Source organism: Humulus lupulus, chromosome 5 (genome assembly GCF_963169125.1).
Source record: "Humulus lupulus chromosome 5, drHumLupu1.1, whole genome shotgun sequence".
NCBI lineage: Eukaryota > Viridiplantae > Streptophyta > Magnoliopsida > Rosales > Cannabaceae > Humulus > Humulus lupulus.
Genome location: NC_084797.1, coordinates 233483217 through 233543905, shown reverse-complemented (window position 1 = coordinate 233543905; position 60689 = coordinate 233483217). Strand labels below are relative to the sequence as shown.

General features: G+C 36.3%; 5 protein-coding genes across 5 annotated transcripts; 2 read left to right on the top strand and 3 right to left on the bottom strand.

The window, feature by feature from the left end:
- Positions 1–3060: 3060 nt before the first annotated feature.
- On the top strand, positions 3061–3901 carry LOC133834063 (uncharacterized). The gene is made up of 2 exons (XM_062263578.1): positions 3061–3697; positions 3794–3901. The coding sequence occupies exons 1-2, from the start codon at positions 3461–3463 to the stop codon at positions 3893–3895; spliced, it is 339 nt and encodes a 112-aa protein (XP_062119562.1). The 5' UTR covers positions 3061–3460; the 3' UTR covers positions 3896–3901.
- A 4252-nt stretch (positions 3902–8153) lies between these two features.
- LOC133780081 (protein MAINTENANCE OF MERISTEMS-like) lies at positions 8154–9893 on the bottom strand. Its single transcript, XM_062219959.1, has 3 exons — positions 9462–9893; positions 8556–8627; positions 8154–8225 (listed from the first exon to the last, which is right to left on the bottom strand). The coding sequence occupies exons 1-3, from the start codon at positions 9891–9893 to the stop codon at positions 8154–8156; spliced, it is 576 nt and encodes a 191-aa protein (XP_062075943.1).
- Positions 9894–14154: 4261 nt separating this feature from the next.
- Positions 14155–18281, bottom strand: LOC133780079 (protein FAR1-RELATED SEQUENCE 5-like). Its single transcript, XM_062219958.1, has 2 exons — positions 18154–18281; positions 14155–16606 (listed from the first exon to the last, which is right to left on the bottom strand). Exons 1-2 carry the CDS (start codon positions 18279–18281, stop codon positions 14155–14157), a joined length of 2580 nt encoding a protein of 859 aa, XP_062075942.1.
- Positions 18282–26129: 7848 nt separating this feature from the next.
- Positions 26130–26594, top strand: LOC133780078 (uncharacterized). Its single transcript, XM_062219957.1, has one exon. It carries the CDS (start codon positions 26130–26132, stop codon positions 26592–26594), a length of 465 nt encoding a protein of 154 aa, XP_062075941.1.
- A 6986-nt stretch (positions 26595–33580) lies between these two features.
- On the bottom strand, positions 33581–34779 carry LOC133834062 (uncharacterized). The gene is made up of 3 exons (XM_062263577.1): positions 34573–34779; positions 34390–34474; positions 33581–34152 (listed from the first exon to the last, which is right to left on the bottom strand). Exons 1-3 carry the CDS (start codon positions 34740–34742, stop codon positions 34027–34029), a joined length of 381 nt encoding a protein of 126 aa, XP_062119561.1. The 5' UTR covers positions 34743–34779; the 3' UTR covers positions 33581–34026.
- Between the last annotated feature and the right edge of the window lie 25910 nt (positions 34780–60689).

The window sequence follows — 60689 nt, the reverse complement described above, 5'->3', positions numbered from 1 at the left end:
TATTGTTATCATTACGGTTGTTATTATTATATATTAGTTTATTATAGTCAGATTTTATTAGTGTAAATTGTGTTTTAGTCAAATTTTTAGTCATGTGGTCAGATTTTAGTCAGAGCATTGTATCAATTAGTCCATTTTTGTAGTAGTTTATTATTATTATTGTTATCATTACAGTTTTTATTATTATATATTAGGTGTGGGCTGTTTTTATTAGATGTCTTTAACAGATGAATTAAAAATAGTATTTATTATAAGTGGTATACACCACGAGATGAAGAAGCATATAAATATTTTTGTCAGATATTAGTCAATTTTTGTATCAATTAGTCATGTAGTCAGATTGTATCTATCTCTCTCCTTTTTTTACTTTGATATATATGCTACACGTAATGGAACTTTGTTTGCAAGTGGGTGTGGTTCCATCCCTGTTATCCTTTCTTCTGTTCAGCCGTGAGATAATTTCCAGTGATTTTGTTTCATTCTCTGGAGAAATGGGTTTGGTCTCCTCCTCCATTTTCTTCTTCTCAGCTTGAGCTATACAGAGTTTCAGACTTTTTCTATTGACCCATATTTTCTTCTTCTCAGCTTGACGACCCATGTTTTGAGAGAAGAGAAGAGAGAATTTTTCTGGTTTTCGTTGAGGGAGGCGAAGAAAACAAGGTATTTCATGGTTTATTTAATTTATACCAAATGAAATGATATGATTTAGTTTCTGATATGTATATTATATATATTAGTTTATGATATATATGCGTTTTATATCTCATGCTTCTACCTTGTCAATCTCACTCGTAACCCCTGCTTTTTTTCTTTGTTTTTTTCAAAGCTCACATATATATGCATTTTATATTAGTTTCTGATATGTATAATTCTCATCGTGTGAATTGGTGTGTATGTTTTTTTTTTACACATGGTTAGTTATTTTAAAAGCTATGGCCATTTTCAAAATCAGTGGGGGTATGTAAATATTTCAATTATTTTACTGTTTTGTGACTATAAAGGTGGTTCTGATTGATTATTTAGTGTATAATTAGGGAATGTGAAGATGATATAAAATTGATTTAAAGTATGCAATGTAGTTTATTTGTTTGGGTAATGGTTGTGGTTTGTGAAATCAAGTATGTGTTTTTGTTCATTTTAAGGGAGCATGTTTGATGTGAAATAAATTTGGAGGTAAGTTAAAAATTTCCTTATTGATGGTAGGTTATTATGGATAAAAAGAAGTTAAGCAAAATATTATTGGCATTGATTTCACACGAGGTTGAAATGAAAGTATTTAAACACGAACTTGCTTCTATAAGGCATGATGTTTTAGAGTTACTTCATAATTCGTTAAGAGACGTTGAAGATGAGATTATGTTAGACAAATTGGTTGAGGAAGCTATGCGGATAATGATGAAGTTGGAAAGTTGGAACGTGAGTTTAAAGAATCCTTTCTCTCAATCAAAGGTGAATGTTGCAGATAAATTATTGGGAAGCATTTCTTCCGATACTATGAATGTTTTGATTGGAGATCTGGATTTTCAGCTGAGTGGTGAAGGTGCTACTAATGTTGACAGTGCTAGAGTTGACTTGCATCCAGGTGGGTTTGTTGATAGAAACTTTGTGGAGGATGAGGGGTTGTTTCATAATATGGGTCCGGTTGATAATTTGGAAATTGAAGGACAAGATATTTGGTTAGTTTCGTTGAATGGGAAAAGCGGAGAGGACGACACGCAATTTAATAGTTCAGATGAAGTTATATTGTCAAATGCATGTGCCAACTTCGACTCAGGTGATTTGAAGCTGAAGCCTCATTCTGAGGATGAATACCATTTAAATATTTTGAAAGTTGATGAGGTAGATGTAAAAGAAAAGGTGAGCGATGAATGTTACACAATGGTTACGCCAAGGAATTTGGTTGAGGTAGAAGTTGCGGGTGGAGATATTGATGTTGTAGGAGATTTGGTAGATGCGGCCGTGAATAATAATTTGGCTAAGGCAACATTTCAAGAGGAACAATTGGAAAAGTGTAGTCCTCGTATGTGTATAGAAAATCGTATGTCTACTGAGGAAATATTTGATAGTAATTTAGTGAATACGGGTGCTGAATTAGGTGACTTTTGTACGCATCTTGATGGAATCACGAATATGTTGACCTTCAGGAAGAGAAGATCCAACACTAGATTTTCCAGTGTGGAGGATGAAATAAGATGTCACTTCAAAGATGAGATGGAGTTGGTCCTTCAATACGGTGGTTCTGGATTTGATTGTCATATGTTCGATGTGAGAGACAATGAAATTGGATTCTTTAATGCACCAGTGATTTTCTATTTATTGTACTTTGAATTTTATTAATTATGTTATTTTGTAGTAAAGTGAGTATTGTGATATTGTGGATATGTGAATGGGATGTTATGTTAATTATTTGTATGTTTTAACAGCCGTTTCTAGGTTCTTTATTCCCAGCAAGGATAATTAATTGTGGGGTGTGGGGAGATCTGGAAGATTTACATGACTGAGAGAATGTTATTGTGAATTATGTCCTTGACCCAACTTTGTCGGCCAAGTAAATTTTATATAGGTTTTTTTGTATAGAACCCTCATTTGTAATGCTTTTATCAAACGTTATAATTGTTTTATAAATATTTTGTACAGTGAGATTGTATTTCTTGGGGATAAAGTGATTGGGAGGAGGGCGGACTTTCTAACATTGAATGCACATCAACTGGTTAGCGCTAGAGTAAGTTTAATGGTGTGAAAGTTTTTTTTTAGTTAGTTATATTCCATTATTTTTTAGTAATGTATAAATTTTGGTGACCAATATTTGTTTCAGGTTGTAAATTGTTTAGTGGAGATTTTATCAGCAGAGGAGGTTCAAGGACGTGGTAAGAGGAGAAGGTGTTGGTGGATTCCGACAGTCTTATCGGTGAGTTTTATTTGGTTTTAATAAGTAATATAATATAATTTTGTTGTCTTACTAGTGAGTTGTATTATGTGTGATGTTTTTAACAGTACCAAATAACAAATGTTGGAGTAATTTCAATTATTTGTAGCGTCCTAATCTGTACAATTTTTCTACTAAGAGCGAAGGAAAAAAATGGGAAGAGTGGTGTGGAGAAGTTGGTGATTGTGAGAAGGTATTGATTAGGAGTAGGTTGAAATTTGAAAATTTGGTATATTTTTTATTTTTTTATGTATGGTATTGGCATAATGGGTTGTTTCGTTGTCATAGGCATATGCTCCTGTGCTTGCAAAGAGACATTGGTTTCTGGCAATTTTGAAGTTTGAAAAGAATCTTGTTGAATTGTATGATAACCTCAAAATTCCTTCGACACCATTTGGTCTTGCTATAATTGAGAATATGGTAGGTGTTTACTAGTGTTTTATTTGTGGTTTTTTAGCATGAATTTGATGAGGGAGATTGATTTTGAAGGTAGAAATTTGTTTGGAATAATTTCTTTTGTTTTGGTTGGAGTCAATGGACAATGCATTTAGTAAGACGTTGAAGGAGGTGCGAGGGAGTGATTTCTGTTTCCGGGGTTTTCATATTGAGCAACCTGTATCTCACAGCAAAGAGTGCGTACAGTACGACTGCGGTGTGTATGTGATGAAGATGCTTCTGCAAGAATATGTGCCTGAAGTTCTAAGTCGACGGACAGATGATAAAATAGATGATTTGGAACTTGGGAAATGTGTAAGGAGTGGACCAACTAATGTATGTAGTTATTTATTCAATATATTTTGCTAAAGTATATTTTTGTTTTTTTACTACAATGTAACATTTGAATTAATTGTTCTGTTTGTGTCCTAGGTGGCGACCGAGTGGGATAGGCAACTTATTGCAGGTAGAATATTGACTTCCGGCATTAATAGAGTAAGAGATAATCTAATTGAAAAGGCATCCAAATGGTAGTGAAAGGAGTAGGTATATATACGGTATGTTTGAAGTCTTGTAGAACAAAATTATTTTGATATTCCTCATCAGCCATTTCTTTTGATTGTATTCCCCGTAAATTCCAAGGTTCTATATTGCAATTGCCTTCAAATAACAAAATCAATTAATATAAAATAGCACTATGAAAGAAAGCAAATAATTGTAAGAACTTAAAAAATAAATAACTAGGGTGCGTTTGGTTGCAAAACAAACATGGAATGGAAATTTTGATTATTTTGTTTGGTAGAGACATTGAAATGAGTTATGGAATAGAATGCACTTTATATCTTTTAGTGTAAAATACCCTTACTTTACTTTTGTAAATAATTTTAAAACTATCATTATTTTTTAATGTTAGTTTTTATTATATACACCATTTTTTGAATATATTATACTATATTTTATGTGTAATAAACAATTTTTTTTACTACGAATTTCATAAAAAAAATATTATATTTAGTTTTAATTAATTAAATTTTAGATGCCTCAATATTGAAAAAATATATATAGTTCTTTTTAGATAATAGGACAATTTAATTTTATAAAATAAATAAATGTTGTGTATATAGTTATTGTTATCCAATATAAGATATATTAAAAAAATACATATATATTTTTAGAGGAATACATTTTACTTGAGAGAACCATTATTTATTGAACATCTTATAAATCAAATAAACAATTATTTAAGGAATATACTGGACATTCAATTTAATGTAGAGAGTGAAGAAAAAATCAGTATAAATAAGTTTGAGAGTGGCATATAATAGATACAATTAAAAAAAAAAAAGTAAAAATGAATTAATTTAGGAATTCCATTTCCAAACATTTTTAAATGGAATTACAATTCTTCCATTTCAATGTAGTAATCCCTTTGGAAAAAGCATTCTTGCAAAATATGAAACCAAACAAAGAAATAGGAATCTATTCAATTCCATTCCAGGAAATTTGTACCAAGCAAGCAAACATTCCGTATGGATTTTAATTTCATCAATTTTTCAGTTTATCATGTAAATTGTGATCAAGCAATAAGAACGGATAAATTAATTTAGAATATAACTGAATAAAGAATCATGAATTCCTCATAGTAATTAACAAAGATCCAAGTGGTTACATTAAAAACTCTAGAAAATAAAATTAGGTCATGTTTATAATTACAAAATCCTTAAAAAAGAAAGTAACATAAAGCAAAGATAAATAGAAAATATAAGAACTCTATGCCAATCCAAGTTCCTCTCCAAAGTAATCCCAATGCTCTTCTTCCAGTCTATGTCTGCAAAAAGTACCTCTTGTCTCTCAAAAATCGTGATTTAAACCAGATTAGGGTTTCTCCAATACATGAAATGACCCAAAAACCCTTGATTTAGTTGTATGCGATTTTCACACTTTTACACAGCTCATTCGGTCGCAAGAGGTGTTTTTTTTTGCGGTCGCACGATTACAATATAAATGTCTATATTCTCTGAAATTATAGCCTATTAATACTCTGTAAAGTTGTCGCAGGAATACCTTGTAAATGACCATGTTCACTGGACTTGCGGCCGCAGACTCTTATTCTTGCGGTCGTAGGAATACTTTTAAATGCCTACGTTCTCTGGACTTGCGGCCGCAGAAACATATTCCTGCGGTCGTAGTAATTTCGTAGGAATGCTTTTCTCCTCTGGAATTGCGGCCGCAGGATTTCCCTGGGAATGCCTTTCTCCTCTGGAATTGCGGCCACAACATATCCTTCCTGCGGTCGCAGCACTTGCCTGGAAACACTGTTTTCCACCAAATTTTTTCGTTTTGTTGGTTTTTTCACCACGTATGCACACATATGTCTCCGAAGCCCTTCTATACTTGAAAACATATAGAAAGAAGCGTAAAACAGAACAAAAAATAACTGATAAGTGAGTTTTAGACTCATTTATCTTTGTGTTTTTCAAGTAAAGTATTAAGTGTTTGTTTTGTTTTTGTTCTATTTTACGCTTCTTTCTATATGTTTTCAAGTATCGAAGGACTTAGGTGATTTAGGTGTGGAAACATGGTGGAAACATAGACAAAATGACAAAAAGTGGTGGAAATTGTGTTTTGGAGCACTTCCTGCGACCGCAGGAAGTGTGTCTTGCGGCCGCAACATCAGAGGAGTTTTGCTTTCCACAGCATTCCTGCGACCGCAGGAAGTGTGTCTTGCGGCCGCAGCTTCAGAGGAGTTTTGCTTTCCAGAGCATTCCTGCGACCGCAGGAAGTGTGTCTTGCGGCCGCAGCTTCAGAGGAGTTTCACGTTTTACAGCATTCCTGCGACCGCAGGAATGGCATCTTGCGACTGTAGGATACGCTTGAAAAAGAAAAAAAAACGCAGATTTTAACTAAGGGGTTTTTAGTCATTTGAAGGGAATAAAACAGGGATTAGGTTAAAAAATGACGGGGAATTAGACAGAGAGAGGCGTTTTTGGAGTGCTGAACAGAGGGAGACGACGGGGGAGAGTGGAGGACACCATTGGAGGATCCATTCTTGAGTTTTCTTCATCTGTCTTCATTAGTTTCATGTTTGTAATTGAATTCTATGACTGCTAGAATGAATATTATGGGCTAATTTTCCTTTAGGGCTATTATGTGAATCTTTTGGAAACCATTTTTATGGATTAATGCAGAATTCATGTTCTTCTTCACCTCTTTCAATTCCGTACAATCTGTGTTACTTGTGCAATTATTGATTGATCACCTCTAATTGTTATTTCATGAATCAAATTGAAATCTGAAAAGTGAAATTTGATATGTTTTGATTGTTTGGATGCAAATTCATATTAGAACGAAAGTATCTAAATTGTTTGCCTATTTTACTGAGTTGCGTGGTTAATGCCTTCTTCATGATTCAACTTACCATAGAAATATAGGAAGTTTTCATTTTGATTGAATTTTGTAAATCTTAACCAGATTATGAATTGGTTTTGCAACTTGTTCTTGAATAGGGAGAATGGGATATAATTCTTGCATTAGCAAATAAAATGGTGGAAAATAGAGGAGCATAATTGTCCTAATTTCATTTTCTCTGTTATTTTGTTTTAATTTTCATTGTGCTTCATTAGTATTCTTCTTTGTTTGAAATCTCTGAAAATTGTTTAATCAAATAGAATTAAAAAGATTGATTGATTGGTAATTGATAAATCGGTCCTTGAGGACGATACTTGGTTTTTACCATTTTATTACAAATTGCGACTGTGTGCACTTGCATAGCAAAAAAATATCGCAACAACAGCATTGTTCCATAACCAAAAAACACACATATTAATGAGTATGAAACTCATTTATCAACCTTCCCCAATTTTTTACTTTGGAATGGGATGATGGAGTAGTTAAATAAAAGGAATAAAGTTGCTAATTTTGGTTGATTTTGAATTGAGGTTTATATGCCACCCAGTTAGAACAATTTCAACTTTAGAACTGACTGTAGAGGGGTGATAACATATCAATTGATTGGCATTAACTTTTGCTGGAGTTAGCAATCCATTAACATCCTGGTGCTTAGTCAATTAGCGTACTTTAAAACAGGATTATAATTGGTTGTACGTTTTCATATAACTAACCTCAATAAAATAAGTAAGTCATTTATAAAAAAAAACAGAAAAGGTGTAATGCAAATATGGTGGCTTGGTTACATAAATTGGTGATATGAGAGTGCCCACCAAAAATAAATGATGATTTATACAAATAACACCTCGGAAGATGAGCTAAATTGTTGGGAAACATGTCAAGTCTTATGTTATTAAGCAACGAACGTACTACATTGATTTGTTTATTAATAACCCTTGTCTTTGTTTATTTGGCCAATTAGTTGTAGCCTTATTAGGGCTATGATTTGAATATTCATCCCCATTATCACACAGAAATAATGAGAATAATAGATTTTGTATAATATGTTAATTTTTTTTTTTATGCAATATCAATGAAGTTATAAGTCCTATCATTGGGATTTAACGTTGACACATTAAGAGAGCAGAGTGCATATATATATTTAAAATGAACATAAACGAATAGGAGGTTCAGAAGAATGTATATGGGAAAAATAAATAAAGAAAAAAAATCAGATTTGAAGGGGTTAGGTGAGTTATTACAGTAATTATTGACGAAAATTTTAGTATTAGTTCTGCCTCCTTTAGTGAATTGTACACTTGGCAATGTAAAATAGAAAAGGCCTAATAAGCGGATGGGATTTTTTTTGGGAGCAATGGATGGCAAATTTCTGTGTTGAAACATGTCAAAGGCGTACGTTATTCGACATTGATTCTCCTTCGTCGTTATCAACTTCAACCCCTTTTGAGTTTGTCTCCTAACATAAAAAGAAAAGTGGTCAGTTTTTTATAATATGCCTATCGACTTTGATGGATGATGGTGAACAGAAAACTCATAAAATAAAGAGTTGTAGAATGGGATGTACTACCATTTCCTTTTGGACAGTTTGAAGGATTCCTTTGTATTCCTCCACGGCATGGGCATTAGTTGTAATTTGGTGTATTAGTCTTTCACCAAAGCCTTCCATATTGTTTAGGAGTTGTTCTCGTCTTTCTCTTTTTGTCTAGGTCGCGCAGTATATATAATGAGATATATGTTACATTAAAAAGTTGAACCATATAAATGTAAATAATAGAAAAACTTGTACCTCCAAACCACATTGCGGAAGAGGATTGTCCAAACTAGTTTTGAAGTTACTAGTGATTGTTGGATTTGTTTCCTGCGAAAGAAGTAGTAGCAAAACATTTGGATCACTTTTTGGATATGTTAAATAACCCAACTCCTATGTAATAATTAAACAATTTTTTGTTGTGCAAACAACTATTTTTTGTTTTACCTTCATCTTATTGGTTGTGCTTAAAACTTGATTTCTATATATATCCATATTCTTTACTGTTGTCTCGTCCAGGAAATGTTCTGCATTTTTTCCAATCAAACACCACGGCTTCGTAATAATGACTAGCTTCTCCTTGCGGAGCATTGACTTTGGGGGGAGCTTTGGAATACACAGACACTTGACACGAGTTGATTGCCTAGTGACTCGCTCTGCCAAATACCACTCTCCACCGTCTGGTCCAACTACTAGTATCCGACACTTATTCGCTTCATCACTTTGGGCTACTTAGTAAGGGCGGATGTCATCTTCTCCCCATGGACACCAATCAACCTAATCGGCATTAGGTATGTTTGTTTGTTATTTCCCAGTATTAAGTTGTATTTTACGGTCCCCATCTTCCCTATTTAACCTGATAAAGATATTTAGATCTTCGTTACCTCTTCCAAACTCAGGCGACTTAATTTTCCTCTATAGTACTTCAACAAAACATAACGATCCATTGTCGGGGGTGGGAAATTACACCATATTAGACTACGCGGGAAGACTTTTGACGATATTGATTGGGGTGTGACACCAAGACATGGGAGATACTCTCTCCCCCAGACCTACCAGGTTGAAATAAATAAGAATTGGCTATGTGTTGTAATTCAATATACAAAACACATGTCAAATCTAGTTTAAAAATTACTCATAAATTAATATTGAACTTGTATTTACCTCCCAAGTTTTCCAGAGTCCTCCTATGCAGTGTGTATTAAGTTTGCACAAGTCATCCATTTGTTGGTATGCGAAAGCCAACCCAGCACCACCCCAATTGAAATTAGGTATGTCTGCAATACATTGTAAAGAAGGAATGTAGTATAGGTCGACCATGTTGTTACGACGTACAAACAGAGTTGATCCCAATAGTGCTAATATGAACACCCTAGCAAGTTTATCACAATCTGTTCCAGTATTCAAAGGCATGTTCTTATAAACAGAGTACAGCCAACTAACTTCCACTCTGCTTTTTTTGAGGAGTGCCAAAGGTTCTCCAACCAAGGTCCTCAACAAATTTGGGTTTCTATGCACCCTCTTGTTCATTTTCAGAACTTTCCCGTACACCGGTAGGCCAGAAATTGCACTAAAATCTATAGGAGTTAACGTCATCTCCCCGAAATCTTCAAAAATGAATGTGTGTGTTGTATCCCACCATATTGATGCCAGCGCTTGAATGAGTGGAACGTCAATCTCAGACCGATTGATTCCATCAACTAGGGCATGCATACCAGCAACTCTAATTCGGTCTCTAACTGGCGAGGGTAGGATATTATACCACTTCAACACAAGTAGAGAATTCCTTGCGCCTGTAATGTCCAGTAAATTTGTCTGGATTTATAACATATGTTAGTGGATTGATTGAATAACGTTAGTGGTTTTAAAACATTAAATATGCAACACTGTATCCATACACCATTGTAAACATTAAATTGCCCCCTCAATCACAAAAACCCAGTTGAAATTAGCAATATTTACCTTTTGTGATATGTGGGAATCCTCATTCAATCGCACTGTGGTCAAAGAATTCTTAGAGGGTGATTTTTTTTGCCACCGAATACAATGTTGCCCTTGTTGGCCAGCTAATTCATGGCTGAGGACTTTTCTTGTCATGTAGGGATCTATTTTGGTTTGGTTGGTTGAGGAGTTACTTACGAATTCCTCATTTGTTCCATACCAGACTTTGTTCATGTCCTTTTCATCTTCCGTTTCGCATAAGCTGTGTTTGCGCTTCATTTGGTTTAGTATTTGCACAATGCGACATCAAAAATTAATAAAATAGGGGTACAATAATAAGTTTAACACCTATATTGTAAAATTCTTCAGTTGTGTAATAACTAATAAGAAAAAGCAGGGGTTTTGATTCAAAAAATTAATTTTAAAACAATTACTGTTATCACTAAGAAAATCTAGAACCACGATCATAAATAAAAAAAAATTACGTTTTACTTAAGGAAACATTATAACACAAATTATATAAAACCATAACGATGCTAACAAATGCATTCAGTGCTTACATGGTTCGGTGGTCGGTTAGGAGGAGGCCGGTGTGAATAATAGGCTGAAGTGCACACCAATGGAGACTTGTGAACCTTAACAAGGGACGGTAAATCCGTGTCTCTTTTGAAATGGGAGTCAATTCTTTTCGAAAGTATTAAATTCAGATATTAAATTCATGTGACTAGCTCACCAGTCGACCATGGCAAGCATTGATGAGGACTGTGAAGAGAGTCTCGATGTGTAGATGTTGATGATAGAGATGATAGGTCATTGACAACTTATTTGGCCCATATGATTGGGCTTCTGCAATAATTGCTGAAAGACTTTAGTTTACAAACACACATTTTGTTTAAAAATTTTATGGGCCTATTCTGTTTTATAATTTTGGTACCATGTTATGGGCCTGCTCCTATTTTCTATTGATTAACATTTTTTTTAAACTTCAAACATGTAAACCAATGAACTAAACAAAAATAAAAATGAATAATTTTTTTTTCCCTTTCTTTGTTACCTGTTCATTTGCAGCACTTTCCCTCTTCTTTCTTATGCGTCTTTTTCTTCTTTTTCTTCATTACGAGCCACCCACTTCAGCACATCTTGCTGGATAGAGCTGCAAGGCTGGGGGAGCAGCGACGAGGACGGGCACGCAGCGACAAGGTCGGACCATTAAGTTGACGTTGTACAACGGTGAGGTTGGATGTGGCTGGGTTTAATTATTTTTCAACAAATCCCAGATCTAGCTTTATTGTTTGTTTCTGGTGAGCCTCTCTTCTTCTCATTCACTAATTCTCTTTCTCTAATATATGTTTTTTGTCAACTATTTCTGGCCTCCGACTTCGACTGCGACGGGGTTGGGTTTATGGGCTTCGATATCTCTGTTTTGCTGGTTTACTACTTTCTGCATATACTCCACTTGGTGGCGACTGATCTAGACAACATAAACCATGTATTGAAACAGAGATATGGCTACATAGGGTGATGGGTACGGGAATCAAAGTTAATTACTGTATGAATGAACAGTTGATATAATTTAGCTTTAACTGTGTTATCTACTTGAGTGAGAGAGAACTCTGTTAGTGTCTTTCCCAAGAAAAATGCTAGATATCAGGATGAAAATTTAACTCGAGTCACATGGCATGATAGCTGGCTTATTTTATTTATTTATTTAATAAAAAAAATAAACACAACTCTACTGTATTATGATATGACAACACATCAAACTGTTCATTTTCTTTTTTAAATACTGAAACTTTTCTGTTTTACAAATAAGAAACCACTCACAGGTTTCTAGAAAAACCATTCCTCGTTTGTAATATAAAGAGAAGAAAAAACTCACCTTTGTTATGAAAATAGGTTTCCATGACACAAGTTGGAGAGTATGGTGTGATATACTGTTATATTCTTGCATCATTTTTTTTTCAGCCCAAGTTAGTAATCTTTCGCTCACTTTCTATATACTTTAATTAAATCTTTAATAATCTAGTAACAGAGTGGCCTATAAGCCATTTCACCAAGAAAATGAGCAGACCCATTACTGAGTATTCAGATCAAACAACATCAATATTTAGATTTTATAAAGAAATCAAACAAAGATTCTAAAGAATAAGAAATTTTCTTGACCGAAAATAGAAATACTATAGATCTATAGTACAAGTTTGAGATGAAGAGAATGAATCTAGATTTAATTTGAGTTTTGAGATGAAGAGATGCGTGAGCCAAGAATAAGTTTCTGAATCTTGAAGTGATATGCATTTATATACATACATACATATATATAAACAGGGTTCATATTTATAGCAGTATTGAAAGCAGGTTTTTCTCATCGACGAAGTCTTCTTCGAACAGCCCCGACGCCTCCACTAGCAATCCTTGATAGATCGACTCGAAATAATTCATCTCATAACCAATAAGAAGAAATCCAAATCCCCCTTAGCCACGCTCCCCACCTCAGCATTTGTTGCCAAACCTTGGTTAACAATGGCAGTGCGGAAAAGGACCTCAAGGATCTCAAGAGAAAAAAGACTATCTCAACCTTCCATGCCTTCCAAATCGAGCTTCACGACCTCCAATTCGTTGATTCTTGAATCTTCTCTCAATTTGAATATCACAAAGACACGATCAAGGTTGTCTCCATTGGAAGCTTTTGGATTTATGGAGCAAGTAATTTGTCCAGACATACATGGTAATGGCTTCTAGTTTCAAACGAGGAACTTTGGTAAGATAGATGTAGTGAGCACTGAGCAAGATGGGTTTTGTTAGAAAAAAAAAATATATATTTTGCTTATTCAATAATATTGTTTTAATAAACATATCAATAAGAATAGAGAAAGTTATTTTTCATTTTTTTTTAAAAGAAAAAGAAAAGCTGATTGTGTTTTAATAAGTGGAGCAGATCCAGGTGGCACTTGCCAAAAGATTACATATGGCCCGGGTTAATAATTCCACCGTCATGAATAGAAACTATATATTAAGTGTATAAAGGCTTGAGATGAATTAGTGCACTAACCATGGTTATGTCTGACTTTATTATACTTAGGCCACTTTTAAAAGTTTGGACATAGTGAAAGGGGAAAAAAGGTAGTTCAAGTATGACCTACTCTTATATTTGAACTACATTTATTTTTGCGAACTACTTTAATTTTTTAGCAAAGTCAACTTTTGGAAGTAGACACATTGAAGCAATTTGTGTTTTATGAACAAGGCATGAATGGGCTAGCGGTGAAGGCTAGGTGGCTGTGGTGTTGGCTTTAATTTGATTTTTATTTTTTCATTTCAAATATGATTGGTGTATTTTCTAGTTTTCAGTATACTGCAGCATAAACTTTGAGAAATTTTTGATAAGATTCTGCCAATTTGATGTATTAAATTCAGTTAAAATTTAATCTTTTTTATTTGTAATTTTTGAATTTTTTTATGACATTTCGAATGGAGCAATGCCCGTTGCTATATGAACCTACGGAAATTGATATTTCCCGTCTTTGTATCATAGAGCTATGGACTGCCCGTTCATGTAGAGTTCAGAAAATAAATAATAAAATATGTTTACCTATTATAAGGTTAAGGCTACTTAATATCAGCATAAGTACAGTTGCAAAATATAAATAACATGCAACCATTAAAGAGCATGAGACTGTATTTTTATCATTATAAGACCATGACAGACCTCCTTATCGATAGAAATGCTGACCAAGTATTCCGCACATTAGTTTTGCTACAAATTTATAACATAGTGTTCAGTATTAATTTCTAATATCACTCAACCAAACATTTTGTAATTACGGAGTGAATCTAACTTTGAGAAATCCTATTACTCCACCGATTTGAACTGTAGTCATATGGTTCTTCATCTACCACGCAATATGGTCACCAATCACTAAGCTTTGAAGTCAAACTCTCTTCCTTGACTGCCTCCCACTTCATCTTCTTCAAAATTGAATGTTTTGTTTTCTGTCAATTGATGACCGCCCTCTTCATGATTTGCATATTCGTCATCTTCTTCATTTTCGGAATCTTCGGAATAGACACACTGTTCCTTTCCCTTCAGTCTTTTGAAGCATGTTAACTTGTTGTGACCAGCCTTCTTGCATAAACTACATTTCCTACCGACACTATTTCTTGTTCCTGCTATTCTCCCAGTCCCCTTAGATTTGGTGAATTCTGGGTCTTGCACAATGAACTGGGACGCCCTATGCATAGGGAGGTTGGACGTGCAACTATCTCCACCAATCACTAAAGCTTCTTTCAATGTTGCACAAATTCGATCAATTTCGAGTGTAGCAATACGATGTGCATAGTTGGTCCTACTCGCGAGGAAGGCAACCTCATTCATTCGATTACTTATTTGTCCAAACCTAGCCTTTTGGAGGGTGGTTTTATCAATATGAATACAACTATCATTCCACATTGAACTCTCTCCTGACCGAGCTTCAATTGTCCACTGCGTCACAATAAGTGACTTTGGCATGTGCCCCATGTCTAGGTGCTTCATTACGGCAAACATATGCCTACATGGTATCCCAAACGTAAGAAAATATTGGCATTCACAGACAAAAAAGTCATGAGCGAAAGTTGCATAGACTGCTCGGCTTGGTCCCCGACGAAACTTGTGTAGTTTCATCATTATAGCACCCTCCATTATGGTTTTTGTGAGTACAGTGTAGTGGCCTTCCTTTGACATTTGTCGTCTAACCTTAAAAAACATATTCCTTGTATATATCCTTGAAAGTTCTTCCTCCATAACTGGTAAGTTCGTCACTCCTAATTGTGGTGATGTGTGCAGTGACTCATAATCATCGGTTGCTTCGCGATGCCTAACCCATGAAAGGGCCATGTCAAGGGCCCTAACAAATTCATATAGCTTCAACTTGTAGTTCAATTTTTTCTTCAGAACGGCATTAATACCTTCGTTACGTTGGGTGGTTGACATGCCACAGAAAAAGTTCCCTCTCAAGTAGGTCTCTGCCCATTTATGTCTTGTATTGTACAATTTAGCACCATACTTCTTTCCTTGCAACCCATACTGTATCATAACTTCACTGAATTTCTCCTCAAACTCGTCAACATCATAATACTTGAACACCAGCTTTGTTAGGCTTTCGCTGAAACTTGAGTCTTTCACCTTCTTAACAGCTTTGTTGTGCATATGCCAATAACAAAGGCGGTGGGTTGCATTTGGGATCAAAGCCTCTATTGCTGTTGCAATCGCCTCATCGCCATCGGTGACAACTGTTTTGGGTTGAGGCTCATCCATACATTCTAAAAAGGCTCGTGTCGCCCACATGTAGATGCTTGCAGACTCGTTTGCGAGAATTGCAAGGCCTAGTATGGTAGTCCTGAAATGGTTGTTGACTCCCACCCATACAAGTAACGGTTTGCCATAACTATTGGTCTTATATGTTGAGTCAAATGCGATTGCATGTCCATACATCTCATAGTCCAATCTTGACTTCCCATCCGCCCAAAACAAGTTCAAAAGTCGTCTTTTGTTGTCGTACGAGAATATTCCATAAAATCTCGGGTCGTGATCAACTTTATGCTCTAGATACCCGACAACACGACCCGCGTCCGATCCTGCAAACTGCACATTTGTTGCAGCAGACATACGATTGTACAGGTCTTTCACCGTGAACGACAATTTATGATAACCCCCCACCTTTTCGGCCATGTACGACATTATGTGGCATGTTCTAACACATGCATCCTTCATTGACTTTGCCTGCTGAAGATCACCAGGTGACATAAACCTGTTGGACCGTAGAAACTGCTTGTGGTCATCGATGGTGACCGGATGTGAGTGTTCTGTTAAGAACTCCTTGCAAATCCATTTACCACTACACTTAATCAGATTAACCCGGAATGCAACCTTACAATGGACTCTGGTAATTTTCTCCGGTTCCATTTTTTTATCCTGCCTATTTAAATTTGCCTCTAACCTAGACCCTTCCCTAGAGCACACCCACTCTCGCTCGCGAATCTGGCCATCGCTATTCTTCCTCATGTGACCTTTTCGAATGCTAAATCCAATCACTCTTCCATATGCATATATAAATTCCTCTGCAAGGTCCAGTGTCTCAAAAACATGGCCTATTAGGGTGTTCTTACTCAATTCTAGTGGGTTTTCAAAGATTCTGTACTTTGAAAAAATTCCCTCTCCTTCCTCATCCAACACAGTTGGGTCCTCATAATCTGCCAAATCCGGTCCTGCAAACGTTCGTGGTTCAAAATTATTTTCTCCATATAGTTGTTCTATTTCTTCCATTTCACTGATCTGCAATTCCCCATCCACATTCTCTTCTCCATTATAAAAAACTATTTCACTTCCCGCCCTGTTAAATATAACCAAAATAAAGGATTTCAGTGTTAAAGAGTGTATAAATAAATCAACTCCTACTATGAGTTTATCTCAGGAGGTATACTTTCACATAGGTATCAATATAAAACAATCGTATCACATTTATAATTAGCAAGATTTATCATTTCTTTTTAACTAACTTCAGTCATATGCTAACATATTGTAACTTAGTATAAACTTTACCAATTTTTAAATTTTATGTTTACCTTTGGTTAATGTGAAACGTTCAACAACTCTAGAGGATTCCATTTTTAAAAGATAAATCATGCATTTAATTGTTTAATCAATTCCACATAAAAATTGGTAATGAGGTTAAAAGTTACAATGAATATCAACGTTTTACACAATCTTGAAGAGTATATGGTGTGTGTAAAGGTTAACTACATTGTAATTTTATAGATAAGGTGGGAGGCATATAACCTGGGATGGAGTTCCTGAGAGTGATTTTCAATGGCCCTCTTTTCGCCGATTAACTCCAGATTGCTTCACAGAGGACTTGGCCTGAATCTATGCAACATTGTTTGAATTATTAAAGTTGTTTGGTTTTTTTCTGGTATGAGGAAGACAAACACGAATCACTTGTGCCTTTGTTAATGTTTGGGTTAGAGTGTAGGATAAAACAATTAATGAACAATAAAAATATTTAATTTCTTTTAACTACTCCTATGGTCATTATGACCTGTGAAACATGACCGGTATATCCAAAAGAATATCATAATTTTCATTTATATTAAACCAACCTGTGAACATTTAATGTGAACATAACTCAGATCTAGTACATCATCACCACTTGTCTAATTTCCCAATACTAAACCATGTCTACCCAATAGTAATCCGCCACATCAATTAAAATTTTATTACTAGTGTAATTGTGTTTGTGATCCTTTATTTTTATTTTTGTTACCGGTGGTATTTATTTTGTGTGGGCTTTTAAATTTTTTTTTTTAATAAAAATTATAAAAACTTTGTCAGTCAGAAATTGTAAAGTAAGCTATTGTCAATCATAATTAATGCTTTGTTTTTATATAACACAAGGGGATTTGTTATCAATAATAAACAGTGTGAGTGCAGATAATTTTTTGGTGAGAAATGCGGTAGAATTTTATCGCGAGCCCATATGGCAGTACACTTGCTAATATTAAAACGTGCCACACCTAAAAAAGTGTGACATTTAATAAGTTTAGTTTTAATTGAATCCAAATAAAAAAATTAAAACTACATATTATTTAATATTAAAAAGGTATACAACTGTAACAAACTTTAATATAAAAAAATAAATTTTGTTGTCTTCCTCCATGTCAAACTTTAGAAATTTAAAACAAGTTTAATAAACCCCCATTTTTTATTCCCTATTCATCCCCTCTCCCTGAGACGGTGATACCCCGTATTTCTAGCTTACTCATTTTCTTCTCTCACGGTAGACCACCACCATCACCTCTGTCATGCTAGCTCACGATGACCACTACAACCACCATTTTCACGCCATCGCCGATGAACCCCGAAAGCCACGACCACCACCACCTCTTCCGTCTCGCCACTACAATGGGTTTCACGCCACTTCTTCCACCTTTGATGTCGATGTAGAGCTCAATTGATGAAGATGATACGGGAACTGAACTTCTTTCACCAAGAGGAGGACAAAGCACCATGAGCCACACAAAAGTTGTAAACGAAGACAAACACAGTCATATAGTGGAAGAAAGCAAAGTTTAATTTTTTCTATATTAAAATAATATTTGTTCTTTTATTTTTTTATTATTTTTTTAGTTTAAATCAATAAAAAATAAACTTAATAAATATCAGACGTTTTAAGATGTGAGAATTTGTCTTTTTATAGCATTTGAATTTTTTGGGAGCCTGCCTTGCATGCACAGTCAATTTTTGCGCCTCACTAGCCATGTGGAAATTCAGCCATCCTTGGATCCCTACAAATTTACCTACATATTCAAAGTGTGTATGTGTTAAAGTTAATAAAGCTAGCTACCTTTTTTTTTTTTTTTTTGTATATACCGAATTTTTTTTATATATATTAGATCACATGTGAGTCTGACACGCTTTTTTTCTTTCTATTAAATTATAATATTTTTTCTAAAGTCTCAGCACATCTAATAGCCTAAAAACTAATGTAGTTGGTTCAAGAAATCTGATCACAATATTTGACTCAACCCACTGCTCAAGACTACCGTGTGTGCTCTATTCAAAAGACACGTGGAAATTCTACTGTGGTTAAAAAAAGTGAATATCTTATATATTTTAATTTGTCAAATATAATAAATTAAACTTTTGTTAAATAATAAATTAAAAATTACTATTTTTGTTTTACGTGATTATTTATTTGATAAAATCTACCAAAATTAATCTATTACTTGATTTGCTCAACAACAAAAAAAATTCAATAAGTTCTACGTTTTTTTAGTTAATTTTAATCCAATATTTTAAAAAAAAAATCTTATATGGCACTTTTTACTCAAAAATATTTGTAGTTATTATTTTAATTTTAGTTTCAAAAAATAAAATATAATAAATTAATTAGATTATATTAGTCATAATAAAACATAAGTAAAATATACAAAATGTGTAAATAACAGGAATTGTTTGTTTTACTGGTTTTTTATTTATTTTTTCCATTAACTTTAACATAATATTTTTATATTTAACATAATATTTTTATAATTAATGATAGATTGTAAACATGACTTAAACTTAAATAAAATTAAATAAATTAGTAATTAAACAAATTAAAATATAATATTTTAAAGATATTTTACAATGATAATTATTTAAATAAAATATAATTAAACTTAAACTTAATATTATATTAAACATATATTATATAATCTTTTGTTGTTATTGATGCATGTTGGTTGGTTACTGAGTATGACATGCATGGCTATTCTCGATGCATGTAAAATGCATTATTGAACGTGACATGCATGGCGGTTATTGGTGCATGTTGGATTGTTGAATATTATGCATATGATGCAGGAGAAATATGTGATTAGGACATGCTTTGTATACTGAGTATGATGTCATTCAGAGCTTAAGCCTCTGTGTTTATGCATGATCCTAAATGTACTAGTACTTGTTTAGCAAGCATGCTGAATACCTTGTTATGGATATTGAACATATGATTTATGTTTGGTGGCATGGCTTACCTGTTTATGGCACTGACTAGTCAGGGACCGACCCTAAAGTCGATGATCATGCATTGAATGGCTCCATGGCATTAATGCTGGACCGACCCTAAGGTCGAAGAACTTATAAGCGCTTGCCTGGTCTAAGACCAGATGTTCATAGCCAGGGCATATGGCCCCGGTGACTGTTTGTCACATGGCTAGGGGACGCTGTCCATAGTTACGACTCTAGAGTCGGGAGGAAGGTTATGTTGGTGACCAATCACCATGCACCTATCCTGCTAAAGCTAGTGAGATGCTCACTTATTTTCTTAGCCTGGTGATCCTATCATCACATGGCTAAAGGGTGTTGTCCCCAGGTTATGACTCTATGGTCATGAGGAAGGTTATGTTGGTGACCATTCACCATGCACCTATCCTGATCGAACCTATGAAAGGACAACCTACCGGTTAAGCCCTGGTGACCCTATCGTCACATGGCTAAAGGGTGCTGTCCCCACATTCGTGACTCTTGTGTTAGTCACCTATTTGTTTGGACAGTTGTTCATGAATAATTAATACAATCAATGTTGATATTATATCATGTTATATTGTGTTTTCTTGCTGGGCTTCGGCTCACGAGTGCTATGTGGTGCAGGTATAGGTAAAAGAATTCTGGACCATCCTTGAGTTGGAGAGCTTAGGTGATGACGTGTACATATGCAGCTGGTCGTCCGCCACGGCCGAGGTTTAAAGTGGAATTAGGGTTAAACCCTGTTTTGCCGCGTAGAACGGCCTGTTGTAAATAATTTTTTGTAATAAACTCTGAAATTTATATTTTCGGGATCCCAATGTATATATATTAAACGTTCTAGTGAAACGTTACATCTTATCCAAAATATTTAAGCCCTAAACCGCTAATCATGCTTAGTTACATGATTTTGGCCAAATGACTCGATTAGCGAGTTTAGCACTGTTTACAAGGCACACCGTAACGGTCGCTGGAGTTGGGGCATTACATATATATATTTTTAATTAATAATACATATTACAAGCAAAAGGCAGTCGAACCTTACCTGCGACCAGTATGGTCACAGGTTCCGCGTGCCTCATGATACTTTTATAAAGATCTTAGTCAATCCCGAAATTGACTCTCATGATTTCCTGAGTATCCGATTATTTAGGAAAGAATATCTGTAACATATTAATGTAATGCCCCTTAAGCCTATAAATAGAGAAAGATAGCTCAAGGAATGGACTTTTTGGCCTTCAAATTATTTGAGACTAGAGTAATTCTATTTGATATATTATCTTTTTCTTCAGAGATTAGTGAAACTTATTGAACCCTAGTTCTTTGATCACTCCTTTGAATCCTATATCAATAACAATTCAAGTGGACGTAGGTTATTACCATATTCTGGGGCCGAATCACTATAAATCCTTGTGTTATTTATTATTTCGTCATCACATTCTTTCCAACGTGTTTGTCCACACTAAGCAAATTTGACTTCGTGCCAGTTGGCCAAAATCAGGGTCAACAATATCTAAACACAACGTTGACATAGATATATATTTACATAGCTATATGACATATATATAAAATACAATAATATTTAAAAAGAAATTAATAATAGAAATAAAATAAGGATAGAAAAAGTCATAGTGTAGATAGTAGTATATATGCATCAACTATTTTTATTTTCTAATGTGTCTTACAATGTCCTTTTGTGAATTTGATGAAGAAAAATAGCTTCAATCACTTGATAAAAAATAAACTATCACACAAATTTATAAGATAAAAAATATATTATGTATGTCTTTATTATTTTTAAATAAATATGAATTAATTATTTAAATTACCATAAAATATCTTAAAAATATCATATTTTAATTATTATTTTTTGTTTAAGTTTATGTTTGTTCTAGTTTTTTATTTTGGCAGTGACAACAAAAGATTATATATTATATGTTTAATATAATATTAAGTTTAAGTTTAATTATATTTTATTTAAATGATTATCATTGTAAAATATCTCAAAAATATTATATTTTAATTTGTTTAATTATTAATTAATTTAATTTTATTTAAGTTTAAGTTATGTTTACAATCTATCATTAATTATAAAAATATTATATTAAATATAAAAATATTATGTTAAAGTTAATGGAAAAATAAATAAAAAACCGGTAAAACAAACAATTCCTGTTATTTACACATTTTGTATATTTTACTTATGTTTTATTATGACTAATATAATTTAATTAATTTATTATATTTTATTTTTTGAAACTAAAATTAAAATAACAACTACAAATATTTTTGAGTAAAAAGTTCCATATAAGATTTTTTTTTTTAAATATTGGATTAAAATTAACTAAAAAAACGTAGAACTTATTGAATTTTTTTTGTTGTTGAGCAAATCAAGTAATAGATTAATTTTGGTAGATTTTATCAAATAAATAATCACATAAAACAAAAATAGTAATTTTTAATTTATTATTTAACAAAAGTTTAATTTATTATATTTGACAAATTAAAATATATAAGATATTCACTTTTTTTAACCACAGTATAATTTCCACGTGTCTTTTGAATAGAGCACACACGGTAGTCTTGAGCAGTGGGTTGAGTCAAATATTGTGATCAGATTTCTTGAACCAACTACATTAGTTTTTAGGCTATTATATGTGCTGAGACTTTAGAAAAAATATTATAATTTAATAGAAAGAAAAAAAGCGTGTCAGACTCACATGTGATCTAATATATATAAAAAATTTTGGTATATAAAAAAAAAAAAAAGAGGGTAGCTAGCTTTATTAACTTTAACACATACACACTTTGAATATGTAGGTAAATTTGTAGAGATCCAAGTATGGCCGAATTGCCACATGGCTAGTGAGCCGCAAAAGTTGACTTTGCATGCACTACCAAAAAATTATCTCCTCACCAGTTTGATAACAAGTGGACGTAGTATTATATAAAAACAAGACATTAATTACGAGTAAAACAAATTCATGTTATTTACATTTTACCCCATATTTATCTTAGTGGTCACATCCAATAAAAGAGTAAAATAAAACCGTGTGGTCACTTCTAATAAAGATTAGTTTCTGTATTATTTGTCTGTTGTGGACTGCTCACTTGTGATTTCTTATATGTTAAAAATTGGGCATACTAATAATTTAAGTTTACTGATTACATGTTTTGTCCACTAGTTTCTCCAAGTCCAGCCCGCTTTCCCAGCTTCGATTCCTGCAACCTCTCTGCTGAGTAGCTTTCGGCAGTGCACGGGTACCGAGAAGACTTTATTCAATGTTTTGGACATTGGACAGTCTAGATGCATAGAATAATGTGTTCAGTTTATTTTATTATTGTATTAGCCTTTATTTGACCATTCAAATCCCACCATAATAACAGAGTTTTCCTTCACTCACATAATAAAAGGTTCAGTTTCTTCTATTATTGTATTACACGATCATAATAGAGAATGCGGTCACCCACACAATAAAAGGTTCAGTTTTTTTTATTATTGTATTAGCCTTTATTTGACCATTCAAATCTCATTGTAATAATAGAGTTTTCCTTCACCATATACCATACAACTCACTGGGACCCACAGAGAAGACTGTTCATCCACCATCCCACTTACTCTTATTTATTCTATAAATAACTAAAATTTTCTCCAATATTATCCCACTGCAATATGTTCAATGTCCCCATGAAAATTAGAGAAAAGTTGGAGTGTATCTTATACCCCATCTACACACATCATTTCAATATGTAAGAATCTTCTAAGTAAGAGATGAAGGAGACGTGGACGCCTGAAGAATTTCAATGCACAAAATGTTTCCGGCTTAACCATTTTCAAATTGGTAAAGTAAGATTTCCAACTATGTTACACATTTCTATTTCAATCCTAACGTCTGCTTTATACAGGCAAACCAATCGACCTATAGGGGTCACTAACAATTATGAAGGTTATTCAAGTAGATTTACTTTCCCACATTTGTTTAGCATCTAAACAAATAAACTTATATAAGGTGGCCTCGGCCACACCGCTTTCCAATCAGCACAAAAATTCACCTACCCGACAAGCCTATAAGAATTAGTAGGTGGTGGTATAGGTTGTGTTGGTGCTGAAATTGATTATCTTTATGAAGGCCGCGGAGTATCCGCATCTCATCAGTCTTGTAATTTCAATAATATGTTTAATATGCAACCTTTAGTATCAAATAAGGTAATCTTTATATGTAGTATTTTATTTTATTTTTGTAAAAGTATTTCTATTAAGCATTACCTCCATGTATTATCATATGAGAATGCAAATTAATAGTTGTAGATGTTTTCTTATCTATGGATAAGAGGTATAAAATGTTTGTACAATGTAAATGTTTGTAATATTCAAAATTCCCAAAATAATGAATAAAAGTATATGGACAACAAGATTTTTGAACTTTATTTTAGATGATATAATTTGTTAGATTTTTTCCAAAACCTACATGAGGTTCGATACCCTGTATATATATAGGCTGTCAATAGTCGGGGAAATGTCAGATACCCTTTATATTTCTTAAGCACTTCCTTAGCTACACGATTGAAACATATACAAATACACAGCTTTGATGATGGAATGGCACAAGTCCTGTCTCCGTATCATGCGAGACATCATACAGGTGCTATAATTAACTGTAATTATTGGAATATTAGCCACAATAAACAATTAAATTTCCAAACTAAAATATTAGAGTACTCCCATCCGGTGAGGTATATTACCAAAATCTGTAAAAAATAGTTAAAATCAAGAAAAATGGGTATCCATTGGATGATGTAATTTAAAAATATTTTTAGATAAAGCTACAGTACAAAACTATATCGAATGCACACTATTCATCCTTCAACCCAATATTATAACATTAAAATATATAAGGATGTTATTAATAGTTATAAAAAATGTTTGAAATGAATAAAAAATGTTTGAAAATTTAATATTTAAATGATATATAGAAAATAAAAAATAAAAAATCTGATGTATGGTACAATGTAAAATTCATAGGTAAAATAGAAAAATGTGTATCTTGTGGAGGTATTTTAAAGGATGAAGTAGAGCACCGGATCAGAGTGCTCTTACATACTAACCTAACCAAAAATCTTTGTCTCACTTTATAATTAATCATATATTAAAGATTACTAAAGATATAAGGATGGATATAGAAACATGTGTAACTGCTCTCATGCACTGTTCATTAACAGTACGAGAGTTTTCAGTACATGGGTGTACATATTAGTAAGTTATTTTATATTTGTTATTCAGGCCCATGTGTAGTTGAAACACGTGTAAAAAATAAAATCCATACACCATCCCATCAGTGCTACTAATATACTATACTTCCAATTAACTATCACTACCTACATTATCTTCTAATAAACCACTGAAGAAAACACACAGATGAAGGTGGAAGCAGTATCCCCGAATGCACATTTCCCACTTGTTGTTTAACTTCTCCTCATCACACTGTATGGAGTCGGACTCCTCCATCGATTCATGCAACAGGGAGGTGTTCCCAGAGGAACGAAGACTGCATCGGGGCTCGCCGGATCCAGAGGAGTTCGGACAAATGGACTTTAAAATTGCTCCGGATGATCCTGTGGAAAGTGTGAAGGACCTAATGCAGCAGCTCCATGAAAAGGATTTCCAACTGTCATTGGAGAGGACTATCCGCCGTAACCTGGAAAAAATCAACCTCAGTTTGAGGACAAAGATTGATGCTTTGGAGAAGAAGTTGCAGGAGAGGTCCTCCCACTTAAATATTCATACCGTTCAAGCCTCAATGGACTACAATGATGCCATATCCGACTAGGGGAAGGTAGCCGAGTCATCCTTCCCGGATATAATGCATGACATGGGGGGCGTTAAAAATATTCGACAGGGAAACGTTCCACGTACTGGGGATCGACTTGTTCCAAGGCAGTAATTTAACAAAACTCCAAAACTAACATCATATTACTGGATGGTAGTAGGTTGGATGGTAATAGTGCAGTCCCAATTAGGTGCCGTATAAATGTAAAAAAATAAACTGATGGTAAGAAGTTATGGTCTTGTAAGTGGAACTATGATGTTTTTGATGCTTCTGTTCTTCATCCATGTAAACAGTATACCCTTTAATATAATGAACTTTGATTCTGTCAAAAAAATGTTGGTAACTAATGATTAAGTGAATGTAGGATAATATGGAGAAGTTGGTATTGATAATGATCTTCTCCTATGATTATTGGGATCCTATTTGTTGTTATAAACTAATTTGAGTAATTGATGCAAAAATAATAGTTGGAACACACGTGAGTAAAACAGAATAAGTTGAACGACATTTAAGACTCCCATTGGCATGTCTCCTTATCGGTTGGTTTTTGGTAAGACTTGCCATTTACCGGTGGAATTAGAACATCGAGCATACTGGGCAATGCGAAGGTTGAATATGGATTGGAATGCAGCTGGGAAAAATAGGCTAATGCAATTGAATGAACTTGAAGAGTTTAGGAATGAAGCCTATGAGAATGCTAAGATTTACAAGGAACGCACCAAGAGATGGCATGATAAGAACTTGTCCCGAAAAGAATTTCAACCCGGTCAGCAGGTATTATTGTTCAATTCACGGTTGAAACTTTTTCCAGGAAAATTGAAATCGAGATGGTCGGGTCCGTACACAGTAGTAACAGTGTTTCTGTATGGATCGTTGGAGTTAAAAAATCGAAATAATGAAACATTCAAGGTGAACGGTCAACGTGTGAAGCCATATTTGGGTGGTCCTATTGATCAAGCCAAGTCAATTATTTTGTTGAAGCCTCTCTGAAGAGGAGGTCAGCGTCCGGCTAAATGACATTGATGACAGCGCCATTGGGAGGCATCCCAAGTTCATTTAAGTTTTTTTTAGTTTTTACGAAATTTTCGTTGAGACAATTTGTGTTTTATTTATTAGTTTTTGGTTTATTTTATTTTATTGTAAATATTATGGTTTTGTCATCGTGAAATACGTGAAAAAAAAAAGAGAGAACAAAAATAAAGAAAAAAAAATAAAAGAGGAAATTGTGGTTTCTAGAGCAATCCTGCGGCCGCAGGAATCATCTTCTGCGGCCGCAGGATCAGAGAGTTGGGAAAAATGGACGTAATCCTGCGACCGCATAATTTGCATGTTGCGGGCGCAGGTCCAGAGCTGCACGCCAAATGAGTCATATTCTGCGACCGCATGAATGGGGTCCTGCGGCCGCAGGATCCAGTATTTCTTTAAAAAAAATAAAAGAGGAAATTGTGGTTTCTAGAGCAATCCTGCGACCGCAGGAATCATCTTCTGCGGCCGTAGGATCAGAGAGTTGGGCAAAATGGACGTAATCCTGCGACCGCAGGAATGGGGTCCTGCGGCCGCAGGAACCAGTATTTCTTTAAAAAAAAAAAAAAAAAAATTAATAATAATAATAGTATCAGATTTGTTTTCTATCTTTTCATCTTCATTGTCTCATTCTCCTTCTCTCCTTCTTTCCTTCTTTCAATTTTTTTTTTCAAGAGGCAATCTTAGGCCAACTCCAAGGTTTTGTAAGTATCACTCTCTTCTACTCATTTTCACTCTCTCTCCATTATCATCTACCATTGTAAGTCCCCTTCCTCTTTCTCCTTTTAATTTCTACATTGTGTTCTTAAGAAAAATTTTCATGCTAATCTCTTCAATCCGAAATTCTGTGTAGTGTTTGATAAATATATCTTATTTCTGGATTTTTAAGATATTATTGAAATAATTTTGCATGTGAGTGGATTTGCATGTGGATTGAGAATCTTTGATTTTGCAATTGGGAAATTTTGACCTAATTTTGGGTCTGAATTTTTCTTTGTGATTTTATGAAATTGAATTGACATTGGTGAAATTGAGAACTATAGTTGCTTATTTTTATGTTCAATTTCATTGGGTTTTCATTTTATTTGGAGAATTTTGTCATTTTCTTATTATAAGGGGTAAATTTGGGGCTTTTGACATTTGAAGGAATTGATCATTGTTTGTGCTTGTTTTGAGTGGGGAATTTTATAAATTAAACATTGATATCACTTTTGCAATTGGTGCCCTTGAATAAATTGTTGGTGGAGTGTGCATTCTTTTGAGTAGTCCTGGTTCTTGAGTCATAATGTCTACCGGTAGAAAACGTACTAACACAGGAAAAGCTAAGAAACGTCAACCACCTCCCCCACCCATAGAGAATGAGAAAGACCTAAATTTTGAGGATGTGCCTAGGTTTTTCAACCCAACAGCCAATTCTAGGTACATTCAAGATAAGGAGCATAGCCTCATTCGAGAGAGAGGGTTTGCTACCAATTGGAAAGATGAGTTTATTGTCCCTGAGGAGTATACATCAGTGATTAGAGCCCATAAGTGGGAGGTTTTCTGTGCACCTCCAATTGCTGCTATTATCCCTGTTGTTAGAGAATTTTATGTTAATGCTTTTCATCATGATTATACCTGGGAAGCAACTGTTAGGGGCAAAATTGTGAAATTTCACAAAAGTGATATCAATAAATTTTTCAAATTGCCTACCTTAGAACATGATGAATATATGGACTTACAGGATCAACTTTGTGAGGAGAGTACTTGGGACACTATCTTGCAAGCCTTAACCCCGCCAGGAACTGAATGGACCTTCAATGGCACTCATCGAGTGGGGTTTCCCTTCAACTTATTGACTAGGGAGAAAAGAGTGTGGTTGTATTTTATTTGTTCAAATCTGACACCCAACGAATCCTTTACCATTGTCACACCTAGTAAAGCCGTATTGCTGTATGCTGTTTTACACAAGAAATCCATAGATGTTGGCAACATTATTACTTCTAATTTAAATGAGTGTTGTGTCACTGGTTATGTAGGGCTTTATTTTCCTAACCTCATCACTATTTTGTGTTTGCAAGCAGGGGTCCCCATTAATGACTTAGAGGAGAAATTGCCCCCTCTAGTTTATGATCTGGTTAAGATTAACAAGGTCAAAAACTTTTTCAGCTGATCCTAGTGCAGGTACTTCAAGGCAGGCTGCTCGTCCACCACCAAGACCTCAGAATGCCAACCAAAGGTTGGACACTTTAGTGTCACAGTTTCAGCAGCACCACTTGTGGAGTGTCGGTGTGGCACATAACCAATATGCCTACAACCAAGCTTTCGCCACTCAGTTTGGCAAAGACACGAGTGGATTTCCACCATTTCCACCACCACCTAATTTCACATATCCTCCACCTGAGGGGGATGATGAGGCCGGTCCTTCAACCTTAGTCGAGTCAGGTAAGTTTCCTTTCCTTAGCTTTTATTTAAACATTGGGGACAATGTTTTTGATAAGTTTGGGGAAGGGGGATTTAGTTAGTTGAGTCAAGTAACTGTTTCGTTTGATGTTTTGTGTTTTGTTAAATTGTTAATTGTGTTGTGTGTTAGGGTGTCTAGAGAGTCTATCGAATCAAGATAACAATGATTAGCCGATGAGAATAAGTGAATGACTTGTAATATAATTCGAGAAAAATATGCTTGATTGTAAAAACAATCCGTGTGCTTGGTTTGACCACTTCTTTGGATTACTTTAATTCATTGAATCACTGAATATTTTATCATGATTGGTAAATTCTTGCATTTAAATAAATTTACACTTGTTGAATTTTGAATGTGGAAAGAATGTATGAACAAATTCTAGAACTTGCTTGCTTACTATTTGAGGCGAAATCATAGACAATGCTTGTTTAGGAAAATGATTTAGGCGATTTTTTTGGAACGTTTGAGCCTTTCAAGCCATCCTTGATTAATTTATCCTTAGTTACCCTTTTCGAGCCTAAAAGTATAACTTTTTATTGTGAACCACTTATTTTGAGCCTAATTGAACACTTAATTATTTTTTTTCATTCCCTTGATCTATACCATGAGCATATAAACATATAAATGGGGATTGAATTGTAATGGGTGTTATTGTTTGATTTGGTTGCGACAATAGAAAAATAAAAGATTGACAGGAAAATTTAGAAAAAAAAACATTGAAAATAAATTACACTTCTTATGTTTCACATTGAAAGACATAAGTTTGGGGAAGTGTAGTTGAAAAAAAAAATGAGACAAAAAAAAAAAAAAGATACAATTAGTGTGAATTCTTCTCAATCTTGAAAAATAAAGGGAAATTTGGGATTGTTTGGATTACAAAGTGGATATCCGGTGTGGTTTGTTTGGATTATATGCTTATGGTATATATGAGCCTAAATGACTATTTTATCTACCGGATGCTAAGCCTCTCAATACAAGCTTTAAAAGACCTCTTGATTCTTGAACATGCATTGATTTTTATTAGTGGAGAATAATAAGTTAGCAAGCATATGGAAATTTGGGATTTGATGGATTGATGGTGAGAGTTCAGCATGTGTAAATTATTTTAAATATGATTTATTTACAGTTCATGATTGAATAGACAAACAGACCAATGGGTTAAGGTAAGTTGAAGAAGTGGTTGGATTGAAAATCTGGATTACTTGTCAGTTATTGTTCGAAAATTATATATGCTTGTCATTCATTAATTTTGAGGCTTTAAAAATTGTGGGTATCTTGATTCATTTGCTTAGTGTTTTTGTTTTTTGTTTAGTTTTTCTTAAGTTTTGTTTTCTTTGCTCGATGGCGAGCAAATGTTAAGTTTGGGGAAGTTTGATAAATGAGTTTTAGACTCATTTATCTATGTGTTTTTCAGGTAAAGTATTAGGTGTTTTGATTTGTTTTGTTCTATTTTACGTTTGTTTTTGTATGTTTTCAGGTGTCGAAGGACTTAGGTGTGGAAACATGGTGGAAAAATCGAAAAAATGACAAAAAGTGGTGGAAAATGTGTTTCAGAGTACTTCCTGCGACCGCAGGAAGTGTGTCTTGCGACCGCAGCTTCAGAGGAGTTTTGCATTTATAGAGCATTTCTGCGACCGTAGGAATAGTGTCCTGCGACCGCAGGATGTGTCTGAAAAGGAGAAAAATGCAGATTTACTCTTGGATATCTGGACTGAGAGAGGAGGCTAAAGAGGCTGTGGATTGATCATCTACTTTTTTTTTTATTTTCTTTTTAATTTTAGTTTATGTTAATTTCATGTTTATGGATTTCTTAATGATAAACATGAACTAAATTTCTGTTTAGGTTTTCTAATTGACTCTCTTGAAACTCTATTATGATTTAATGCATTTATTTATTTCTTCTCCATCTGAAATCTATTTCGTTTGTGTTTATTGTTTATGTAATTGATTGATCACCTCTTACATATGAATTATGAATTTGAATCAAAATCTGAAAAGTGAGATTTGAATATGCTAAAATTGAATAGACATATATTTCAATTTAGAACGAGAGTATCAAATTGGTTTATGTGATTTATGGCTGTATACATTGCTTCCTATTGTTTGAATTGACCATAGAAATATAGGGAATTCACATTAGGTCCAGTTTTCTCTTTCTTAATTCGAATAGTTAACCCTTTTGTATGCCTATCATTTCAGTGAGAAGAATTTCAGTAATAATTAAATTAAAGAATAATAGAGTGGATAGTAGAGAAGATTAGGATTCCTAATTGTTTTACAGTGAATTTAATCATTGTGTTCTTGTTATTATTTAATTTCTGCAATTTTTATATATTTCTGTCTTTTTGTTTTCAAACTTCACAAATCCTATTTTTATTAGTCAAATAGAAACTAAAAATTAATTATTTGGTAATTGATAAATCAATCTTCGTGGGACGATACTCGTTCTTATCGAGATTTATTACAAATTGCGATTACGTATACTTGCGTAGCTTCATTTTCGCAACAGTTTTCAGGTTAAGTGTTAGGGGTTTAGTTTTGTTTTGTTCTATTTTACGCTTGTTTTTATGTGTTTCAGGTGTCCAAGGGATTAGGTGACTTAGGTGTGGAAGCATGATGGAAATAATGACAAAAGAACAAAAGCTGGGGGAAAACGGTGTTTCAGGCTACTATCTGCGCCTGCAGTAAAAGGATTTTGCGGCCTAGACTGAGAGAAAAGGAGGCACTTTTGCAGACCTGGACTGAGAGAAGAGGAGTGGGATCATATTTTGAGAGAAGAATTGTTATCAATATGAATATTTTGGAGTGGGATTATATTTACTTTATGATTAATTTTTTGTTTATGGATTTCTTAATGATGAACAACTACATTCTCTATTAGGGATTTTAATTGAATCACTGGAAACTATTTTACGAATTAAAGCAAAGTTTTATTTTATTTATTCCTCCATTCAAATCTTCTCAGTTTATGTTTCTTGTTTGAGAATTGATTGGCCATCAAATTTCATAACCTACACGATTTTTAATCAAAACTTACAAAGTGAGATTTGGATATGCTATAATTAACTGGACATAAAATTGATCATTCAACTTTCCATATATGATTATTTATGTGGTTCTTCAGTTATTGTTCTTATTGCCTCCTAATGCTGAATTTCTCATAGAAATATAGAAAATGATTCGTAAGGTTGAGTTTTATATTTCGTAACTTGAATATAAATAGATTTTGTTAACTTGCCATCTTAATAAGAATAAAGAATAGAACAAGCATCGATGAATATTAGAGTGGATAGTGGATGAGATTGAATTCCCTAATTTATTTTTCTATTAAATTAATTTCTTGAAGTGTTTCTGTTAGTGTTTTCAATTTATGGTTCTGAGTTTCACTTGTAATTATTTTGTTCATGCAGAAAATTTTCCATTTTACAAATCAAACATTCCATTAACCAAATAGAAATTATAAATTAATTTTTTGGTAATTGATAAATCAGTCTGTGTGGATGATACCCGAATTTACCGGTTTTATTACGAATTGCGATTACATATACTTGCGTAACACAAAAACCTTGCAACATTTTCATTTTTTGCTTATTCCCTTTCAAAAAAAGATTTAATATGACAGCTGTGATATTTCACATAGGAACCAAAATGAGGTCATTTTCTATGTTCTCCATTCAAGTTGGACAACTAACATTACGAATTTGTCAGGGACAACATGCACACAAGTTAAAATCTCTACAAATGTTAGTCTGTACAACTAAAAAATATCTTCACATGACAGTCCACCATCCATATATTGTGTTATGTGTTAGAAAGAAATATTCAACTGACTTGTAAAAATTTGAAGTAGAGAAAGAGCAAAATGGCCCGGTATCGGTCCCAAAAGATGAAGTACTTGTGCAACCAATTCCATCCTATAAAGGCGGTCCCAAAAAATAACAACTGTCAAACACTCCCCTGTAAATACACTTAAAATAACTTCCTATTTAATCCCCCCCCGCCCCCCCCTCATTCCCGGGTTCTTCGTCTTCTTCCACACATCGAAACCAAGCTGAACTTTGCCCCAAATTTTGTTGTGCGTAGAAGTAACCAGCCCAAGAGCAATGTGAATCCTCTCATTCGCAGAATTAAACTAAAATGAAAATCATTCAATACATATTATAACTCAGTACATCCATATTAAGAAAACTTTTGTAATTAAGGACAAACAAGATTAAAAAGTTATTTAACATACCCCTCTTCGACATATATAAAAGACACTTACAACGGAGTGTTTGAAATAGACCTCGTGACGACCCTCAATCCGGTTAATGACGTGGATGCCACAGTCATATCCATTTGATTGTTGAAGAACTCCAACATTTGTCTGAAGCTGAAAACGGGTGAATGAAAAAGAAGGCCCCATTTTGTCGGCTATTTGGTCAGCAAGTAAGTAATCAAGTTTCTCCATCTGAAGATCAATTAACAAAATCATCAACTTCTAAATTCATGAATATATTACACTCCCACCTTAACTAGTTCTCTTCCAAATTTAACAATAAAACATTTCATTAAAATACCATTCTTATTTTGCAACTATTAACTTAATCCCACACCAAAATCTAAGTTACACTTATCACCATTTTCACAAGACCACTTCCAGTTGACGACCCATGTTTGTCCAACATCGAGTCACATATTTCTACAATACCATCACCGATGTGTACTATAAAAAGCAACCAGTGTTCTATTTTGTCATTGTGGATTGGAATAAAAATCTGCAACTCAGAAACATAACATTACTAATATTTAATATTAGTGCACAAGAGAACAGTACAAAGTTTGTAAGGGGAACATACATGCTGACATTTCTTCAAATCACCAAAGTAAAACTTCCGCGCAGAATCATCACGACCATTGTCTGGGAATAAACTATTAATGCTAATTCCAGCTACCTGTGTTGTGATATAGTCGAATTTAGTATTTATCGGGCCCAAACAACCAAACTAACCAATGAATAGACCAACCTACTGTCAATCTTGTATTCAAATACCAAGCTCTTCCGTCTTCTGCTGACACTAGCAGAGCTGCACGTGTGTTCACCTCGCAAACAACATTCAACACTTACATAAGTAAAATAATATCAAAATAAATTATTAAACCAAAAAACATAACATACTTGAATTAAACATTCATGTGCTCCAACTGTTTCTCAAATCTAATTCTCTACTACTAAATGCATATTCAATTTTATGATGAACCCGACTTTATACAAACAGATGCAAAATTAGTTTATTATAATATTTCAACAAATTAAAAAGGTTAAGTGTTAAACCTCACCTCACCCATCACCTTCTTACCCGGACCCAAGCTTCTAATCAAATCTCTATTGAGGAAATTAAAATCCGTCTCCACCAATATTTCACTGCATACAATCAAATTATTTGCTACTTACAATAATTTAGATATATAAACTGTCATTTATTCTCCATAATTATATAAATTTGACTCAAACGAACTTACTCAGGTACAACTGGGTCAAAAATAAATTCAACCAGTGACGCAATATCAGGATCGTCAAGTATCGGGGCACTTGCATTAAACGGACCAATCATTTTCATCTGAACATCACCCTTTAATAGTGCAGAGCTAAGTGGCAATGACTGAGAACTACTCTCACCCTGCATATACATAATATTCGGTACTAAAGACAATAATATTGAACAATTAAAAAAAAAAATTAATATCATCGTTACCTTTCCAATATGGAAACTACCACCTAATGCAGCTGCCCGACGATGGCTTGTTCCCTTAACGTCTGTAAATAATGTCATCGGCTTTATCGTACCTACTCTAGCCTTCTGCATTATCCACAATCAAATATAAATATGTCTTCAAAATAATGCTTTTGTATATACAACAGAAATATAAGAACATTCAAATTCAAATTACTTACTTTCATCGACATCTCACGCTGTAGTAGAGTTTCTCCAAATTGGGATGACATCTTAAAAACTTTATCGTCAAATTTTCCCCTCTTCATTCCCCCACAACTACCCTCCGTCTTATGTATAACCTTTTCATTTTTCTTACATAAATTGGTAGAACTTACAGAACCAAATTTAATACCACTCAAACCAAAAAAAGAAGTGGGGTGATTCAACTCCCCGGATTGACTTTTATGCTTCGGTACTTCACCACCATGGATATCTCCAACCTTAGTTTCATACTTATTACCCCCTTCGACGAAACGAACTCGCTGAATATCCAAATCAACCCCTTTCCCTTCATCATAAATCATTTGGTTCACGAGTTTCGCATCATCACAATTGCTGCCAAATCTTGTAACCATTTCACATTCATACATTCTTCGCTCATCATCTGTACGTTTCCTAAGATCAATTAATGTCTGCAAATCACCCATTATAATCCGTACACTATCCTTCACCTCCCGATACTCATTCCGTAGGCTTTCCACAGAGTTTAATATGTGATTAAGAAATAACTCTTCCATACTAAGTCTCCTGAATTTTATCAACTTAAATTTCAACTTTCCTTTATCAATTATGTCATCAAAACATAACAAAATCAATAACCACTAATATATAACATTTTATAGTTTTAGACTTTCAAAGAACAACATCTCAACCATTTGATATCAGTTTTACCTCCAAAACTCTATGATACTCACCTTCACTAAATATATGAATGTAACGCCCTGGCTACCCCAGAACAGTTACGGAGAACGGTGAACCGGAAATTTGACTCGCTACCCGAGTCCTTTGGCTAAAAACGTGATCTAAGTGTTATTATCAGGTTAAGGTGGAAAACCAGTAAAAGTAAAGGGTACATTTCATTAAGTAAATAAACTGCTCATGAGCCTTTTAAAATGTTTACAAGTAGTTCGTATTACAAAAGAGTCGCTACAGTTTCATATATACAATCCCCGCCGGCCTAAGCGGCAAAAATAGGGTAAACCCCTAGTCCCTCTGAGAACTCCTTGACCGTGGCGGTCAAGCGGCCCTGTATGTACATTACATCGCCCAAGCTCTCCACTCAAGGTTGGCCAAGCTTTTCCTTTCCTTTACCTGCACCACGTAGCACCCATGAGCCAAGGCTCAGCAAGAAAACACAATAAGATACGGTATAATATCAACAACAATCATAATAATCATCCAGGACTATCAGTCCAACAAATAGGTGACAATAGCCAAAAGTCACAGTAATGAGCATCGCTCCCTCTAGCCATGTGACGATAGGGTCACCAGGGCTTAATCGATAAGTGTTTCATTCATAAGTTTGTTCAGGACAGGTGCATGGTGATTGGTCACCAACATAACCTTCCTCACGACTCTAGAGTCGAAACTATGGACAACGTCCCTTAGCCACGTGACAAACGGTCACCGGGGTCATATACCTTGGCTATAGTCATCTGGTCGTAGACCAGGCAAGCGCTTGTAAGTTTCTTCGACCTTAGGTCGGTCTCGCATTAATGCCATAGAGCCACTCAATGCGTGATCATCGACTTTAGAGTCGGTCCCTGACTAGTCAGTGTCTTAAACAGGTGATTAGCAATCATTAGCATTTGATATGCAATCCACGTTCACATATAACAAACAACATGCCTCAATATCAAACCATGCATGTCATATACCTGTACAGGGTGCTACTGTGTCCATACACTGTTTTCTTACCTCAAGTTCGAGCGAGAAGTATGATAAAGACGACCCCTGAGAACGATCGGTCTTTTAGCTCCTTAGCGGTTACCTAATCACAACCAATTATAACCTCCATTAATGAGAATCCACAATAATAGGGTCTTAACCTAAGCACCATCCTCGGGACCTCGAAACATGCCCACACGGTGAGTAGAATCGATCCCGGGCCTTAAGGATTGAAACCCCAAGTCAAAAACCCTTAAAAACACTCAAAACGGGGTTTGGAAGGAACAGGGTAGCGCTACAGCGCTCAACCCCTAGCGCTACAGCGCTAAACACAGAACCGCCCAAGTGCCAGAAACCCTCCTGAGGAGCGCTATAGCGCCCTAGGGTGGGCGCTGTAGCGTTACCTCCAGCCCAAAACTTCCCTGAACCGACCTTCTTCATCTCCTTCGATTCTAACTCGATTCCCAAGCTTCCAAAGCCTATTCTTGATGCCAAATGAACCCAAAAACCATCCCAACACATCCCAAACATCACAAGCATGGGAACCCTAGCCAAAACTCCCAACAAAACCCATGAATTCACCCTAAACATTTTAGCTGCAAAACAAAACTAAAACAGAGCAAACCAGAGAAACTATGGTTAGAAACTTACCCAAAGCTTGGCTTACGAAGCTCTTCAATAGTGGAACACACTCCCAAACTCCCAAGGCTTGCTTCCCAAGCTAGAATCCTCAAAGTTGGCTCAAAAACCACAAAGAACAGAGAGAAAAAGAAGGTACGGGAGAACTCTCAAAGATACTCTGTTTTTCCATCACCTTTTTCAGCTAAATAAGGTTATATCTATCCTAGGGGTGAAATGACCATTTTACCCCTAGGTCAATTAATGGTTTCTAAAGACTCCCAAGGGCATTTTTGGTACTTTCCTCCTAACTCGTTAATCATAATTAACGCTCTCCAATTCCCGTTATTCTCAATAATCTCAAACGCCAATAATTCACATCCCGTTACCCCTTTATCTCCCGGTAACGCTCTAACCATCAAAATCACCCCGAGACTCAAACCAAGTCCCGACACTTAAACTTGTTGTGACTAAACCGCTAATCAATAACTACGATCGTCTCATGTCGAACAGCTCGAACAAACCCACATCATAATGTGGTCTCACATATATCATCGACATGCTTGCAATTAACATTATATTATAACATAATTCTCATAAACATGCATAAACACGTTAAATGGCAAAATTAAACAATTATGGCCCTCCGGGCCTACAAATCCAGCCGTTAAACCACATTAGGGAATCCGGGGCATTATAATGAATTTCCCAAGAGAAGTTAAATTAATAAACACAAGTTAATGGAAAACTGACACAGTAACAAACATGACAGAAAATCCATTTAGATTAAATTGTCCTAATATGAATGAAAATGGGAAAGAACGAACATCTAAAGTTTCACCTCATATTAATAATACTTAAAATTGCAATAGACACATGGTCCCTTAAAAATGAACAAAAACAGAAACTTAATTATGCAAAACGTTGAACCATTAGGCAAACAAACACAGGTTGATTCTTAGTTTCTCTGTACCATAAGCCTCTCTTGCTCTCTCTCTCTCTCTCTCTATATATATATATAAATTCTCCTGATAAGTTCCACAAATCCTAAGCTATACTGTAAGTAACACACTTGCAAGCAAGAAAACGCAACTCAAATAGAAATAAAACCAAGAACAAAACAAACCCATACGGCAAAGTAATTTTTTTTTGCATGTATAACACAAAAGGTCCACACTTTGTAGGGAAAAAATCATAGACAATATTAAGGTGACAGAGTGACACTTTGCAGTGGGAATACCTTGTTTTCTTCGCCTCCCTCAACGAAAACCAGAAAAATTCTCTCTTCTCTTCTCTCAAAACATGGGTCGTCAAGCTGAGAAGAAGAAAATATGGGTCAATAGAAAAAGTCTGAAACTCTGTATAGCTCAAGCCGAGAAGAAGAAAATGGAGGAGGAGACCAAACCCATTTCTCCAGAGAATGAAACAAAATCACTGGAAATTATCTCACGGCTGAATTTTGAAAAAACAAAGTTCAGTGAAGAAGAAAGGAAAACAGGGATGGAACCACACCCACTTGCAAACAAAGTTCCATTACGTGTAGCATATATATCAAAGTAAAAAAAGGAGAGAGATAGATACAATCTGACTACATGACTAATTGATACAAAAATTGACTAATATCAGACAAAAATATTTATATGCTTCTTCATCTCGTGGTGTATACCACTTATAATAAATACTATTTTTAATTCATCTGTTAAAAACATCTAATAAAAACAGCCTACACCTAATATATAATAATAAAAATAATAATAAACTAATACAAAAATGGACTAATTGATATAATGCTCTGACTAAAATCTGACCACATGACTAAAAATTTGACACAACACAATTTACACTAATAAAATCTGACTATAATAAACTAATATATAATAATAACAACCGTAATGATAACAATAATAATAATAAACTAATATATATATTAAACAATACTTAAAAACCGTAAGTGCAGGCGTACGCCCGCACCAAAAACTCCCCTATAAATATAATATTAGTGTTATAAGAAGTGAATAAAAAAAAGCTATTCATTCCAAAAAAAATTCCATCAACTTAATAATATTTATAAATATATCATACATATAAGGAAACAAAATTTTATCTGATATATCATTCTCCCCTCATCCAAATAACAGATATAATTAAAAAGCCAATTAATTTCACACAAAATGAAACACATACGTTTTGTCCCATTCAAGAGCCAATTAAACTGATCAAATCAAACTCCAAAACTTAAGTTTTGCCCTATCCAAGAGCCAATTAAACTGACCAAAAATCAAACTCCAAAACTTAAATAATTAATTAATATTATAAATCTATAAATATATCATTACTTTTCATTAATAAAAGAGAAGAGAGTTTCATATCTGGTATTGTCCAGGACGCCAGGCGGATTTCTCTAGACTAATGGTACCGCGCGGTTATATAGTAATGTTCATTTGAGTCCAAGAGAGAGAGAGAGAGAGAGTGATAGGGAGCCTTTTCCCAAATTCGATCAACTATTTTAGAAATCTTTTTCTCTAATTGTGATTCATCAAAATAAAATAGAGAGAGAGTGTGTGTGAAGATTCAACGAACTGAGGGAACATGCGGTGCTGATGACTGAGGTCGGAGGGAACATGCGGTGCCGAGCAGTCTTTTGAAATGCATCACCAAAATACAACTTTCTTTATTTTATATCAAATATCACTTCATACATGAGTTTCTACTTATAATTCTTTACATTATTTAAATATTATTTATTTATTTAAATTAATAAAAAATATATAAATATTAATTAAAAGCTCTTTAAAAAATAAAAACGAAAGTAAAAACATTAAAATATTAAATTTTTTTTTTTAAAGGAGCTCTATTCTCTTCTCTAGATGTAAATAAGAAATCCAAAATTTTAGACAACCTTTAAAATAAAGAAAGCTTATGAAAGAGTTATTAAACAACTATTTTAGCATCTTTCTCTATAATTATAGAAAATTCTCAATTTTAAAAGAGCTATTTCATAACCAAAATCCCACTTTTTTTTATTTTACAACATCCATCAACTTTTCTATATATATATATATATATTTACATCATTAAAATATTATATTTTTAATAAAAGTGATATTATTTAAACAAACAAGTTGAAGTGGAAATTGTAAAAGAGAAATTATGATAAAAGTTTAGAGATGTGAAGAGTATGTTATAAATGTAGAACAGCAATAGTCACCGCTGTAAAAATTGATATATGAGCCTGGTTGTTTAAACTTATGCTTTAGGATTTTAAGGTTAGTAAAAACTCTTTTTGATTGGAAGGGAAGCCACTCTTTATAGCTTGATGGGGAAGAACTTTTTTTTAAGTTAAAAGCTAATTTAGAGACTAAATCCAAACACACCTTCCCAAGAGCTTATAAGCATTAAAAGTGAAAAAATGCTTTTCAAAAGAGTTCCCAAAGAGACCCAATAAAAAAGTAGTTGATGGAAGCTCTTTTCTTGTCAATTCTCTAAAATTTTGAAAAATTTCATGCTCCACATATGGAGCATCACTATTCATTGCTCCAAATATATTTATGTTTTTTTTTTTAGTTTTTAATTTTTTTATGTGAGTATACATTAATATTATATATTTAAAATGAATAAAATATATTAAAGAATGAATATTTAAATAATGCACAATTAAAAAAGAAAAATTGATATTGATGTAATATAAAAATTTGAGGTAAAATAAAAATAAAAATAGAATTTTGATCATATATTTTGAATAATAGAGTAAAGAAGAAAATAAAAACAACCAAACACATCCACAACAATATTCTGATAAAAACCTTCAAACACTGACCTATCATATATATTTTCAGTCAGTGAAACAAAATGACGATTAAAATAAGATTAAATATGATTTTTGCCTTCTGAACTATTTTATTGTTCCCGTAAATTTTTCAAATTATTTTAAATTTCCCTCAAATTATTACCGTTATTTTATTGTGTCCATTCTATTAGTTTTCATCCTATATGACTAACCAAGTATTGATATAACACTTTAAACAGTGACGTGGCATTGCCACATCATGCCATGTAACTTCTACGTGTATAATTAAAAATAAAAAATATTTCAAAAAATAAATAAAAAATCAATTTTTTTTTTACTTCTTTTGTCTTTTTTTCTTTCTTCTCCTTCATTTAAAAATTATAATTTTTTCTTAATATTTAAAATTAAATAAGAAAAAAAAGAAGTAAAAATAGAAAAAAAGAAAAGAAAAAGAAGACAAATATATTTAATAATATTTTAGTATAATAGATTTTTTATTTTTAAATTATCACTAAAAAAATATTAAATATCTTTTCTTATTAAAATATAAATTTTTACTTCTTTTTCTTTTCTCCTTTTCTATTTTTATTTCTTTTTTTTCTTGAAAAAATTATAATTTTTAAATGGAGGAGAAGAAAGAAAAAAAAAGTAAAAATTATATATTTTAATAAAAAAAAAAGATCTTTAATAATTTTTTAGTAAAATAGATTTTTTATTAAATATCTTTTCTTATAAAAATATTTTTTTTCTATTTTTACTTATTTAATTTTAAATATTAAGAACAAATTATAATTTTTAAATGAAAGTGCCACATCGAGAATGGATTTGGGAGGTTTGCCTTGCCTATTTTCATTTTTTTGTAATTGAAAGTCCCACATCGAGAAAGGATTTGGGAGATTAGGCCTTTATAAAACAATGGAGAATTTAGAAGCATACCGGGCTAGGTAGCGCTAGCTTGTAACCAAGCGGGGTATTAAAGTGTATGGAGTGTTCGTCGGAATGATGAGGTTAGGCAGGCGTAAGTCTGATTAATTCGTGTATTGATCGTGAGCATGGACAAACAGGCGCATAAGCCGTGTTGACATGAATATGCAATGCATGGATCAGAGCCGCCGGCGCGTAGTCTGTATTGATCCTCTCAAACAGGCATCAATGCATGGAACAGTAGCCAGCGTATGTGATCCTGTATTGTATTGATCGTGGAACCATGGACAACGGGCGTAAGCCGTGTTGCCATCTATGCATGGAGCAGCTGCAGCCTAAGCAAACTTCTGCCCACACGACTTTCACTTTTTTCAACACCTTCTCTTTCTTCTTCCATCGTTTTGGAAGTTATAGCTAGTAATGTTATCATCAGTACTATTGAAAATGGTTAGGAGATTAATCTTGTGCCTCGGATAACTAATTGCAAATGGGATAAACAAGTCAAGGCTGATCATCTGCTGACAGTAGAAAATTTGCAACAGGCCGGTGGGTGTGCTCAGCTCAACAGTTTAGTCCTATGAAGAAGATAATACGTACGTTGTTTCATGTACTCTTTCCTTTTGTGAATGTGATATGTATTTGCAACCCATGGAAATTTGTAATCTTTTTAAGAGTTTCCGAAAGAAGGCTGTGTGAATTTAGGAGAGAAATATATAGCAGAATTCCTATTGTACCTTTCTTTTCTTGCATTCCCATATATAATAATACCGAACAGATTTTATTGCGAGTGGGGTTTTGATATATGGAGTTTCTGTTTATTCATGTTACCAAAACTGTACTGTTGATCAACTTACTTCATGAATAATGCTCTAGGTTTCAATGGATATATATATCTATATCTATATATATATATATTTATATAATAAATGTGTACGTAACCAAAATTATTGGTTTTAAATGTTTTTTACTTTTTTTTAATGCTAATTTTAATGGAATATTATTATATTTAATAAAATATTTTTATATTTAATGGTAGTTTTGTAAACACTTAAACTTAAATAAAATAAAATAAATAATTAAAAAAATTGAAATATGATATTTTTGACATATTTTACAATGATAATCACTTAAAAATAATAAATAATTAAACAAATAAAAATATGATATTTTTGAGATATTTTACAATGATAATTTTTTAAAAATAATAAATAATTAAACAAATTAAAATAAGATATTTTTTAGATATTTTACAATGATATTTATTTAAAAATAATAAAATCATATTTTTTATAACCTAAATAAAATTAATTAAACTTAAACATAAACTTACTTATTAGAATAATATCATATTGAACATATAATATAATCTACTTTTAATTAGCAACAATTTTTTTTTAAAAAAAAACTAGCAAGAAACTTAAATTTAAAATCCATGTATAATATTTAATATTACATTAAACATATAATATATAATCTCTTGTTGTCACTCCAAAATTCAAAAACTAGAACAAACATAAACTTAAACAAAAATAAATAAATTATTTAATTAAAATAGGATATTTATTTGAAATTTATATGACATTAATATAAATTTAATAAAAATAATTAATAAATTCTATAAATAAAACTAAACAAACGTGCATTTGCATGTTGCTTGTATCTAGTATATAAATACATATATATGGTAGATGTTGAAGCGTAAAATAATAGATAGGGTTAAAAATGGAATTGTGCAATAATGAGAATGTCCATGATACATAACTTTTATTACAAGAGTGTCATGAAGGAAGCTTACAGAAACAAACAAGCTTTGCCAGATAACACGTGTGGCATTTTAACCTTCTCTTGCAAGCTACGTGTTGCATCCTAGCTGTAACGCCCTAAACTCCAGGGACCGTTACAGTGTGCCTTGTAAACAGTGCTAAACTCGCTAATCGAGTCATTTGGCCAAAATCGTGTAACTAAGTATGATTAGCGGTTTAGGGATTAAAAATTTTGGTTAAGATATAATGTTTCATTAGAACGTCTATTATATACATTGGGATCCCAAAAATATAATTTAGAGGTCTATTACAAGAAAATATTTACAACCAGCCGATCTAAGCGGCAAAACAAGGTTTAACCCTAGTTCCTCTTCAAACCTCGGTCGTGGTGGTCGAGCAGCTGCATATGTACACATCGTTACCTAAGCTCTCCAACTCAAGGATGGTCCAACTTTCTTTTGCCTTTACCTGCACCACATAGCACCTGTGAACCGAAGCCCAGCAAGAAAACCCAATATGCTCATGCACAATCATATCATGATATCAAATCATATCTGGCATGCCTAGCAAACATGGCTTTATTCAAGCATACAAATAAATTCAAACAATGCTGGGGAATCGAGGATAAGAAATCTTGCCCTCCTGATTGGATGGCTATTAAGTCAATCCTAATCAGATGAGTGATTTAACACTAGAGGTTCTGGTAAACCATACTGAGTGACCAACAAGCAAGTCACTACGGGCTCAACACCCAAAGCCATGCACATGATGATCACAATGATCATACAGAGCTTATAGCTCTGAACAGATGAGTGAATATCACTTTGAGGTTATGTTAACCATACCGAGTGACTGACAAGCAAGTCACTATGGGGCTCAGTGCCCATAGCCGTGTAACAAAACCGTTACCTGGGATTTCCTGCAATGGCTCTAATCAGATGAGTGACTGATGGGTAGTCACTAGCTTAAACAGATGAGTGACTGATGGGTAGTCACTAACTTAAATAGATGAGTGACTGATGGGTAGTCACTAACTTAAACAGATGAGTGATTGATGGGTAAGTCACACAAGCACTTTTAGTTTTCATCGAACTTGAGGTCGATCCAGCATTAATGCTCTTGTTGAGTCATCTAATGAAGAATGTCGATTAGATCTAATCTTTTATCGGCCTTGCGTTCATGGCGCTTATGCCGTTACTAGATCCCAGGTCGGTAACACACGACCAATGCCAAATCTGAGTGATCAGGGCCATGCACAAGTAAGCAATGCTACCAAACATATATCATATGCCTAATATCCAAATACAGGGCATTCAACATGCTTACTTAACAATTACTAGCACATTAAGATCATGCATACACACAGAAGCTCAAGCTCTGAACAATCTCATATTCAATATTCATAGCATGCCTGTTGACTGCGTTTTTAGCCAACGACGTGAGAACGTCAAATACGACAAGCCTTCAAGAGATTTTATACGACACAGACGGTGTAATAAAGAAAATAAAGAACACATAAGATTTTTATAGTGGTTCAGCCCCGATTGTCGGTAATAGCCTAATCCACTTAGAGTTGAGATTTATAGATCTGTACTCAAGATCAGATGGACTGAGCCAACTGAGTTTCTTCAGTATAGATTGCAAAAATACAAGAGTTCTCTCAAATTTCAGCACTTTCTCTCTCTAGAATACTCAGACCCAATTTTCTCTCTCTAGAAAGAAGAAGCAGAAGAAGCCCCTTTACGATCCCACCAACCCTCTATTTATAGGCCTAGGATCCTCAACTGATATCCCCTTTAGATAGGGATATTTTATTATTCATCTTATATTTATATTACAAGAAATATTTAAAATACAACTGATTCCTCAATTTGAGTGAGGAGTGAGAGATTCCCGGGTGCTTAGACCAATTCTTGCCAAAGTCGTTCCGGGGATTTTGACGTAGTCTCACATGCATGTTGATTACTCCTTCAAGCTTTCCGTGGACCAAAGGTGGTATATGCATGGCTCTCCTCGGACCAAAGGTCATGCAAACTTGGCTCTCCTCGGACCAAGGTAGTCCGAGCCAACCTTCCCCCTTCTTCTCACCTCGGACAAACCCGAGCATACCTCCTTCAATCAAGGTCCGATCGGACCTTGTGGCCTTCTCCTCGGACCAAGGTGGTCCGATCCAACCTTCTATTGCCTTGGACAAGTTCGAGGCACTCTCCTCTAGCATCTCTCAACTATGTCCGATCGGACATTGTGTATGCTCTCCTTGTCAAAATCTAAGTCTCAATTCTTGGCTTGCATGGAACTCCTCCAACATGGCACTCCCCTCTAACATGCCATGTTTCTCCTGGGATGCATCTTCTTAGCTCTCCTAGGATGCATTCTCCTTAGCCTCCTAGGATGCATTCTCCTTAGCCTCCTAGGACCAAGGTGCACTTGGCTTGGTTATGACATCTTTCAAGCAGTCCAAATTCTTCGTCAGTCTACCGGGTCCTTTATCACAACTCTGAGGAGTCAATGTATTTATTGACTATTTAATGTGTCTTTTACGGACCATGTACTGCCATACGTCACCTTTATTGCCACGTTATTGATCTCCAATTTTTGGGTATAACAATGCCCTAATCACATGTTTCTCGTGCATCACATTTAATAGCTTGACATGCTTCAACAATAACCATGCATGTCACATTTAATCAACCAACATGCATCAAGAATAACCATGCATGTCTTATACACAGGGTGCAGTTTTCTTACCTTTAGTCCAAGCACAGGTTACCAGTAAACGAGCCACAAGCATGATCCCGATTCTAAGCCTCTAGTGATAACCTAGTCACAACCATAAATGGTGATCTAATGAGTTCAAGTTTTAAAACCAATCCTGGAACCAAAACCTAGCCTCCTAGACATCAAACTCCACCAATCCAGGTAGTAGGAATGATCCCGAGGCCTAAGGTTTGAGTTCCCCTAACCAAAACATCAATTTGGCCATAAACAGCACCAAGCACCGCGGCCCTCAGGCTAAACAGAACCTCCACCTGTTTCTTTAAACCTGGGCCGCGGCCCAACCTCGGACCAGCCATTTTCCCCGTTTTCAACGTTTTAAAACCTCCCAAAAACATATCCAAACATCTCCAAACTCAAAAATCAAAGTTTCTAAACATCCCCATCATCCAAAACCAACAAAACCCAAGTCTCAAATCTAACAAAAACTCATCAAAACACAAAATCCAATTCAAGCTTAAAAACTTTAAAAATTTAAAACTTAAAACTTGAATTACCTCCAATTGAGTTGTTTCCAACTAAATCCTCCGGCTAATAAGCTTCTAATCTTTCCTAGGATCCTCGCTTGAATCCAAGTCCTAGAACTCAAGTTATCTTCGAAAATGTGATTGGAAGACGAAAAGGGAACTTTAAGGAAGAGAGAACGTACATAACATTCTTTTATTCTTTTAAAAGGTTACTTAAAACTTAAGTAGCCTCAACCAAAACCTAACACTCGGGGTCCCGAAAACACCCCCGGGGACAAAATAGTCAAAACCTCTAGAATTTCCCCCTGATCTTACTAACTCCCAGTTTATCACAAAATATTTATTCCCATTACCCAATAACCCGATAATGCTCTAAATACCCCTTGACTCACTCCGAGTCAAGAATAAATCCCGTTGTGACTTTCCCACTAGCTTACCTCCTAGGATCGTCTCGTGCTGGGTAACCCTGGCATAACCAAATAATAATAAAGCACCACACACATATCACATATATGCCAAATATGCTCGAAATGGCCAAAATATGAAAATTGCCCAATTACTCAGAAATGAATTCACATGCATATTTAATACACCTAAACATGCATATAATCATTTAATAGCATAATAAATCAATTATGGCCCTCCCGACCTCCTAATCAAGGTCCTAAACCTTATTAGGAAATTTGGGGCATTACACTAGCCTTTTTCTTGCAAGTTACATTTTAGCTTCTCTAGCAAGCAGCCCTGGCCTATAAAAGGACGGCCACAGAAGCAACGAGCGACAGAAAGGAAGGAAGATAAGATCCACCCTTATCATTAGCGTGCCTCTCCATAAACTAGCTCTTCTTAGCCTAAGCCAACTTTTCTCAAACAGACTAGGTTGATCATCATAACCTACATCACGCCTTATCACCCTAACATATATAGATATATTTCCAAACTTGCACAAGCCTGACTACAAACTCTATTACCGATATATTTCCAATCTTGCATAATCTAGCTACCATAAAATTATATATAGATATATTTCCAACCTTGCATAACCTAGCTTACTATAAGATTGTATATATTTCCAGCCTTGCATAATCTAGCTACCACAAATGTATATATATACATTTTCCAACATTGCATAACCTAGCTTGTAACGACCCAAATTTACTAATAAGGCTTAAGGGCCTTGATTAGTGTGCCGGGAGGGCATAACTGGACTATATGTGAATTAAATGATTAAAAGTTTGTTTATATGACCATTTGGATATCTGTGATGCATATTCGTAATTTTGGCCCGTTGAGGGCATAAATGTACATATCTGTGATAAATTTTTGAGACCACATTATTATGTGGATATATTTGTAGCTTGTGACTCGAGGCGATCCTAGTGAGTGGTTTAGAGAAAAAGTCACGGCGGGGATTTATACCCGGCTCGGGGCGAGCCTGGGGGTATTTTTGGGAATTTAAGAAATATATTTGGGATTATTTTATATTGAGGAATATTATTGGTGATTAGTTAGGTGTCAGGAAGTAAGCAGTAAATATTAGAGACATTCGAGGAATTAGCGGGAATTGGGTGTAATGACCAAAATGCCCTTAGAATGATTTAATGGCTTAGGATTTATGGGAGGGAAAATTGGTCATTTGAGTTAAAAGCATGGATAAGTATTATTTTGCTTTATTGCCTTAGTGGAATGTGTAGAAAACAGTGGAAGTCTGAAAGAAGGATTGAGACAAAAGAAAAGAAAAGAAGAAGGAAAAGAAAAGAAGGAAAAATGGGAGTATTTTCTTCTCTCTCTCGGTTTGAGGTTTCTTCCCCATTTCTTGAAGGAATTTGGAGCTGTAACTCAGGGAGAGTTTGGGCAGGAGCTTAAGGCTAGGGTCCTTGGTTTGGCTTGAGGAGTTAGCAAGAGTAGTTCATCCATTTGAGGTAAGGTTCAAGGTTGCTTTTCAGTTCCTGATTTTTTTGTATTGAACTGGTTTTCTAAGCCGAGTTTCTGTGGAAATTCTAGGGAATTAAGCCTACGAATTTGAGGAGGTGAAGGCTAAGGAAGTGTGGAGGATAACCTAGGTTGAATTCATCCATCAAAGGTAAGAAGTTCTAGCTTAAAGTTCTGAAGTTTCTGCTATGTTCTGCTGAGTTTTGAGCTTTAAGCTCAACTATGGTGATTTCTATATTTTTGGGTGCATGTGATTGAGTTTTGTGTAATTGGGTCATATGGGGTGAGATATAGATGTTGGTGGACTTGTTTTGGAGTTTGGTTGAGGTTTGGTTGAGTTTTGGAGAGGTTTGGCTCGGGGGAAATCGAAGGAAGGGGAAAACAGGGTTGGTTGTGCTGTGACTAGTGCTGTAGCGCTAGCCTTTGGGCGCTACAGCACTAGGCCTTGTGGTCAGAGGAATTTTGGGCTCTGTTTGTAGTGTTGTAGTGCCCACTTTAGGGCGCTGTAGCGCTACCCTGTTCCCAGAAGGGGATTTTTGTATTATTTCCTAGGGTTTTTGCCCGGGAGCTCGGGGTTTGGTTCCACCACCCCGTTTGTTGGAATTAGGGCTTCCCAAGGGCTCGGGATTGGTCCCGAGACTAGGTTTTGGGATTGAAGTTTGGTGATGATTCTGATCTATGGCTGTGACTAGGTGTACGCAAGGGCTTGGGCAGGATCATGCTTGAGGGTTGAATTAAACAAAGCTATTGGAATCTAAAGGTAAGAAAACTGCACCCGGTTATGTGATTGTGTTGGGACTAAGAGCTCCCTATATTTGTATGATGTCATAGATGGTGTTATGCCATGGGACATGTGATAAACGGCCTAAGAGTGCCGTAGTCAATACTTGCGCATAGGGCACGGCTCGGCCACTGGTAGCTGAGGACAGCTTAATATTCACTGAGCTCGGTTTAAGCGGGCCGGAGTCAGTGGGATAAATAGAGGGTGCAGCCTAAGGGCATTGACCCTGGTTATCATGTGTGAATTGGTTATTAGTATGAAATGATGAACTTGGTATGTTGAATACTTGATTAATGTGAATATATGGAATGTTGAGTATATGATTATACTGTATGAGTTATTTGGTTATTTGTTTGATGATTATGTTCTATTATTGTGTTTTCTTGCTGGGCCTTGGCTCACGGGTGCTACGTGGTGCAGGTAAAGGCAAGGGCAAAGTGGACTAGTCCTAAGATGGAGAGCTTTGAGGCTGAATGTACATAGTCAGCTGATCGGCTGCCATGACCAATGAGCGGTACAGGACGGGAAAAGCCTAATTGCCTGTTTTGCCCTTAGAGTGGCTAGTAGCTGTACTTTTGTCCTGAAATTTTGTAAACTGTCTTTTTAATTTTATTACTTTTGGGATCCCATGTAAAAATATTTGATTATCATAAATGTAGCGTTTGTGGCCAAAATCTTTTAACTCTAGTTCAACTATAGTTTTAGTAACACATTTCTAATTAAATGACTTGATTAGCAAGTCTTGCACCTTTATAAACACACAATGTGAGTGCATGACTAGTAGAGTCAATAGTATAGCGACCAGTAGTAATAGCTCGGGTATTGGACTTTACAATTTTTCTTTATTTCTTTTCTGATGCAACATAATTTGTCATCTATTTTTGGCTCACTGTCCGCATGTTTACTTCTTTTGCAGAAACGGCCTCTGCAAACGTCTTCGACATCAACAGCACTCAGGAGGAAGAAGAAGTCCCCCTGGTTCGCAGGAGGAAGTCATCCAGGCGACATGATGGGGAGTCTAGCCAAATGCCCTCGACTAAGAGGAACCGAGCCTCGGGCCTTTCGACAGACGGGCCTCCTACCCAGGACACCGAACAACATCCTCTCGAGCAGGAGGTTCCACCTTCAAACGCTCCAGCTGCCAAAGCTCCATCACCCACAGCCCCTACCGAACAAACACAACAGGCTGGGGGGGCTTCTCCCGGGACGGAACTGTCACACCATGCCCTGAGGTCTGCCAAAGACCCCCTGGCTCAAATCCTTAAACATGACCGCTGCAAAGAGGCCATGGCAGGGACAGAGGAAATGGGAGTCGATCAGATCATCAACAGGGCCCTGAACGAGACAGCCAGTGTAAGCATCTTACTTTTCTTTACTTACAATATGATTTTCCTGAAGTCTGTCTAACACTAGTTTTTTGCACAGGCCATGCTGACTTTAACGGCTGCCCGTCTGCGCTCGGGTGCCAGAATTGAGCAGTCCTGTTCGGCAGTTGAATTTGATGGAGGAGCTTCAAGCCGCAGAGGCAAGGCATGCAGGGGAGCTGGAAGTGGTGACCCAGCAGAAGGACTCTTTGGCCACGGATCTGGTGGAGAAACATGCCTCTCTGGAAAGTGCTAGAAAACAGAGAGAGGAGTACCAGGAGGCCACGAATCCACTGGCGCGAAGTCAAAAGGCTCGAGGGGGAAAATCTTGCGAAAGATAAGAGCTTTGCCAGCCTAAAGAGCCAAGTGGAGCAACTCAAGCTCACGAACGCCAAAGACCTGGAGAGGTACAAGAACGCGACACTTCAATGCTTCTACAATTTCTTGAAGAATAACCAAAGTGCCAACTTCGACTACCTTCCAGAGGATGCTAGGAAAGCTGAGTTGGCTCGCTGCGCTGCTCGATTGGCTGCCGAAGAAAGGGCCAGAGTTCCTGCTTCCCCTGAAATTTCGTTGGCCACAGGGATGGAAGGAGAAGCTGTAGAAGAAGCGATCAACCAAGATGTTCCCCAAGATCCTCCTTCTGCCCCTTAGCTAGTTTTTCCTTGTTTTCTTTTTCTTACATGACCCACGGTTCATGAAGTTAAGACAATATTTATTTGTTTTTATTGCTGCACGAGCAGCTTTTTCTTTTAAACTTAACATTTACATCCGAGCAGTACTGCTCGCGGTGTAAAAGAATTCTTTTGATATTATAATATTTTTACTTTATTATAACATCTGTTCACATGACCGAACTTAGCATAGTACTTTGGTTTGACTTAACGAAATATAAAATTTTGAAAAATACTCTAAGTACCGTAGCATGCTTTCACTTATTTTGCTCATGTGTTTACATACCTTTTGGTATGCTTTGCTTCCTATGTACCTTATATGCCCCCAAAGTGATCAAGGAGCTTTAGATCCTTGGTCACTTTCCTTGACCAAAACCTGTACGAACATTACTGCTCGGTATATAACATGAAAATCGTAATACAGCAAAACAACACACATAATGAGCAAATACTTGTAAAAAATTACAAAGTTTGGCAAGAATGATTGGCTACGCACAGTCTCTTATAATTCTCGTACTAAATGGACTAAACATGTCTTTACGAGTGATCTTAAAAAAGATCTTACACTTATAAGCGATTAGCCATATTTCATGACCAACCCCTTTTCAAAAACTTGTAAAAAAATAAAAATAAATACAAGCCAATCCTTTAAGAAAGACTGTTTACTGATAATACTTGCGTATGTGTTCTCCATTCCAATAACGTGGAACGAGATCTCCATTCAAGCGTGCAAGTTTGTAAGTGCCTGGATGAAGGACTTCTTCAATCTGGTAAGGTCCTTCCCAGTTTGGTCCAAGTACTCCAGCAGCTTGGTCGCGGGTGTTTAAGAAAACTCTTCGAAGTACTAAGTCCCCGACGTTGAACTTTCTTTCTTTTACTTTGGAGTTAAAATACCGAGCGAATTTTTGCTGGTACGCAGCTACTCAGAGCTGGGCTTTTTCTCATTTCTCCTCGACTAGGTTTAGGGACTCCATCAACAATCGGCTATTTTGGTCTTGGTCGTATGTTATTCTGCGGTGCGAGGGCGGATCTAACTGGACAGGCAACATGACTTCGTACCCATATGCTAAGGAAAATGGGGTATGACCTGTTGCTGTTCGGTGGGATGTTCTGTACAACCAGAGGACTTCAGGCAACTGTTCTGGCCATGCTCCTTTAGCTTCCTCGAGCCTTTTCTTCAGGGTATCTTTCAATGTTTTATTAACTGCTTCGACTTGCCCATTTGCTTGGGGGTGAGCAACTGAAGAAAAACTCTTAATGATGCCATGTCTTTCGCAGAAGTCTGTGAACAAGTCACTATCAAACTGGGTGCCATTGTTCGAGACAATCTTTCTTGGCAATCCATATCGACAAACAATGTTTTTGATAACAAAATCAAGTACTTTCTTTGTTGTTATGGTTGCGAGCGGCTCAGCCTCGGCCCATTTTGTGAAGTAGTCGACAGCTACCACTGCATATTTCATACCACCTTTCCCTGTAGGCAAGGACCCGATTAAATCTATACCCCATACTGCGAAGGGCCATGGACTTTGCATTTGCTTTAACTCGTTGGGAGCTGCTCGTGGGATCTTGGAAAACCGCTGACACTTATCACACTTTCGCACAAACTCCATCGAGTCCTCATTCATCGTTGGCCAGAAATATCCCTGCCTTAGGATCTTTTTCGATAGGCTTTGCCCCCCAGCGTGGTCTCCGCAGAAGCCTTCATGTTCCTCCCTCACCAGTTCTTTAGCCTTTTCTAGTGTAACACATCTGAGTAGTGGCATTGAGTATCCTCTTCGGTATAAAATTCCATCGACCAGGGTATACCTTGCAGACTGTCTCTGAAGGGTCCTGGCTTTGTTTCTATCTGCTAGTAGTGTGTTGTTCATGAGATACTCTAAGTATGGTGCCATCCATGTATCTGCTAACTGGATCACCATACTGGTTTTGTCTGCTCGTATGCTTGGTGCGCGTAGCCGCTCAACTGGCACTATATTTAAAGTGTCAGCATCTTTTGCACTCGCGAGTTTGGCTAAGGCATCCGCGTTTGAATTCTGATCTCGAGGTATTTGTTGGAGGGTATATTTTTCAAATTGTGCCAACAAATCCTTTGTTTTTTTTCATATAAGCCACCATTTTTAGGCCTCGTGCTTGGTACTCCCCTATGACCTGATTCAATACCAGCTGTGAATCACTGTAGATATCCAGCACTTTTATGTTCATGTCTTTGGCTAACCTTAATCCAGCGGGTAGGGCTTCATATTCAGCTTCGTTGTTTGAAGTGATGAAATCAAACCTAATTGCGCAGTGAAATCGATGCCCTTCTGGCATTATCAATATCACTCCTGCTCCTGCGTGGGATTCGTTGGATGATCCGTCTATGAATAGTTTCCACGAAGGAGCTTCAACTTGTGGCTCAGGTGCATTAGACTTTTCATCCCCCTCGTTATCTGGGAGTTCAGTGAATTCAGCAATGAAGTCAGCCAAGACTTGTCCTTTTATTGCTGCTCGCGGTGAGTATGTTATATCGAACTGTTCGAGTTCGACTGCCCATTTCAACAAATGACCAGCAGCCTCTGGCTTTTTCAAAACTTACCGAAGGGGCTGGTCAGTCAAGACTGTGATTGGATGGGCTTGGAAGTAAGGACGTAACTTCCTTGAGGCCAGAATTAGACAATAGGTTAATCTTTCAATGGGAGGATACCTCAATTCGGCTCCGATCAACCTCTTGCTCACATAGTATACCGCCTTTTGTTCACCTTCTTCTCTTACCAACACCGCACTAGCAACATATTCGGTGATCACCAGGTATATGAACAAAGTTTCCCCATCTACAGGCTTTGATAAGACGGGAGGCTGCGCCATGTGGGCTTTTAAGGCTTGGAAAGCCTGTTCGCAGTTTTCAGTCCACTCAAACTTCTTGTTGCCTCTAAGTAGATTGAAGAAAGGAACGCACTTCTCTGTTGATTTTGAAATAAATCTACTGAGTGCGGAAATCCTTTCAGTCAAACTTTGCACATCTTTGATCTTCATTGGCGATTTCATATCGATCAGGGCCTTGATCTTCTCGGGATTAGCTTCAATTCCTCTCGAATTGACAATGAACTCCAAGAACTTCCCTGATCCTACTCTGAAGGAACATTTGAGAGGATTTAACTTCATCTGGTATTTGTTCAGAAAATTGAAACATTCTTGTAAATCCTTCACATGTCCTTCTGCCTTTTTTGACTTTACCAGCATGTCATCAACATACACCTCCATGTTTATCCTGATCAACTCCTTACACATGTGGTTAACTAGTCGCTGGTAAGTCGCACCAGCATTTTTCAATCCGAAGGGCATTACTTTGTAACAGTATAGCCCTGTACCGGTCTGAAAGCTAGTGTGATCCTTATCAGGGGGATGCATACTAATCTGATTGTACCCTGAGTATGCATCCATGAAGGAGAGGATCTCATGGCCTGCAATTGCATCGACCAGCTGGTCGATCCTTGGGAGTGGGAAGCAATCTTTAGGGCAGGCTTTGTTAAGGTCTATGAAATCCACGCAGGTCCGCCATTTTCCATTCGGCTCGGGAACCAGCACTAGATTAGAGACCCATGCTGGATAAAACGCCACCCTGATGAACCCATTCTCCTTCAGTTTTTCAACTTCGTCCTTCAAGGCTTTTGATCTGTCTTTATCGAGCAGCCTTCTTTTCTGTTGCACGGGTGGAAAGCTTTTATCAACGTTCAGGACATGGCTGATGATTACAGGATCTATCCCAACCATGTCTTTATGCGACCAGGCGAAATCTTCCTGGTCTCAAAAATTCCACCAGTGCGCATTTGGTTGTTGTCTCTAAATTTTTGCCGACCTTCACAACTCTGGTCAGATACTCTTCGTCGAGTTGGACCTCTTCAAGGTCCTCGACAAGTCCTATATCTTCTTCAAAATCCCCAAGGCGAGGATCTAAGTCTCTATCCTCACTTTGGGCAACACCCTATTTGGTGACCTCATCACCTGATTGGGCTTGTACATCAATGGCCATTTGTAACTCTTTTGGGGGAGCACTTCTCGACATACCCTTCTTGGCCTTAGTGATTGAGGCATTGTAGCACTCCCTTGCTTCCCTTTGGTTTCCCAATATGTGTCCTACCCCTGCGTCTGTTGGGAATTTCATGGCTAAGTGCCATATAGAGGTGACGGCCCGAAGGTCGACCAGTATTGGCCTTCCAATCACTGCATTGTAGGCCGAAGGACAGTCAACTACTATAAAAGTAGTGAGTAATGTCCTGTTGGCGGGCGCAGTACCTGCTGTCACTGGAAGCCTGATTGACCCCGTTGGAGCGAGTCCCTCACCAGAGAAACCATAAATTGTTTGGTTGCAAGGCTCCAAGTCCTTTGTGGACAACTTCATTCGTTCCAGCGAAGATTTATACAAGATGTTAATTGAACTTCCTGTATCGACCAATACTCTTTTCACCATCATATTGGCAATTTGAACATCCATGCCCAGCAGATCGGAATGTGGGAACTGGACATGCTGGGCATCATTATCAGAGAAATTTATTACATCATCCTCTATTCAAGCCTTTTTCATTGCCCGATCCTCCACAGTAATCATCTCGATGTCCTGGTCATGGTGTAGGGTCCGAGCGTATCATTCCCTTGCCTTTCTGTTGTTTCCCGTGAGGCGTGGGCCTCCGCAGATGGTGAGTAAGGTGCCTGCCACGGGATCAGGCTGTAAAGGTGGCGAGCGTTGGCGTGCAGGCGCCTGCTCGTTGCCACCCAGAGCCTCTCGTTGGGAAGCTCCCGCGGCTCGCACGTATTTCCTCAAGTGTCCTTATCTAATAAGGAACTCGATTTCGTCCTTCAGCTGGTTACATTCATTCGTATCGTGTCCGTAGTCATTGTGAAAGCGACAGAACTTGGTTGTATCCCTTTTCGAAATATCCTTTCGAATGGGAGTGGGTCTTTTGTAGGGTACATTGAAAATTGTGGCCTGATACACCTCTGCTAGAGACTCAACAAGGGCAGTATAGTTGGTGAACCTTGGCTCATAACGGTTTCCCTTAGGGCGCTTACTCTCGGAGGTAGAGGGCTCGTTATGGGGTCGTTTCCCCCCATTCTTGCCGTTGCCATTCCCATCGCCTTTGCCGTTGCCGTTGGGCTTTGACCCATTGGCGGCTTTGGAGGGGTCTTCAGTCCCTTTATCCTTATTTGGGGTCTTTCCCTCGCTGGCAATTGCATCCTCGAGCTTGATGTATCGGTCAGCTCGATCCAAGAACTCTTGGGTAGTTTTAACCCCATGCTTCCTGAGGCTACTCCAAAGGGGTGTACGACGCCTAACTCCTGCAGTTAGGGCCATCATTTTGCCTTCGTCTCCCACTGTTTTGGCCCCAGCTGCCGCTCGCATGAAACACTGGACATAATCTTTCAGTGGTTCTCCTTATTACTGGCGTATCTCGACCAGCTGGTTTGCCTCAGTGGGGTGCACACGACCCGCATAGAATTGTCCGTAAAACTCCTTTACGAACATCTCCCAGGATACTCTACTGGCAGGAGGGAACTTAAAGAACCACTCCTGTGTAGCATCAGAAAGTGTTGCAAGGAAGATCCTGCATCGAGCGTCTTCAGACACCTTCTGAATGTCCATTTATATCTCAAACTTGTTGACATGAGATATCGGGTCACCACACCCGTCAAAGTTCGGAAGTGTGGGCATTTTAAACTTACTGGGGGTTTCACCCATGGTGATCCTTTGTATGAAAGGAGTGCCCATTCTCATGCCGTACTCGATATGAGACGTTCTTCCCCCAACCAACTGTTGCACTGCTTGGTTCAGGGCATCTATTTGGGCCTGGACGGCCTTAGGAATTGTCGGGGCCTCTGGTGCCGGGGGAATGTACTCATCGTGCCCTTCTCGGCGGTCGTTGAGAACATCCCTTAGGTCATCGTCTCTTCGTCGCTGCTCGCTGGCTCCGAGCCGGCTAAAGATGTTGTTTTGTCTGGGCTACCCCCCAGCATTATGTCTTGCATGCCGATCTTCTTTAGGTGGGGGACTTCTGCCTCCACCTCTCTCCTCATTTCTCCGACCAGCATTCCCTCTGCTTGAGTCGGCCTCATTGTAGCCGTGGCCATCTCTGAACCTCGACTGGATATGGTGGGACCGACTATTTCCTCGGTTGCCTCCTTGGGAACTTAATCGTTTGGGCTCGGGATCGATCCTACTTCCTTGTTAAGTGGGATTCGATGTCCCGGAGGCTAAGAGTTGGTCTGGAAGTTGTTATTTACATGTTATTGATGGGAACTTCTTTATCGCGATTGAAACTAGGTTTTCGCTAAGGGCTTGAATCGGGGATCGTGCTCGAAGGGTTGTCGCTAGTAACCCGCATACGGACCAAAGGTAAGAAAACTGCACCTGTTATGTGAATTCATGATTAGAGCTTAGTTAAGGTGATGAACATGATTATAATTATGTTGCAAATGTCTGATTAGGTATGCTGTAACGTGCATAATTATGATTATGCTTATGACTGTTGAGTGAATGTAGTATAATGCATTGTGTGATTATCTGTTAAGTATGCTATATGAAACATGTGGCTGTCTGTTATGACTGTGAGGCTTAGTTTATAAACTAGGGTATCATTAGATGCTAAATGGGGATCGACTTATTAGTTGAGAATATGATGGGCTCTGGGAGATTCTCAATGGTTGAAAATCCCAAGGCGTCAACTTATAAGTTGGAGGCACGTGGTGGCTTGACTTATAAGTCAAGGGCATAAGGAACTTAGTTTTTAAGCTAAGATTGGCATAAAGCATGTGGAGTGCAGGCCACCATGGCTGGGCCACCCTGGGAGTGCAACATGCACTTGACTGGCTCGGATGCCAACAACATGAAAGGAAGTGCGACATGCACTTGTGTGACTCTATGGTCTCCAATTGGGTTTAATGAGTGCACTGGATTCAGTTATTACTGTTTGATGGTTGTTTTATTCACTGATCTGTTGATTGAGTTTTCTTGCTGAGTCTTCTGGATCACAGGTGCTTTGTGGTGCAGGTAAAGGTAAAGAGAAGCTCAACCAGCCATGAGTCGGAGGGCATTAGCAGTGGTATGTACATATGCAGTCCGCTCGACCACCACGGCCGAGAGGCTCAAAGGAACTAGGGTTAAACCCAGCTTTTTCCGCTTAGGACAGCTTAATATATAATATGAGTTTTGTAACAGGCTTTTAAACTAATGTTTTTGGGATCCCATGTAGAGAATTGGTTACTAACTTAATGGAAATGTTTATGAGATAATCAAAAGTTTGTAATACCTAAACCTTAGTGGCTTAAGCACATGTTTAGTCCAAATGACTTGTTAGTAAGTCCAGCACTAGTTTCTAAACACACCTGGTAACAGACCCTAATTAGCAGGGCGTTACAATGATTTTTTGGTCATGTCATTTGGTTTGACCAATGCCCTAGCAACCTTTATGGATCTAATGAACAGGGTGTTCAAAGATTTTCTGGATCAGTTCGTTATAGTCTTCATCGAAGACATCTTAGTGTACTCCAGTTCATAGGCAGAGCATGAGTTTCATCTTCGACAAGTTCTAGAGAGGTTGAGGGAGCATTAGTTATTCGCTAAGTTTAAGAAATGTGAATTTTGGCTTCCAGAAGTGACATTCCTTGGACATATTTTTGGTGTAGATGGGATTAAGGTGGATCCAACTAAGGTAGAGGCAGTTAGGGATTGGCCGAGGCCAAGGAACGCCTCGGAGGTGTGGAGTTTTCTTGGTATAGCGGGTTACTACAAACGATTCTTGGAAGGCTTCTCGAAGTTAGTGGCACCGATGACAGAATTGACATGGAAAGATTTGAAGTTTATCTGGTCAGACAAGTGTGAGAACAGTTTCCAAGAGTTGAAGCGACGACTTATTACTGTGCCTGTGTTGAGTCTTCCTTCGGGGGAAGGGAAGTTTGTTGTCTACTGCGATGCGTCGAGGTTAGGTTTAGGCTGTGTGTTGATGCAGAACGAGAAGGTCATAGCTTATGCATCACGACAGCTGAAGGAGTATGAGCAGCAGTATCCTACCCATGATTTGGAGTTAGCAGTGGTGGTATTCGCACTGAAGGTTTGGCGACATTATCTATATGGGGAGAAGTACGAGATATACACTGATCACAAGAGCTTGAAGTACTTCTTCACACAGAAGGACCTGAACATGAGGCATGAGGCAGAGACGTTGGCTAGAGTTGGTGAAAGACTATGATTGTGATATTCTTTACCATCCGGGGAAAGCCAATGTAGTGGCAAATGCATTGAGCCAGAGAGGCCCAAGTCAGTTATATAGTTCCGCCCAGATATCGAGAGAGTTAGATGATGAGATGGTCAGAGCGGGGATAGAGTTGATGGTGGGCCAGTTGGCCAGTATTACTCGGCAATCGACCCTGCTAGAGCGGATTAAAGAAGGGCAATTGGTAGACGCTCAGTTATAGGAGGTTAGAGAGAATGTCTTAGTGGGAGTAGCTAAGGACTATTCTATTTCTGAGCTTGGTTTTCTTCGGTAGCAGGGGCAGATTTGTGTTCCAGCTGATGAGGGCATCAGACGAGAGATATTGGATGAGTCACATACGACGCCATACTCACTTCATCTGGGTACCACGAAGATGTACCAGGATCTACGGATGTTATATTGGTGGCTTGGGATGAAGAAGGATGTGGTGGAGTACGTATCCAAATGTTTAACCTGTCAACAGGTGAAAGCTGGGCATCAGCGACCAGCAGGGTTGCTCCAGCCTTTGGGTACTCTCAAGTGGAAATGGGAGGATATTACGATAGATTTTGTGGGAGGTTTACCTAGAACAGTCGGGCTTCATGACTCGGTGTGGGTGATAGTGGACAGATACACCAAGTCAGCCCATTTTCTTCCAGTGAGTTC

Bases quoted from the DNA above. Each gene is read 5' to 3' on its own strand.
- LOC133834063 (XM_062263578.1), top strand. From the start codon at position 3,461: ATGGACAATGCATTTAGTAAGACGTTGAAGGAGGTGCGAGGGAGTGAT. The intron at 3,698-3,793 runs GTATGTAGTTAT...TTTGTGTCCTAG, and splicing joins TAAGGAGTGGACCAACTAAT to GTGGCGACCGAGTGGGATAG.
- LOC133780081 (XM_062219959.1), bottom strand. From the start codon at position 9,893: ATGACGTTAACTCCTATAGATTTTAGTGCAATTTCTGGCCTACCGGTG. The intron at 8,628-9,461 runs GTAAATACAAGT...CTTCTTTCGCAG, and splicing joins GACTCTGGAAAACTTGGGAG to GAAACAAATCCAACAATCAC. The intron at 8,226-8,555 runs GTACAAGTTTTT...TTTTTATGTTAG, and splicing joins TTCCGCAATGTGGTTTGGAG to GAGACAAACTCAAAAGGGGT.
- LOC133780079 (XM_062219958.1), bottom strand. From the start codon at position 18,281: ATGGTGCTTTGTCCTCCTCTTGGTGAAAGAAGTTCAGTTCCCGTATCA. The intron at 16,607-18,153 runs GTGGTGGTGGTC...TATATTTAACAG, and splicing joins GTAGTGGCGAGACGGAAGAG to GGCGGGAAGTGAAATAGTTT.
- LOC133780078 (XM_062219957.1), top strand. From the start codon at position 26,130: ATGTCTCCTTATCGGTTGGTTTTTGGTAAGACTTGCCATTTACCGGTG.
- LOC133834062 (XM_062263577.1), bottom strand. From the start codon at position 34,742: ATGTATATGCAGGGTGAGAGTAGTTCTCAGTCATTGCCACTTAGCTCT. The intron at 34,475-34,572 runs GTAAGTTCGTTT...GATTGTATGCAG, and splicing joins TTTGACCCAGTTGTACCTGA to TGAAATATTGGTGGAGACGG. The intron at 34,153-34,389 runs GTGAGGTTTAAC...GTTGTTTGCGAG, and splicing joins GTAAGAAGGTGATGGGTGAG to GTGAACACACGTGCAGCTCT.